The 72,089-nt window shown below is 40.2% G+C and overlaps 2 protein-coding genes across 5 annotated transcripts; both read right to left on the bottom strand.

Annotated features, from left to right (window-relative positions):
• Positions 1-31,560: 31,560 nt before the first annotated feature.
• On the bottom strand, positions 31,561-43,924 carry ctbp1 (C-terminal binding protein 1). 4 transcript variants are annotated; one of them, XM_048230968.1, is made up of 10 exons: positions 43,478-43,918; positions 41,943-41,989; positions 39,391-39,545; positions 37,907-38,051; positions 37,293-37,499; positions 36,645-36,859; positions 36,244-36,374; positions 35,890-36,017; positions 34,978-35,092; positions 31,561-33,031 (listed from the first exon to the last, which is right to left on the bottom strand). In XM_048230968.1, the coding sequence occupies exons 2-10, from the start codon at positions 41,950-41,952 to the stop codon at positions 32,812-32,814; spliced, it is 1,326 nt and encodes a 441-aa protein (XP_048086925.1). In that variant the 5' UTR covers positions 41,953-41,989; positions 43,478-43,918; the 3' UTR covers positions 31,561-32,811. The 4 variants fall into 4 exon arrangements, with proteins under 4 accessions (XP_048086925.1, XP_048086924.1, XP_048086926.1 ...); XM_048230967.1 differs by lacking the exon at positions 41,943-41,989 and having other exon boundaries at positions 35,890-36,011; positions 43,478-43,924; XM_048230969.1 differs by lacking the exon at positions 41,943-41,989 and having other exon boundaries at positions 31,561-32,998.
• A 3,065-nt stretch (positions 43,925-46,989) lies between these two features.
• brcc3 (BRCA1/BRCA2-containing complex, subunit 3) lies at positions 46,990-62,142 on the bottom strand. Its single transcript, XM_048230970.1, has 8 exons — positions 61,923-62,142; positions 58,506-58,625; positions 58,312-58,399; positions 58,122-58,210; positions 57,988-58,043; positions 53,938-54,069; positions 47,942-47,985; positions 46,990-47,580 (listed from the first exon to the last, which is right to left on the bottom strand). Exons 1-8 carry the CDS (start codon positions 62,025-62,027, stop codon positions 47,432-47,434), a joined length of 783 nt encoding a protein of 260 aa, XP_048086927.1. The 5' UTR covers positions 62,028-62,142; the 3' UTR covers positions 46,990-47,431.
• Positions 62,143-72,089: the final 9,947 nt, after the last annotated feature.

Raw genomic sequence — 72,089 nt, 5'->3', positions numbered from 1 at the left:
ATTTAAGTGCCCTGTTCTAGTCTAACTTGTCATATATACATTTTCCAGTTTATTTCCATTAATTCCCATTTATTCCCATTAATTCCTGTATATTCCTGTTAATTCCCATGGAAAGTTTCCAACTTCTAGCTCAGTTCTAAATTTTAGCAACCCTAAACGTGCGTACGTTCGTTTTCTCTAAATCACACATACGATCATTTCAGAAATTCTCTAAGATCAAACGAAGGATGGTTTCTACGCAACATTTTTATAAATGAGGCCCTAGGTGTTTGAGCAATTAATCTATTAATATTATTAGAGATGAGATTGAGACTACAGCTGAAGAAATGCAAATGGCTCCAATGGCAGTTATGATGGGGTGGTGGCAGATCCTGTAAAAGTGTCAGTGGTACAGTAGTGTGAAGTTTCTCACACCGTACGTCAAGTCAGATCCTTTCTCAGCTGTGTGGGGTATTATCAACATTTCATTGAAGGTTTCTCTAAACTGCCTTCCCCTTTGCATTTTATAGTTTCCATTTCCAGCAAAATGCCCCCATTAAGTGGACTAAAGAATGCAAACAGGCCTTCCAGCAACTAAGGCCTAGTCCACACATACCAAACTGATCTTTTTTTCCTCCGTCTTCCCTGGAACCGTATCAAGGATATTTGCGTCCAAACGGATCCATCTCAACACGACTCAACACGTTACTTCATGCCCCAGGCCTATAGGTGGCACTGTTTCTTTACAGAAATTGACCAAAACTTGCGCTTTCCAAACAGACAGAATAGGCTACGACGAAATGGCTAGTGCAAGGAAACCAGAATTGTTTGTGTGGACTGATGGTGAACTGTCAAGTCAACTGTAAAACTAATACAAGGATACAAGGAAGTTTATTGTCACATGCATATAGTTACTGGAAGTAAGAAACGCAGTGAAATTATGTCTGGTGTCAGCCTATTTGTGCATTTATGGGGGGGGGGGTAAAAAGTGCAGTAAAAGAGGGGTTTAGTAGATTAAGTGGCAAGGGCTGCATAAGAAAGGTGGGGGAGGATTTGGATTGGGGGGGCACCAACAAGGAGCACCCAAGAGCAACAGGGGCAAGGAAAAACTCCCTTACCAAGGAAGAAACCTTGGGCAGATCCACGGCTCAAGGGGCTAACCCAACTGGGGGGATGACAGGGGAGATGGGATAGTGTGCTGTGAATGTGGGGAGAGGGCAGTGTGCAATATGTGTGTTAGAGAAGCTTCCTGATGAAATAATGTGCTGTGTAGGGGGGGGGGCAGTGTACTGCAAGTATGGTGAAGGGACTTACTGTTGCAAGCAGAGTACTGTATGTATGATGTATGTGAGTGATGACAGTGAAGATGTGTGTGGGCGGGAGGGGAGTGGAGCAGTGACTGTGTGTGTGTGTGTGTGTAGTGTGTGTGTGGGTAGGTGGGGGCAGTGTGCTGTAAGTATGTAGAGGATGTGTGTTGGAGAAGATCCTGAAGACAATGTGCTGTGTATGTAGGGGGGGGGCAGTGTGCAGCAAGTATGTAGAGGAGGCTTACTGTAGCTAGCAGTGTGCTGTATGTATGTGAGGTGATGACAGTGATGATGTAAGTGTGTGTGTTGGGGATGGGGGTGGGGGGTGCAGAAAGGCTAGGCAATCAAGGACATGGGTAGATAGATGGAGGAGAAATCAAAAATAATAAATAAAAAGTTCTATGGAGATGTGCAAAAGTTGGAGAAAGTCAGATGTGTGTGTGTGTGTGTGTGTTTTGACGTGTGATGAAATAAGAAAATAAATAAAATGTCTTTAGCATATGGAGAGGGATGTAAAAGTGCTAAAAGTCATGTATGGTGTGTGTGCCTCTACATACTTACAGCACACTGCCCCCACCTACACACTACACACACACACACACAGTCACTGCTCCACTCCCCTCCCGCCCACACACACATCTTCACTGTCATCACTCACATACATCATACATACACACACACATCTTCACTGTCATCACTCACATACATCATACATACAGTACTCTGCTTGCAATAGTAAGTCCCTGCACCCCTACATACACAGCACATTATTTCATCAGGGAGCTTCTCCAACACACATCCCCAACATACTTACAGCACACTGCCCCCAATACACAGCACATTGTCTCATGAGGAAGCTTCCCCAACACACATATTGCACACTGCCCTCTCCCCACATACACAGCACACTATCCCATCTCCCCTGTCATCCCCCCAACACACACAGCAAGGCCCCTGGCAGTTGGGTTAGCCCCTTGAGCCGTGGATCTGCCCAAGGTTTCTTCCTTGGTAAGGGAGTTTTTCCTTGCCCCTGTTGCTCTTGGGTGCTCCTTGTTGGTGCCCCCCACCGAATCCCAATCCTCCCCCACCTTTTTTATGCAGCCCTTGCCAATGACAATAAACTTCCTTGTATCCTTGTATCCTTGTGTGGGTGTGGGGGGGTCATGAGTGCTGAGGAGTGAATGAGTGCAAAGTCAGTATAGTGTGAGTTCAGAGTTCGGATGGCCTGGGGATAAAAACTTCTCCTGAGTCTCTCAGTTCTGGCTTTGTGACTACATAGGCGTCTTCTTGATTTCAGCGGTAGGAATAATCCATTGTTGAGAAGAGTCCTTCAGAATCTTTTGGGCTCTTAGGAGTACTCTTCTGGAATAGATATCTTGTAGAGCAGGGAGTTGAGTTCTTATAGTACGTTCAGCTGAGCGCACTACTCTCTGCAGAGTACTACAATCTCTAGAGGAGTTCCCATACCAGGTGATGATGCTACCAGTTAGAACACTCAACCACTGAAGTGTAGAAGGCCTTCATGATGGATGTAGAAACTTTGAATTTCCTTAGCTGACGAAGGAAGTAGAGTCGTTGTCTGGACTTCTTCAGAACATATTGAGTGTTAACAGTCCATGTTAAGTCTTCAGTAATGTGGACACCAAGGTATTTAAAACTTGTGACTCTCTCTACAGGTTGCCCGCTGATCATTAGTGGGATGTAACTGTAGTTCTGTTGCTTTCTTCTGTAATCCACTACCATTTCCTTGGTTTTATTGATATTCAGTGTCAAGCTGTTAGATTGACACCACTGTGCCACCTCATCAACCTGATCCAAGTAGAGCTGTTCATTGTTGTTACTAATCAGGCCCAAGATCACTGTGTCATCTGCAAACTAATAAACTTTATTTTACGGTTTGTGAAGGGTGCAGTCCCGTCCTTTATTTGGCTAACGCAGGTAGGCCTACTAATCACCTTTACTTTCTTTGGTTGTAGGATAGTCCGTGATTCACACTAGTTTTGGCTATCACCGCTATTAGGCTACTAAACGCAAGGCTTACCCAAATTCTAGGCTACTCTGTCGCCACATTTATAATATTGCTATAAAACCTTCGTTAGTAACAGTCAATACTTTTGCCTGCATCAAATCGCGCATTTGCATTCAGTGTGCTACCATCGGCTTAACGTGAGTTCTAAGCGTCTTTGTATGCTTATATCTGATTTCACTCGACAGTGAATGCATGTATATATGTTGTAAGACATGTAAAATAAATGAATGGCACTGGCACTGTGCACAAATTAATGTAGCCTAAACTTACACCGCACTTTCCTAATAACTTAAGTTCTCTCGCGTCACTGACAGTAGCTAGAATGCATAAAAAAACACCGGGAAAAACAGTGTTCAGTCCACCAAGTCATAAGCTATCGGTATGAAAACTAGTATTGTTAGGCAATACTATAAGTGCAAGTCCAGGGCAGCTGAGGTGTGACGATGACATCATCGATACGCAAGCAGGATGTGCGGTTTTGCTGTCTAAACGAATTCAAACGGGCTACGGTTTCAGATTTTTCCACTCTGGGACCAGGTTTCAAAAAAGTGCGGTTTTGGGCAGTGCGTTTACAGGATTCGTTTGGCCCGGACGCTCGGCCAAGACGAAGCAAAACCTCTGCGTTTAACCTAAAAAGCGTCTCCGTGTGGACAGGCCCTAATGTGAGGTGAGTAGGCCCTGGTGAGTACCTCTGTATTTACCTTTGTTGTCTTTAATCTCTCTTTTTGTTTCTATACAGATAACAGCTTGGATAGATTGGGGGCGGTGCTGTCTCAAGTGCGATGAGGTCAGGAGAGGGTCATCGCCTATGCCAGTCATGAGAAGAGAAGAATCAAAATTATAGCTCATCCAAGCTGGAGCTGCTGGCAACTGGTTAACACAGAAAAAATAAAAGATTACCTCTGGGACATGGACATAGAGATGTACAGAGATAGCAATTCTTTGGTACACCTAGAAATGGTGAACAGTACTTAGTGGCTCAGCTATAGAATCAGGTGTCGGACAGGACCAGCCAATGCTAATGCAGATATACTCTCTTGATTGCCCAGGGAGCAGTAAGCAGCAGCCATCGTCCAAGCTGTGGCTGGAGAGTTGAGGGAAATGACAGAGGTGGGGACGGCAGTTGGCACGTAAAACAAAACAGAGACCCAGACATGGCTAGGACAAACTTTACATAAAACTGGAGTTCCAGGTGTGCATAGGCAATTGACACTGTCACATTCCAATCTTCTTTGTGTATCACAGTGTAGAATCAAAATGAGTTTGAAGCCGGTTATTTTAAAGTAAAAGAACTTCATGTATTACTTTAACAAGACTGGACCAGAGGTAAGCATGCCCTTGTACCCATCCACACCCAATTCCCTTTCTATTTTCTAGGTATTCTCAATTAACACATTTTGGTAATGATTAATCTCTTTTTTTTAGTACGTAATTGCAGTCCTCACCAAAGACAAGTTGGCGGCCACCATTACCAAGATGGTGTGGACACATCTCCTCCAGGTGTTTGGAGAGGCACTTAATCACTCTGCAACAATTTGCCACTTTTTGAGGTATGCTTTCATCAGGCAACTAGTTTTTGTTTTATCTTTAAATTCATTTTGATGATATTTGGTCATGTGCAGTACAGATAAGATAAACACACATGTCGTTCCCACCAGCCATCCAGGAGATGTGAGATGCAGTTGTGTGTTCCGGTTTGGAAATGGAATGGAAAAAATAGAAAGAATACCTTTCACAGCATGATATTCCTGACTATATCACCAAAGACACCAGTTAGCATGTTCCTTGCAAGATTTTGCATTCCTGTTAGATAAATAGTTTGCTAGTTTTAGACAAAAACTCAGTAGTGCTGCTTTGATTGAATAGACCTGAAGTCAACCAATCACAAAATGATAAAAAAAAAGATTCATGGATAATTTGGACAAATGTGAGTTAAACATCATCTGGTCAGCTTTAGCCACTATTAAACTGAGAAACGTTCAAAGAGAACCCTGTCTTCCATTTAATTTGTATGTACAACATATACCAAGCCTTTTGTGATTTGAGTGACAAAATGTGTTATTATCATATTATAAAGTATGAGTTAATAATATTAATAATAGCAAAATGTGTGTACATTATGTAAGAAATAACGGCCGCTGAGCTGTCCCAATATACGGAATTAATGGACTAGACAGAGGCGAAGAAGTTTCCTCCTCCGAATCCATTAATTCCGTAATAATTTCGTAATAATAAATAATTATCTTTTTGTTGCTGGCACAATCTAGCCTGACGAGCCAGACCCACATTAAAATGTAGGGTCTGGGCACTCACCGTTCGCAGTGCTCAGTCCGAGGGGCGGGATAATCGGTTGTCTTTCAAATTCCCTCTGCACACAATAGGACAGCGCTATGAGTCCCATGCGTTTCCCACCAGCGGAGCTAGTTGGCTAGTTCAAACTTTTGCCAACTTAATGAAAGCTTAACTCGTGTCACACTGTTCGCCAACAGCAACATTATCTTATTTGTTTTCAAGTAGCAGGGAATTCAAGCCAAACTGTTGCAACTCTGCCATCAATCATTATGTTAAGCCCGTCTAACGACTCTATACACGATTTGATTGGCCTTATAGAAGTTTAATTTTTCGAGCTCACAAGGCAACAGAGAGTTGCTAGACTAGCCCTGGCAGCAAATGTAATTTGCTAGGGTGCGTCTAGATTTCTAGGCTAGGCATAATCCACTAGATGTTTAAAACGCAAATCAGGAATTCTGGGTGAAATTAGCCCGAAATGCCACTGCGGCCCTTTGGCATAGTTCGAATTACAGGGGGTACTGGGGGGTCCCCCAAAGAGACAGAAATATTAGTTTTGGGGGGGTCAGATAATGTTTCTGATATTGTGAAAAAATATCATTACAGTTACAATACAAGTCAACTCCTATTTTCACTGTAGGAACATTTTAATGTAAAGCGATTTCAGACACCCCTATTGTGGACCGTACCATTTTTAACCACCGTGGCGCTGGAAGCAACTGAGATAGAGAACCACTTCAACTTTTCAAGCAAGTGTCAACATTGCTTGACAAAACGCTAGTTAAATTCCTCCAGTAGGCTAAATTCAGTTTGCTGCTGACGTGTATGGGTAAATGTAAGTTGCTAGCTTGTTGAAGATTTTACTACCTTCATTTATAACGTGTTTTGTTCTTTCATAGCTCATGTCACATCTTCATACATTGAATTACTGGCTACTTACCTGCTACTCAGCCTCCCACTGAGGCTAGTAAAGTGGACCTCGGTTAGTTACCAAGGTTATTTAGCAAGATAGGCTAATTCTCTATTTAAAGGTCCAGTATGTAGGAAATAATGGAAAATAAACTGTAACCATTCCAAAAATGATCACCATATGTTGTCAGAGAGTAAGGAAACACGATGAATTGAAGTAATGGCTTATTTGACAACATTACTCTAACCCGTAAAACCCATGAAAAAAAATGAGTTACGGGGCGGAATCTCTTGGAATTTTCGTTTATGTTTTGAACGATTAATTCTAGAATAGCGTATTAATAATGGGCTAGCGCGTCCTCCTAATTGCCAAATTAGCAAAGGCCTGGCCAACTGTCAACAGCTGTCAGTTGTAGCCTAGTCATGAACGCCTACGAGAGGCAGGCAAATTTACAAAATTAAAACGAGAAACAAATTAAGTGGACATCGGATGAGCTTCCTGAGACGGTGACGTCTTCGTCAAACGAAGAATATAAAGTCTGACGCAGAGCTGGCCATATTTCTCCACAACAGGTAGCCTAGGCTAAACTTCATCTGCATCGCTAACTTCAGCTAAATATGTACGTTGGTTAGAGAGGTATTTTTTGTTTTCACTGCTTCCGTAATGTGTAGCTGGGTCATGGTTGGAGAAACGTTAAAGCAGCTGCAGGTCAACTAACGTTAGCTAAGTCTTCATTACATCTGGCAACCCAGAAGAGGCTCGCGTCTGGTAGTCTTGAGAACGTTCACCAGTGTTTTGATTTTGGCCTGCAGAACGTTCGGTAACAATCCTACAAATCGCACCTTTAAATCAAGCTTTACATTGTGGTGAGGTGAAATCGATTGTCATTTCCAAGGAGATGAACTCCATAGCCTAGGTGTCCATTCTCATTTTATCTTGAATAAATTATTGTGCCTTTTTGAAATTACTTTGGCACAGATCCTGTGTTTTTATATTACCGGGCACAAGAGGGTCTGATGTAGCTAAGCCTACATATGTTATAACATCAGAGAAACCTGTGGAAACATAAAAGTAGCCTAGGCTAAATATTATGTGCTAGAATTCGAATTTGTTTTTAATTGGTTGGTATTTACATTCTATTATTTCATATTTTTAGTTTGATGAATGTAGTTTCATCTGAGAACCCTGATACTATCTTAATGAAACTAGGATTTTATTTTATTCAAAAAGACACTATGAGGAAAAGGAAAGGGCACACAGACATCAGGCAGTTTTTGGTGCTAAAAGAGTAAGCAGGAAATATTAACACTAAGATCTACAAACAATTACATTAAAAGTGTAGGTGCAGTTAGGTTTTATACACTGTTCGTATGTGTTAAGGAAAGGGGTGCTCAGCAGACAAGAGAGGCACAGGATATAACCGTGAACAGGCCGCAGGGAGACAACAGGATATATAAGAACAATGAGATATTCTGTAGCCTACTGATTATCAGTTTGTCGCATGTTTAGACCTTGTATGTGTTGCACAACACATGTTGCACTTGGTGATCACGGTGGGGATTGATATGGTAATGGACCATGATGGTCATAGAAGTGAAGGAGCAGTACCCCCCAATTATGGTGAGGTAATTCGCACTCTGCCCTTTGGCTACTGTATGCAAATCTATGAGTTCTGTTCGACCTTAATAACAGAAGCAGCAGAAATAATAGAGGGAATCTGCTTTTTTAAAAGGATTGTTTGGGTTTGTTTTACTGACATTTTCCTGTGACATTATTGTGTTGTAGATTTATTGACAACCTCTAGAGTGGTCCACTCAGAAATGTCTCAATAACAGGATGAGAAAACGTGAAAATGGCACAAAATCTGTTAAAGTTGCAGTGAGCCACATGATCCATTTCCTTTTGTCCTTCAGGTTTCATATTGAAATATCAGGGTTACATTTTATCAGTTACAGCCTCAGAGGATTTTCCCCAGAGGATTCTATTTGCTTTTGTAGCCTGATTTTGTTTGTTGCTTTGTGATCTTACTAATTTTGAATCTTAAGAACATTAGCAGAAATATGTTCATTGCCAGCGTCAGGAAATATTTCCTAGAAAGAAACAAACATAAGTATTATGGCTGTATAGCCCTTGCTCTATACTTGAGAACATGGAAGGCTGACAAGTAAGTGAGAGCCCTCTGGTAATTCAATTGCTCGCCCCTGCAGTCACAATGACTGCCCTTGGACCGGAGGTATAATGGACATGATTTATAGCTGCTCCCTGAGATTCATTTTCCAGCTTCAAAGTCTGTTTACAAGAGGGTTCTGATAAATTATAAAGTAAAAATCACCTTCATAGCTTTGTCACATATAATTACCAATGTAGCATGCATTATGAAATGTATACATATTTACATATTCTATAGGTTTACAACTATTTAAGCCACAATAGCAACATGTTTGAAAAAAGCTCAAGCTAAATTTATTGCTTGAAAAAAACTGAGATTATTTATAACAATACTTCAGTGGTGTTGCATAAGCTGGTAGACAAAATGTTACTCCATTTACTACAATCTACATATGTGCTAACAATGTAACCTTAGAACTGTGAAAGGAAGGCCTCATGCTATATTCATGTAAACATATTTGTATTAAGTAAGGGATAATGTATTGTCCGCCGGTAATTATCAGAAAATAAGTCCCGACAGGGAGAACAGAACCCCGACGTGCAGCAGAGGGGTTTTGCTTCGACCTGAAGGGACTTATTTTCTGATAATTACCGGCGGACAATACATTATCCCGCTTATTACACGGCTACTTGCCAAAACGAGAAAAGCAACTTAACACAATGGGTATATTAAAAATGATTTTGCTACCATCTCGTGGCTTCCGCTGACAAAATAAATAGTTAGAACACACAGATAGAACTTGACAGTTTCAGGTGTTGTGGCAACGTATTACTAGCCGACTTTCACTTTCAATAAAATTCCATTGCAATAAACGAACACATTTCTTGTGGAGTGATATGAAAGACCTTAATTAGAAGCACAAAACCTGTTGCCATTGGCAGTGGTGATTTTATACTTTGCTGGTGATTATATAGATTTAACAGACCACTGAATGTTGAGAAGGCCCATTCATGCAGCACTCTGAAGAGCCGTAACATACTTTATTACCATAGAAATATATGTATATTTCAGTACAGACCTAAGATTTGATGAGACCAGGTCATAAAGAGCAATATTAACCATGATATATAACGTCAACAAACTGACTTTTATTTCAGAAGAATGGCAACAATGATGCTTGCATTCTGTTTGAAGAAGTAGAGAGAGGTTGTGGGGTCTGATGGTGTGAGCACATGTGTTATAAGCATAAGCAGAAACACATGGATATGTAGTGATTGAGATATAAATATAAAGAGCACATAACTTATTGGTTGTGGTGTGTTGGTATAAGTAGGACTTATCATGATACATACACAGGTGTGATGTATTTACTCAGGAGTACTTTCACTTCCTTATGGCTTCTCTCTGTGCACTGACTGTTTTCCTTCTTCCTCTGTTTCAGCCCCAACAAATCTATGAGTGTTGTGCAATCAATTCACGTGTTGGGAATGACATCACGCATCTTAAAAACAAAGTGGGGGTTGTTTGGGTAGTGATCCGTATGAGGAATCTTGAAGTGGCCTGGTAGCGAGTGAGCTGTTCTATTTCTCTTCATGACTGGACTGTTTTCTGCGTCACTGGCTTTTAACACATTCTCGGCCAGCTCTACAGGCTCTGTTCGCCTGGGAAGTCTCTCCACCACGCATACACATTTCTGTACCTTCTTGTCTTTCTCAGCTCTGTGGCCTCCAGAGGTTGTGTACAGAATTCTGAATGCTTGCTGCAGAGAGAAGAGAGACTGTCTAGCCCTTTGCTCATCTTCTGCGGGAGCTTTTCCATTGCCTGAAGAAGGATGTTGAGAGCCTGGAAAAAGAGGATGGACTGGAAAGGCCTCCAGCTGTCAGGAAACACAATGGCGGAGGCTCATCGCTGTTAGTGAGAGCGATGAACTCCCCCTCCAGCTGAAACAGGATGTTAGGGATTTCACTGTTACATAAAAGAAGAAAAATGCACAGACCTACGTCAACCAGAACATGTGCAACTGTTATCTTACTTTTAACTATCTGTCAGTGTAGTCCTCACAGAGACTCCCCCAGTGTTCTGATCATGAAGGCAACTACAGGACAGTGTTTTCCACAGAATTGGATTCTATTTGTGGTGCTAGATGACTTGGGCAAGGGGGGCATTGTATGTGTGTAGGTTTAAGTTGAGTTACTGTCACTTTAAGATTGTCTTGTTAGTGTGTAGGTCTAATTAAGTGCCTGTCACTTTAAGACGTTTGTGAGGGAACCCTTGCATTTTAAACACAGTTAAAAGGCTGCTGATATGTGTGAATGCAATTCAGAATGTTTTCTACGTAGTTAGTTAAAATAAAGGTTCGTACTTCTCCTTGGAACAAGCACTTTTGAGTCTTGGAAAACACTTTTCCATTTTCATCGGGATTTTGCAAACATTCAGTGTCAGAGTCAATAAGTCAAGTCAAGTCACTTTTATTTTTATAGCGTATTTAACATGCACAGAGTGCAACACAAAGCACTCCACAAACAAGACACATAACAAAAAGACAAAAGATGCCGGACGGAGTGGCATAGTCACCAGCGTTCCCGCAACATCAAGACAAACAAACTAATTTACAAAATAACAATTGACACACAAGACAAAAGATGCCTGATAGAGTGGCATAATTGCCAGCGTAGGCTACCCGAGACACCTAACGGTAGACATACAAGACAGACAACAAACAAAAATGAACCAATAATAAAATAAATAAATAAGAAATTCAAATAAAGAAAAGTCCGTGTTACTTAGTCCAACTCAGTCCAATGGCAATGACAGGGCTCACAGCTGCGTCTTCAGACCAACCCGGAGGATCCAACGTTAACATAGGCTTTCTGTAAGTGATGTTAGTAGGCCTACTTGTAGACTACAGTCTAGAGATCACTGGAAGCATAGAAGCTAACCGTCTGAAGTCATGGGCGATCCCGCAGATCAGCAACTCAGAGAGACTGCAGAGTGAGAGCTCCCCAATGTCAACGGTAGTTTCGAACATTAGCGGCTAGAAGCTAGTCTGCTCAATCATCAATCCGGACACAGTTAACGTTAGTCTGCACAATCCAGACTCCAGGCAAGGCAGATGGCAGCTCGCAGGTCAGCAGCAGCTCGGCGGCCACGGCAGATCCCTCGCAGAGTAGGCCCAGGTCCAGCTGTCCTGATAGATCTCCTCGACCAGACAGTGAAGTGCAGCACCGCTCACGGAAGGATGTCAGTCCAGGGCAAAAGCTAGTTCTAGCCATAGCAAGCTCCCAATGGACCAACGCCAACGACATCAGCGGACTTGGAAGCAGTAAAAGGGACTAAGAATAACACCACAACTATCAAAAATAACATAAATGAAGAGAGAATACATTTAACTAGACAAATAAATACAAAAAATGAACATGACATTACATAAAGTTACAAACATTACATAAAAACAAACAAAAACATGATGCCAGACGGAGAGGAGTGTCTCGCCAGCGTCCTCGTAACCTAGCAACTGAATAAAATGAATAGATCCCTGCAAGGAACTGTAACTAAGCATGCTAACCTCGACATCCAAACAGTATTGTAACGTTAGCTTAGAGATACGGCTTGACTGCGTAACTTTTTAGTCTCCTCAATGTACTATGTTGTAATAAGACCTTAGCAGAGTTAACTTGAATGCAGCAGTTTTGAACAAATTTGCGCAGCATGGTCACGATGCTAAGCGGATTTAATAGCAATTTAGCCCGCCGTCTTCTATGCAATGCTTCTATGTGGCAACAACAATCCTTCAACAATGGTTAATGTTTTGTTAAATATACATGTAGAAGAGGGGCAGCGGGTTTGTTACGAGATAGAGCGAGGCGGGGCAAGGAAAGGCTGCATGCGTAAAAAGCACAGCTTAATGAAAGGATTTTAATCTCATTTAAATAGTACAACATAGAACATTATTGTGTGGCGGCCAGTTTTGATTTTGTGGTGGCCCGCCACAGATTATTCAACATATGGGAAACACTGCAGGACCTTAGGACAGAGGCCTTTCCACCCACCCTGGAGGTGCGGAGCGCCTCCCAATGTTTGCCTGCGACATGCAGGTTTCAGACTGCGTTGTGAAACTCCTAATAGGCCAAGGGGATCTACATGTTGCAATAGGCCACTGCCTTTCTGGCCACAGCCTGAGGTGTTGGAAGTAGATGGAACCACAGTTCCAATAGTGGCTGTCATTCAGCCAAATCCGCAGCCTGCAGTACACTCTTTTGGAAGGCCGTGTCTTCCTGCTGATTGTAGAAGCCTCTGTGACATTAGCTGGGAATCTCTATGGTGGACACTCCAGCAAGACCCAAGGTCAGTCTAGTGCCCACAAAGAGAAAAAACAGCCACAAAAAAAGGAATCTCTGTTCCACCCGGGCCGCTCCTGCTGTGGGATGGAGATTACAGCAGTGTCATATGCTAACATCACATCAAACTCAGCTACTCAGGTTAATAGTTTCTCATATTGGCATGAATATATCTGATTGGTGTGAGACAACATGCAGTTGGATTACCATACTCACCCACTTGTGATTTTACTGTTATGTTTTCATGGAAATAGTAGTAGTAGTAGTAGTAGTTTTGTGGAAATAGTAGTTCTATGGTTGTGTATCATACTTATATGATGTGCCGTAATACCTCTATAATAGCCCTCTATAGTGTTCCTATAGTCAGGGCTTTGAACCGATTTTTTTTTCCAATCGGTTCGTTCCGAACAGAAACGGAATTATAACATTTCCGGTTATGAGTTCCACCAATAAATTGACGTTCACGAACCGGTTAGAACAAAAAAATACTGTTCCCGGAACGGTTAATTTCATTCCTGTCAGCTGTTTAATGCTATAGAATTATGTCACATCTTTCTCATCCAGCTTAAACCAAATGTAATAATATTACAACCATTATTAAATAATAATAATTATATTATTATATAATTTACAACAAATTCCAACTGTCGGGGGGAAAGGCCATCCAGTAGGCCTACTCATACCGTAACAAGCCATCTGTGCATTAGGCATACAGAGGTGTTGGAAGCCATTTAGCCAAATGTTAAGCTAGTCCATCATTAACGTGGAGTCGACAAATATAGCTATTGTTATTGTGTTTGGAATGAGCGTTTTAATTAACGATGGATCGTAATTTACCCCTTATTTAAGATGTGGAGTGGAGACTTTGTAATCCACCGCTCTTTCTCCATACAGTCAGCGAATGTCTGATGTGATGTCACACAGGAAGTGAACCTCAGCCGTCATGGTAACGTGCGCAGGAAAATAATTACTTTTTTTTTAGGCAACGAAAGCTTTGAGGAACGAAATAAAACCGGTATTAACCGGTTACCATTATTTTTAAATAAGTGTTCCTGTTCCAGAACATAAAAAATAATAACGTTTCCGGTTTCGTTCCTGTTCCCTGTAAAATACAAAAAGTTCCCGGTTTTCGTTTTCGTTCCTTGAACCGGTTCAAAGCCCTGCCTATAGCACAGTTTTCTATAATATGTCCCAAAATACTTTAGTATTTGTCTTCTATAGTATGTCCCAAAAAAGTCACCACTTGTCACAGTGAATAAAGGCAATCAAACTTCGGATGGGACAACAAGGTCTAGCCTCAAATCCGGTGGAATTCAGTGTGGATGCTCATTTTATAGTTATTGTTCCTGGTGTGGACAGCCCTTAAATGAGGCTAGTATTAGAGACAATCGTGTTCTAGAGCATCTTTGCTAGGCCTACTACTGTAAGAGTCTTGTCTTAGTTCTGTTTCCATGGCTGCAGATCATTTGTCTTTTTGTCCATCCCCCCTTCCTTCCTTCCTTCTGTCCTAATCCCTCCTTCTAATTATTTTTGTGAAGTCAACGAGGAAGGAACGATAGGAGGATGGAGGAATGAAGGAGATACAGATATGAGAGATGAGATGTCCTGCTCACTCACACATTCCTTTTAAAGGGACACCAGGCAACGTTTTCATGTTAATTACTCATCTTCGTAAGTCGGTATATGGTTAAATGACTCGTTACAGGGCGAATGAAGACTCTCTCGCCCGCCCCTACTGCCTGTAGGAAGAATATCCCCCTTGCAAGTTCAGTGTATCCTACCCGCCGGCCGAAGCAGGCAGGCTAACGAAACGCTAGAGATTTTGCAAACGTGTGTATAATGGCAGAGCCGGCGAAGAAGCAGCGAAAACCCTTGACAGAAGACGCAAAGAAAAGGAAAAGAGCTTCAGACCGAGCGAGGGGACGTTTTATAGAGAAAAACCATCAGGCTTGCCTGGTGTCCCTTTAAGCGACGTCAATTACTGATGATGCAGCGCATCACCTTTTAGGCTAGAATAAACAGACACACAAATTGCAAAGAATATGAACTTATACCAAAGCCTACAAATATCATATGAACATGGCCTCTTCCCACTTACTGACCCTGATAATGAGGTATGTTTGATAGTTTTCAAGACATGAATGAATACTTATTATACAGTCCGTGAACAAAACAAGCATGAACTTTTTTTAAAAAGTTAGATCATAATAATTCCAGCATATAAAAATATTTTCTTGACCAGGTATACTCCAGTGCAGTACTGACCAAATTAGTGAATCAGATCAGAAAATACAAAACAATAATCCAATTAATGAACCCAAATTATCTTGTAAAAGCTTAACTTTGAGCTTGAGTTAAACCGGTCAGCAGCAGAAAAGGGCATTGTGAATGCTCTGTCACTGACTGTGGTAGTACTCTAAACTTTCTTCATCTGTATTAATCATGCCAGTCTACAGCTGACACAACATCAAACACAAAATTCACAAATAATTAGGTCTTCTCTCAAATAGGTCTTTCCATTTTGGATCACAACCCAGTAAAGAATACATGATAACACTATAACTAGGTGGAAGGGGGGAAAGAACAAGCTGTTAGTAGTTGCTGCCTGGACACCTCCAAGAATATGTATAATAATCAGTTAATTACAACAGAAAGTTTAGGAGTAATTCCTTGGATTGGGAGCGTAATTCTCTGGAGGTGGGTTAGACCAGTTAGCTCCCTTTTAGCTGTAGGCTAACTGGTCTATCCCACTTTCAATGAATTATGCTAAGGCATGTCGAGTCCACATTCGCTAATTAAATGGCGTGATTTTGTGATCAAACACTGGGCGCAAAAGAGTTCTGAAAAACAAAATGTTTCTTATTCAGTCATGGGTCTGTTTTTGGGCATAACATCCTTTAAACCAATGAGAATGACATCTGTCATTTCCTTTAAGAGCCAGCAGCGAAACATCAAACAGCCCGTTGGTAGTTTGACAGTTTGACAACGCATCTGAAGGAATCTGCTTGCACAATTCCACTGGTAGGCTACTTGCTTTACTAAAACCTGTGTGTGACTAGCAGAGTATAGCCTACATCAGTGTTTCTCAAACTTTTTCAGACCAAGGACCACTTAACCAATAACTAAAAAAATCACGGACAGTATTGACACGGATAAAACAGTAGACCTACTTCAAAAGTATATTACACAATAGGCCTACTCTCTGAACCACCTTGCTTATTGTCTTTGCACCTTGCTTATTGTGTCAGAGGATTGATTGAAACTAGCGTAGTGTTGCAGAACTGTTTGGATTTACATACAAGGTTCAATTTGCAAACAATTCATCTATATTATATTTTATCACGTCTGCTCGTGGACCATAGCTTGCGGACTACCAGTGGTCCCCGGACCACACTTTGAGAAACACTGGCCTACATGCTTTCTGCACTCGCCTATTATTAACTATAACTGACTGACAAGGGGTTACAATCGAAAATGTAGCCTGAAAAAAACAACAGTTACCCCAATAATGTTTGAATGACTTGAAATCCTAAGGATATTTATCATGCAGAGGAGATGTTTGGGACTGGTTGCTAAGGGCTGCTTACATCTCGTGACCGTGTGTCTTCAGCTGTGCTTTATATGCACCTTTCCCTATAGACCTGGGCCCAGTTTCCCGATAACGACGGAGACACGCTCTTACGAGGGTTTTCTACGATTCATCTTACGATCGTTCGTTTGGTTTTTCCGACTATTTCCCGAACATGCTCGTAGCGTGAACGCGCGTGCACTGCTCTTAAGACGCTCTTAAGGGGAGCTGTCCACGTTAATAGTTCTGAAATATCCTCTGATTTGATGGTGATGTCAGGTGACTGCACGTCACAGCTATAGGCCTACCGTTTACTGTAAGCTTCAGATCTACACATTAATTCACATCAATACGAAAATAGAAACACTTTGACATCTGCATGTAAGCATCCCAAGTAGGTTATATACCACACACAGACATAAATAATTGTAATTATTTAACATTTTAAATAAGACATTATTATGACCATTAAATGTAGGCTATGATGTTTTGCACGCTAAAATCTAATTCATCACAGGTAAACACAATAAAGAATGGGAACGTTGGATTATGTATTCTAAGTTGTAATTCCTCTGTATGTCCTGTTGGTGACCTCAGTGAGAAGTACTGTTAAGGCGGCTCTTAGCCGGGTAACGAGTACTCTGGAGCACTCGTGAGATCTAATGAGTGTTTTCCACGACGCTCTTAAGCTACGATGGTTTCAGGAAACAGTCGGCAAATCTTAAGACGTTCGTAAGAAGGACTTTACGACGCTCTTAGGCTTAAGATGGTTTCGGGGAACTGGGCCCAGGTTTTTCAGTGGCATAATGATTTTTAGTGGGTTTAACCTTATGTTGTTAATTGCCTCACCCCTGGGCGCAAGGTTTAATAAAAGTGGAGCGCATGCCAAAAATTCACTGACTGGGTGTATGATATGAATAAGACTTGTATCGCGCTTTGCGCCGGATGCACGATAGGGCTCTAAAAGTTCGGTGCATGGCCACTGTAATGGTCGCAACACAGAACACACTAAATACGTAGTAGTGAAGTCGGTAGCTCCTCCACCTTGCACTCTTTCTTATGTTGCTTTCTGATTTATAGTTATATGCTTATTTTTGTTACAAATGTCTATGTCTACATGTATGCATACTGTATATACATTCATACATTCTCCTTCTGCTTTGCGTCCGACTAATAGCGATTTTTATTTGGCCTATGGCCTGTCAAAATAATCTTAGCATTCACAGCGCAAATTAATTTAATCTTTTACGCAGTGGAGAAGTGACAGCGCATGGCAAGAAAGAAAGTTTGTCCAAATTCACCCATTTTTCTCAGATGAACTACTCCCGAAGTAGCCTAGACCAAGACATACAGTAGACCGCAACAGTCCCGCCCCCTGCTGATTCTGGAAGTAAGAATTCAATACAATTTCTCTATTGACAACTGGAGGATAAGCCATAAAATCATAACTGTCCATGGTAGACTTAAAGCCAGCTACATCATTGCCGCGCCTGTCGTCTCATTACTCACTGGAATCAAGATGGATACCGAGGCTGTCAGAACCGATGTGTGGCCGTCCAATAAAAACTGTTCTCATCTTGAAAGTTGAATTTACTCAATGGAAACAGTAGGAAGTTAGTCATCTTGTTGTGTGAGATTAGAATTGAAACATGTTAAATTATCATTAGGCTGCAAGGATGTTCGAAATGTGTAAGTTTGAAAAGGTTCATGGGATAGTAGTTCCTTCCGGAATTCCACTCGGAATTTAAAATATGTACACAGTCTAAGTACACCTTTGCCTATTTTTTGTATTTTGTTCGTTTTTTTACTCGAAATGATATGTTGTATGATTATGAGTTAGCCTAAGGTATGGTCTAAAACTCTTTATATACAGATGGAGAAATGAATGGGAAACTTACTTTCGGAAACGAAGCTCTCTCGGAGGAGGGGCGGGACTGTTGAGGTCTTTTTGTCAAAGTTCTTAAATATTTGTTCAGTCTTTCAACCCAGTCAATCAAGTCTGTGTCTTGGAGAATTAATAAACCCAATTGTAGTTTTTCTCATACCATAAAGCAACAAAAATAACAGTCTTTTATAGCCTATCCACGTGATAATTTATGTTATTTATAGAATTGGATACTATAGAATGGAAAATAAAATTTGAAAATAAACAAATGTTATGAACTGTATTGCATTGAATCGGATCGAATCATACCAAATCATTCTGTATTAAAACGTATAATTTCTGAATTGTATCGTAGGCCTACCCAGAGCGGTAGAAAAACAGAGTGGCGACACTCCCATAGACTTCCATAGGAAACAATGGGGGCACTTTTTCCAGGCTACTTCGGCGTTATGCAGAGCTCAAAAGTTCCTAACTTTGACATTCACGGCTTTAGCCCCATCCACTTCCATTGCTTTCTGCCTGATATTGTCAGTGGTAAGTAGACGAAGGTACAACGTTTTTTCAATTAACAAATGCATTTCCTATACCAACTGCACTAGTAGATACTGGTATTGTTCTTTGAGGTTTTTGTGCTGCTTGTTTAACTGATATTTATTGCTTAAATGTTGACCGAAATTTTAAAGCCAAAAGTTAGCCTGCAAACCTTGATGTGGAGAGAGGCTAGCTTAAAGATAATGTTCCTACGTCAATAATGAATATCAGACAAAACACATTTGGTTGGGTTACTTGTACATTGTAGTAGGGGAACTTTAGATGATAGGTTGGTTGTCAACAGGTTTTTATTATGTTTATAATGCTATATTTTTCAAACCTGATTGCGTTAGCTTACGTTAGCTAGTCAGCTCATTCACATACATAGTGTTAACGTTAGACATGCTATTGTAACCTGCATTGTGTTGAACCTGCGCGATTCAGCCCTGCACACGCCCGGACTCGAACCCGCGAAACAGCAGCACCTCGGATCGGGAGGCGAGCGCGCTAACAATTGAGCCAATAGCCCAGGCTACTGGCTCGCATGCCAGCAGCACTCTTGAGGCGTCAGGGAGTGAGGTTTACCAACGTTCCACAAGCACAGCTAAGCTAGCTGGCACCCGTTACACTATGAGGGGGAACACAAACTTTATCTTGATAAAATACATTTCATACAGCATGGTAACTCTATATTCAGATGTGCTGGTTATCAATGGGTTTGTGATTAATGCTCTTCAGGTGAAAAATCGAGGAAATTAATGTGATTATTGTCTTTAAACCTGATATAGATTAGCTTGCTAGATGGCGAGTTTTATGGCGTTATGAACTGAACCGTGGGCTGAACATGACATGAAGTAGGCTAGTGTCCACGACTTGTGAAAGAGGGGATTTCAGTTATGTATTTCAGGGGAAGCAGTAGGAGCAAAACCTAGACTATTGTAAGTTATTGTTGTTGTTACTGATGCGTGGCTCTTGTGTCCCTTGCCAGCCCAGTCCTGTGCCACTATCACTGTTCCAAACAGAACAGTGGCACAAGCAGTAGGCGAGTGTGGTACGAGCGTGGTCGTGGGACAGTAGCGTCTGCATAGTAGCCTACAGTAGGTGTTTTTGCTCCAACTGATGATCGGTTTCAGTTCATTTAGTTTTCTGTAATTTTACATTTCGTGTTGGTGTTCTTGGTGTAATAATTTTGATTGCTTTGTCTGCCAAGTAATTTGTCAAATACATAGCGAAGTTTGCATGGAAGAGACTGACGTGACAAGAGGGCATTGGCTTTCATTAGGTCAGTGATCTTTGTAAGTAGGACAAATGTCTTTTTTTGGATAACTGAAAAGTGTAGTCAGGTTAATAGGGCATAGATCACTCTGAAAGTAATCCCCAACAAAATTCTTCATGTTGTTATTGTTATAGTTTTTGTGTGGACTTGTGGCACCCCCAACCAGCCTTGCAAATGGTCGGCTGTGTATGGGTATGTAAAACTTGCTGGAGATGGCCTCTTGCTTAGGTTTCTGTGTTACGTGCTCTGTTCTCTCCCTCCATTCTCCACTGTGCCTGTTCTGCTTATCCAGGAACAAGGATGCAGAGGACAAGAAGGGTGTGCGATATATGACTGGAATGGTCAGATAAGATCATTTTTTATGTTTGAGGTCCACACGATGGGGCCCTTACATAAATGGAGTTGTGTTGATCCAGCATCTTCCACACCTTCCATAACACTCCCGACTCCAGCCAAATGTGTTGCATCCTCCTTACCATGTCCCTCTTATAGGTGTACAGAGTACACGGAGGGCTAGCCATCCCTTCCACATTGTGTCTTTTGTGTAGTTCACACACAATTGTTGTTCAAACTTTGGAAACTGAAATCTTTTTATTTTTTGGAAACCTAAATGAGTGTCAGACCTCCTTTTTATGTTGCAGTGTCACCATACCTTTCTCCCAGTCTTTTTTGCATTTGTTCCTGTTCTTGTTTTAAACACACATTAAAAACTTCTATTGAAAACCTAACATGTATCAGTCATCCTTTTCATGCTGTAGTCTCACCAGCCGGCTGAAATATAAGTTATAAGTATTTTATTGAAACAGTTGATTGCTTATTGAGTTACAAGTGTGTTATTGAAACAGTGGGTGTCTTGCAGTATTGATCAAACTTTCACATTTAAGTTGTTATTGATTCTTATTTAGCCTATGTGTTTTTGACATGTTTATGGCTAGTCTTAAAATGTTACTACCAGCCACCTTTATACTATTTTTCTAAAAGAGAACAGATTTAATGCATTGATCAAACTTTTAAAATTTAAGCTGTTAGGCTACTGAATGCTATTTATATATTTGATAGACATTTATTGTTAGTCTTATGCTACAATGATCAAAGCTGTGTGGTAGATTGGGGGCACCTTCATCTTCATCTCACCAAACGAACTGAAAAGGACACTGGATCTAATGTCCACACACAAAAAGGATACAAAATGCATAGCCTACGTTTTGACAATGTAAGTAAAGTATATGTAGCGTGATACAGGCAAATGTAGGAATCCAATAACATGTCCAGCAAGGAAACAAACGTTCAATGTTAGAACTACCAACATATTTTAGATCGATGTTGCAGACCAATTATACTCGCAATATGTAATTGACACTATAATGTAAGCGTACTAACACGTAATAACACTCGTTTTTGTTTTGTTGTAATGTTTCCCGTTCAATAACGCACTTGCTGCTGTCTATCCCATTGAAATAACACTACACGCGAAGAGCTGTTTGGAACTGTTGAAGCGTACGTGACCGCGTGGCGGCGACTTCAAAGAGTGTTGCAACTCTCTTTCTATGGCTCTGGGCCTAACTTATGCATCTAGATACTAGATGATACTCTATTAAATCGTCTTATAAGGGAGAGATGCACACCCCTAATCATTTTGTTTGTTCTCTTTACCCTTGTGTTTGTGGTGTTCCCACGGGGGTAGGAGAATGTTTGGAAAGACTATTGATAATAGATGATCACTTAGGGCCCTAATTTAACAATCTAAGTGCAAAGTCTGAAGTCCAATGTGTATGAATGTTTAGGGCGTGTCTGAAAAGACATATACTATCTTGACTTTGGTAAAAATGGTATATGCGCCAAGCGCATAGTTCAAAACTGATGTTCTTTTTTGTTTCTTAATTAGTCATGGGTGTGTTTTGGGCGTAACATCCATTAAACCAATGAGAGTGACATCTGCCATTCGCTTTAAGAGCAAGGAGCGCAAAATCAAACAGCATGTTGGTATTTTGACGACGCATGAGCACCTCTGGTATGCAAAAGCAGGATTCAACTTAAGGTTGTTTGTGTGTGACAAGCAGACTATAGCTTACACACATCTGCACTCGCCTAGTATTTGAACTTGTAGGCAACGACAAAACAAAGTTTTACACTTACAGTACTTACAGTCAATTATTTTCACTATTGACTGACAAGGGGTTCCAATCGAAAACATAGCCTGAACAAAAGCAACACTTACCCCCAAAATATTCAAATGACTGAGTAAATATCCTAAGGACATTCATCCAAGCACCCCAGCATTGAATTGTGTTGCCAGAGACTTACAGTACTGCTAAGGTTTCTTGTTGGAGCTGTGTGCGTCGCTGTCACAGCAATTTACGCTCATGGAATTGTTCATGTGGGTGCCAGATAAGCATGAGGGGGCGCTAGATATCTGCTAAAATGGGCCATTTTCTTTCCCAACCTAATTATAGGGTTGTAAATGGGCTTGTAAATAGCATCTGAGCATGTGTTTGACAGACCAACGTTGCAAACCTTCTATGTTAACATCCTTTTTGGATGTCTTTTATGCCCCAGTCAACTGTTGGATTAACTGTTGCCGCATTTTTTCCAGATTAGGTTTTCTTTTTATTGTTACACTCTTCTCTTAACATTCTGCAACATGTCCCTATAACTCCTCTAAGAAACATTGGAAGAGTTTGGTTCTAAAACGCTATAGTTCCGTTTTTAAAAACATTATAAAGTCAGGCTATTTAATTGTGTATTTCAGGTAATATCAGGTAATATCACAGGGTATAGTACAGCATCTCAGACTTAGCTTGAATTTGCTGGTACAGATGTTATTTATTGATCCCCTCATCAAGGGTTTGCGTTTTGTTTGGATATGTTGCTGATCGGATCATAATGGCCACAGCAATGAAGAGGATTGACTGAAGAATTAGTTGGTTTTGTTGGTAGAGAATTCATTATGAGTGTGGAGGGGGTTGGGCCTGGGACACCAGACACCACAGTAGTGCCTTCTGGAGGTGTTGTGGGCCTAATTCAACTAAACACAGATAAAGGAAGGTGCTTGCTTGATAACCCCAGTGAAATACTCTCAGGCTGCTTTGTCGATGATGTTTTTTAACCCACAAAAGTTGCTTTGTTGATGATTTTGTTTTTTGATGGTAAATAGGCTTGGTTGTTGATTGGCCACTGTGGAAATTCCCTTACCTATAACACAAAGAATTGAACACCTGGTGTTTAATACCTGTCCTGTGTATATCTGGAATAGAAATATTTGTGAAATTGGCCAGGGACATCGCCTCTGTATTCCTACACTAAATAAGTCAAGTCAAGTCAGTTTTATTTGTATAGCGCATTTAACGTGCACAGAGTGCAACCCAAAGCGCTCCACATATAGGCTAAGACATTGCCATTGACACATACAAAATCATAGACTAACAAAGACAATAGCGGACGGAGCGGCGTAGTCGCCAGCGTACCCGTGACACCAAGACATAGAACTACATTTAAGAAATAACAAACGCAAAAGATGCCGGACGGAGCGGCGTAGTCGCCAGCGTACCCGTGACACCAAGACATACAAGACAGACAACAAACAAATTAATAAATAAAATAAATTAAAATTAAAAATAAAATTAGTAAAAAAAAAACTGCGCACAGCTGTGTCTTCACAACCGATACATGCAACGGCAACAAAGTTCTTTACACTCACTGGCAGTCTGGAGATAACGTGAACGTTAGGCCTTGTTAAAGTGTAATATATAAATAGGATTAATGCATTATCATACCGGATATGTAACCATCCCACCTCTTGTAACACCTCAGGTAGCTTTAAACACCATGTTCTATTCTCTACATCTGACTAACTTAGGCATTTATCATGTATACAGACCTTACTGTTCTGTAACTGACCCTAGGCAGATGGGTCAGGCCCTAGAGTTGTGGACCTGCTTGAGGTTTCTTCCTATATTTATCTCCAATTCCAGAGAGTTTTTCCTCGCCCGTTACCCATGGGCCTTCTTTTCTTTTCTCTGATTGTCTAACACTCTGTAAAGTGCCATGAGACATGTGTAATGTTTTGGCGCTCTATAAGTAAAATTGAATTTAAATTGAATAGATATCGAAGTGTGACGTTCCGTTTCCATGACTGCAGTGTCACTGGATCTACACAAATGTATCTGATAGGTATTTAGGTCCTGCTCCATTTTCTGATTTATAAACAAGCAGGAGTGCTTTAAAGTCAATTCAGTGACTTACTGGAAGCCAGTGCAGGGACTTAAGAATTGGAGTAATGTGGCCAGTTCTTTTAGTTTCCGAGAGAACCCTAGCTACTGCATTTTGTTTCACCTGAAGCTGTTTGATAGTCTTTTTAGGAATGCCCGTGAAAAGCCCTTTGCAGTAATCAACCCTGCTGGAGATAAATGCATGAATGAGTTTTTTAAAATCATTTTTTGACATCAGCCCTCTATGTTTGGCAATGTTTTTAGGTGATAAAAAGTTGATTTAGTTATTGTTTTCATGTGGCTGTTGAAATTTAGATTATTGTCAATTAATACACCAAGATTTTTAACAGTATCCTTTGCTTTGAACCCTTTTGTGTCGAGGAGAGTGGCTACTACTAATACTAATACTAATAGGCTACGTATAGGCTATTGGAGAAAGGAACTATGGATAGTGCTAATGCAGTACAACAAGCCAGTCAACCACAAACCAGGCACTTTCAATAAATGTGTAAGGAACTAGATAAAAACAGCTTTGTGGGTGGATAGAAATTTCAAGCATCATGCAAGGACATGTATCTGGGTATCATAGCACTCCAATAGTTGCCTGTATAACTTTAAAAAAGGCCTAGCCTACAGACAATGCCAACCTAATAACACAGGTAATTAAATAATTGGAAAACCAGGCACTTTAAATAGGTTTGTAGAGAATGATTAAAGTTGACCTATAGGCTTACATATAGACAGTTCCAATGAACCCATTTATCAGCCTGAGCCCACTAATTAGTCATTAGGCTAGGTCTACAAATCAACATCAGACTAGCTTGTGCTAGTTTCCGCCTAGCAATAACGTCAATGCTTTAGCTCCGCTAACCTTTCTCTCTGCCTTCCATCCATGTGTAAAACAGCAAACAACCACGCAAATCCGTCGACTGTCAAAAATCCTGTAATTTTCCTCAAACTTGATCACTTGTAGGGTCATGCCATTAGACGAGGGGCCGCTCATTTATCCCCCTACATTTCTGTAAATAGACTTGACCTGCAATCGGTTCATTTGATAAACCAGAAACACATTCCCAAGAGGCTTTGCTCCATTCTAGCCTAGGCCTAGGCCTACGTTAACTTAGGAACAAACAAACAAATTAAATTGTCATTTTTTTTTATTTGTGACCATGAAAGTTCTGTAATGCCTGAATAAGACAAAAATTGGGCAGCTGTGGCCTACTGGTTAGCACTTCGCACCTGTAACCGAAGGGTTGCTGGTTCGAACCCCAACCAGTAGGCACGGCTGAAGTGCCCTTGAGCAAGGCACCTAACCCCTCACTGCTCCCCAAGCGCCGCTGTTGATGCAGGCAGCTCACTGCGCCGGGATTAGTGTGTGCTTCACCTCACTGTGTGTTAACTGTGTGCTGAGTGTGTTTCACTAATTCACGGATTGGGATAAATGCAGAGACCAATTTTCCCTCACGGGATCAAAAGAGTATGCTATACTATAAATTAATTAAGATAAAAAATTAAGGCTAGCCTACACAAAAATCAGCATGGGAGAGATGAGTGTGCAGGGTAACCATGAATGACATATAGACAGTGAGCGAGTGGTATATATATTGGTTGGACTTCTTTCATTCTTAAAGTGTAGATCTTAGAGATTTTCGCGGAAAGTTCTTCGTCGAGTACACCTCACAGCCGCGATAAAAGCTCTATGGGCCGGCCCGCACCGTGCACACTCCTCGGCCGGCCGACCGGGAAAACTCCTGATCGCCCCGATTGCCACTCCGCCTGTCTGCATAGCTATGGTATTAAATCAAATTATTTTTGATTTGTCGAAGTGGGAGGATAGGCGCTGAATAATAGTGGCCCCAAGATCGACCCCTGGGGAACACCACAGGTCAAGGACATTGGTGTTGAGGTACAGTTGCCGATGGCAACAAAGAAGTTCCTTTCTTGTAGATATGATTTGAGGCAGTTGATAAATACCTGTAAATCCAACCCAGTGTTCTAAACTGTGTAGTAATATGTTGTGATCAACAATGTCAAATGCTGCACTAAGGTCTAGTTGCACTAGGACTGATGTGTTCCCTGCATCTGTATTGAGGCTTATGTCATTTAAAACCTTAATAAGAGCTGTGTCAGTGGTGTGATTTGCCCAAAAATCAGACTGAGTAAGCAAATCAAGCAAATACATTTTTGATTTTCATTTTTGTGTTAATCTGGACATGTTTTGAATTATTGACTTGCTGGATGATCCAATCATGACCCACTTTTGAGTGTCTTGGAAGAGGCAGACGGTTTTTTTTATTTCATGACACCATGCAAAATAACAAGGTTCCCAGGCCCTTTGGAGGAAAAACAGCCCCACAACATCACAGACCCTCCACCTTCCTTAACAGTAAGCACGGGATTCTGGAGTGTTTGTTGCCAAAAAGCTCAACTTTCATTTCATCAGACCACAGAACAGAACTCCTGCCAAAGTCCTGGTAGCATCTGGCAAACTCCAGCCACTTACATTTGTAATTAAATGTCAGGAAAGGCTTTTTTCCCTTGGCATGCCTTCTAAATAATCTATTAGCATGGAGGTTGTGCCTGCTGTTTTTTTTTTTTTTGGAGACTGGTAAAAACACAGTTAGACAGTTTTGACTCTCAGCAGTTGCCAGTGGCAAACTAATAAAGGTAGTTCTATCAATCACTCTCAAGATGTTAAAATGTTGAAGGTTTATGTTGAAACCATTTCCGAGGTGGCGACTGACTTCTGGACTGGTGCCACCAGTTATAAAGTTGATGCGTAAACAGGTGACACTATTGGGTATTCATGAGGAAATAGCTACCTGATTGCCTGTTGAACTGTTTTCAGAAGCGTTCCAGAAGTGACATTTGTAAAAAATACACTGTGCATATTCGGAGCAAAGCAGAGCATAGAAACGTTTCTGATATCCTTCTGAAATGTGCCACTGCGTAGCAGGTGGAGCAGCAAGCACTGTTTAGAGTAGTGGCTATCGGAACCGTCAACACATCGCACAGATGGATGTTGTGGAAAACAGGACTTACTCTAGCATCTAAGATTGGAAGAGACATGAGCCACCATTTATAATGTGAAAAGTTCAAATAATCTTTAATTTAGTTGAGAATGTTTCTTGTTGTATAGATTATATACATTTTATAATTTGAGGCCTTTGGACTGAAAAACTGTTATTTAACTGTTATGTATACTGTTATACTTAAGCAGTTCTGAGTGCCACCTGATTTAGTCAGTGTATTGCATTGAAGCTGAAACTGAATGTGACATGGAACAATATAACAATGAAAGCTCATCTAAAGTAATTGCTATCCTGTTCTATTAAGGAAGTAAACTTAGTTAAGCTGTGGTATCCCCATGAACTCCTGAACTCATGTGATCGTTAGGCCAATACTTTCCTGATTTATTTCACTGTCATGCAGTTCAGCAAAAAATATTTATGGATACCGTAGCAATATTTCAAAGTTGACTTCTGATTTGAAAAAACTATTATTTTGCACAACTATTTTGTGCAATTAAGACTTATTTAACATAGCCTCTGATGCTGGTGCTAATAAAGATATAAACAAGTTGTTCCTTTCATTTTGTGTTTTGTTTTATTCATTTTCCCTCTCAACACCTAAATCATGTTACCATATTCTGTGGGTATAGTGAACACTGCCAGGCTTTTCCATTAATTCAGGAAAGGGATGTCTGGAAATTCTGGCCGTGGATAGAGACTGTGGTTGATAAATTCCATTGTGGGAGAGAGGCCGCTATTGTAGGCTGACTGCTTCCAAAGATCACACTAGCGAAGGAAATTCAAAGATGCTACAGAAAGTAATAGTAACTGATGCATAAACCATAATCTGGATATCAAAAATAACATCACATGCTTAATAAGAGGAAGTAAATAAATACATAAATAAATAAATAAAAGCAAATAAATAGCCTTTGTGTGCTCTTGTTCAAATGGGCCAAGGTACAGTAGTTCTCTGGCGTCCTCAGACAAACGGGCAAATAGCATTTGGATAGCTACACTGACTACAATGCAGGACCAACTTCTTTGTCATGTAAGAAATATAGACGAAGAATTTAAAAATCACACACCCATCCCTGTGCCAAAAGAGCCAATTATGGTACTTGCAAATGGTATAATATGCCACTAACATAGATAATGTGGACAAGTATTTTTAACTAATAAAGATCACTCAACAGCTTGTGGGATAACTCAGTCTCAGTCATCATAGTTTGGCACAAAAAAATGGATAGTTCACTAAACTGTTATATTTTATCAGACATCATGGTCATAAATCATTTTGTAATAAAAATCGAGTTGCCATCAATATACTAAAAAGCAGTCAAACCTGCAGAGGCTTTAATATGTGCTTTCACAATCAAATGGTCATGCTCTAATGGCATTTGGACAACATTAATATTTCCCATATGGTCTTCAATATCTTATCTCCCTTTCCTATAGTTATTTCAGTTCAGTCCACTGTGACTGACGGCAATGTGCTAACCTTGCAGTGTTAAAGACTGTTATGCCATCATGTGGTATCAGAGAGTATCACAGATACAGTGCATGTGCATTGGCATGCAAAAGTTTGGACATCCCCTGCTGTTGCATAGCTTATGAGTAAAAGATGACCTTATTTCCAAAAAAGAATACATTTGAATATAACACACAAAATTTCACATCAGGAGCCATATAAAATGAACAATAATAACATAACATGTAAATTGCTACGTCTGAGTCGTGCCATTTGATAAAATGCTGAACTTTATATATGATTCTATTACTTCCATCTAAAGAAGGGTTGGTTAAACTATACAAAAATATTGTTAAGTTCAGGATGTTAAGCTCTAATCTTTTTAACCAAATGATGTGACATAGGCCAAATGCTATACATTCTCACCTTCATTGATTAGACTAGATATTTGTTTTTCCACACAATGTTGATGGTAATCATTTGGTACAGTAAGAAGGTAGTTCAATTCCAGTGTGTGAAACAGAGAACAGGCAATGCGGGCGTTTTAGCCTCAACCCGCTAACACTCTCATTGGGTCTCTATGCTCTCCGTGGTTGTTAATCACCTACAAGTGCGCTGTTGCACCTTATTGACTATGCATCAATATATAAGGGCACAGCAGAGAGTGTGGGGGGATAATATCAGCGCTGCATGTGTGATTGACTTCACTCTGTGGTTGTTTGATAACTTAACAAATGCACTTACGCATTGTTAATATTATGTTGGTGAATTAACCTTTGGTTACAATGAGGGGATGGTATATGTGTTCCCACTGGTTAATGTTGAGTGAGTTTGACTGAAAGAGAACACAGGGTTAGTTACTGCAGGAGAATGCGTGCGAGACATTAACCCTTTCACCCTTATTTACTCCTGATTCTGGCTGTATTGGCTGCTTCAGAATGTTGAAGGAGGAAGATTATTTTGCAAACAATGCCTCACTCAGCATGCAAATATTCCCCCACAGGATGGGTGATTGGAGGTTTCTGGTCAGTGTCATCATCTAAAGTTGGATTCCCATTGGTTAACATCTTGTGTTCTTGGTTATATACATAGCCTTAGGTTTGCATAATCCTGTTGAATCCTAATGGTAAAAATGAAAATCCTGTCACATTTTTTGATCAGAGAATAGTAATACTCTATGGCAGCCTCTGGTGGTCAAAAATAGTCCAAACTGTGACAAGATGAGACATGAGACTTATTATTATTATTATTAGTAGTATTATTATTATTATTACAGTGCATGAACATTCAATTTCTGTTATCCGAACATTCAATTTCTGCTCTACTAGGCCCCCTCAAAGAGTCAATTAAACCAAAGTCCTTTTAGGCAAGTCCCTCCACTCAGCGGCCATATACCAACGTTTTATGGGCACTCATCGGGCACAGTCTTTGGGTCGAACTGCGCGTGTGCAAGGCTTCGCGACACCAATCTTGCTCCAGCGGCGAGATCACAACACGATTGGCACGATGTCTTCACAACACACTATATGATTGGCTCAATGTATTCACATCACACCACATGATTGGCTCAATGTATTCACATGTCGACGTTTTGCCGAGGAAGGGGTGGGATATGTGTAGAACGTGTAGTTTTTTGAGTGCTGTGTCTCCACATTAGAAAGTCTCTGATTAAACTGATTGCGCCTGTATCAACTGCTTTCTGCTCAACTAGGCCAACTCTCTCTGTCTCTCCATTCTACAAGGGTATAAGGCACATTCCATACACCTGTATCCATCCATCTTCTTCAAACCATTCACTCATCCACCCATTAAACCATCTATCAACATCTATTAAACTTTCTGTCTATCAACATCCATTACACTATCTACATTCAACTTTTAAACTATCTACATTGTCTGATCAACTGTGTCCTCTGCCCACAACTGTTTTTAAAATAAAAATCCTCACTACAATAATTCACTATTAAATAATTTAACCATTTAAACTACTCAACTATTTAACTGTTCAGCCATTCCAACTGTCAGTTATCATATGACTCCTATGACTCCCTAACTTGAAAGTAGCCTAGATACATTTTTGCATTATATTTATACTGTGTTATGTATACACCAGACTGTTCTATGTGGAAACATTCTTCTGTCTCCCATTTTGTTTTTTAATTGTTGAAAATGTGCTTGATATTTTAATTCTGGTGTCATGTTTACAGGCCACTTTCTGCCATATTGAATCACCTAAGGCCTTGAAACTATACAGATACCCACAAATGTTTGTTTTACAGCAGAGTATTATTTGTATATTTGTAATACTTTTTGGGGAGTGGATGGTCACAATATAACTGTCCTCATCAGCAAAATGATGGGTATACAAGTAGCTGTATAAGACCCCACACACTGTAAAAGTTGCTTTAACTTAATATTACTCCATGGGTCTAATACTTGGGATCTCCCCATCATGTTGGTCAATTTATCTTCCATGTAAATATGAAGTGTGGAAACTATAAGCTCAAATCTCTTGGGGATGTCCAAACGTTTGCATATGCTCCTTTCCCTTTTTTCACTAAAATTTTACAAAACAAAGATCAGAAATCAGTTAATGTTCTACTCACTAAATCAATTAATTTGAAAGTTCATAATTACACACAAAACATGTTTACTGATGTTTTATTTATTTTCTAAAATAATTCATACAAATGCATACGGTCACAAACACCTCTTTTTGGAGTTTGTTTAACAAAAAATAATATTTTATATTTGTATGTGTTTGTGTGTATCTGAATGTGTTTGTATGTCTGTATATGTATATACAGATAGATTGATAGATAGATAGACAGATAGATAGACATGTATTGCTAGCCTACCACGTTACCAGGAAGATATCAATGTAGGCAATATAGTCTGCTGCCACTATTCTTTGCAGCAAAATGCTATTTATTTAACATGTAACAATAAATTCACACATGGACAGGCAAGCATGAAGTTGGCTTTGCACAATACATTTTTTTATCAATGATGTAATCATTTCACACAGAAAAGAATACATGCTCCTTTAAGTGAATAAAGTCACATTATGAATATTTTTGAGTCAATACTAACAAATCACAACACTCTAAATGGCTTGGGGGCCAGGGAATTATTTTTTCCTGAGAATATGTGCAAAAACTGCCTCATTTGGGGCTTGCTGGGGAACGTTAAAACATACAGTATAAAGACCCATCCACACTGTCAATTACACCTATAATAAAAACGTAACATAACCTATGAATGTAAAAACAATAGTTTTAAATACAGTCAGTTCATAAAAATGTCAATGTTCACACCCCACACTACAACAAGAGCAACATGATGAATGATATTGTTGGGCATCACTCAGAGCAAGTGTCTTAATGACAGCTCATCAGAATACATCAAATTAATCATTGAATCATTAATCAAATTAATATGAAGTATATTTTTTAGGCTTTCTCCTTCATTGGACAATGTGGACGCTGATGTAGTTACAGTTGCAGTTACCATCATAGTTATCGTTGTCAGTGTGGCTGGGCCTTAAAAGATAGCATTTTTTTAACGTTACTAGAACTAATAGTTGGAATAATTTAAGAAATGTTTCAACTGTATGTAAACCAGGGTACATTCATGTTATGTAATTTTGATGAACAAGAATCCAAGCGACACAACAGATAAAAAATGCCCACTGTACTCAGACAAACTACAAAGTAGGGTTCTTTTACAGAGACTATTTTCTTTTCACTCTGAATCCGTACAATTCTTATTTTTAGGTGATGAAACAAAACAAGTCACAATTAGACCAAGGTAATTCCATGGTAAATGTTGCCAGTTGTTCAAGTTCATGACTTTGTCCTCTTCTTTAAGACAGTCAAACAAGCAGCTTTAGCAGAGAAGCTACAGCTGCTCATTGGGGTGCTGTTCTCTGTCAGGCTCAGATTTGCCTGTATTTCCGGGCGATGGGGCATGTGGTGGATGCGTCATTGTTGGCAAGCTGTGTGTGATGGGCACAGTGCTCGGAACAATTCCCTCAATGGGGGGAGGCAGCCCTCCAGAGGCAAGGCTTCCTACACCAGGCGGATACCTAAGATTGACAATATAGCTTTGAGGAGCAAAGCTTTCAGAGAAAAGGGTTACATGACGTCTGTATTTTAAGTGAATATACAATATGCCAACAGATCATGCATATCCTTTTTTTTTTACTAATTCTAATATTTGCATGATGATGCATGGAACTGAACACATATGTGACTAGTAAGACTTGTTTATTTCTCAAATGGTATCTATCCCAATTATTGATGACCTAACCTTTCTAAACTGACAATAAACCACATCAGCAATCAGGAAACGATGTATCTAGGCCTACCTTCACTACACATAAATCTACACATTCCACCAACTGCAGTTTTCATGTTTGCAGGCGTGGCTACTACTGTTTACCACAGCCACTTTTGATTTCCAAACTATAGCACCCCCTCTGGTCGCTGATTGGCCCGTCACCCTTTGTGCTCGGGGGAAAGGGTAGTGTCGTGTGGCTGACTAGTATCTCACTGAAAGAAGATTCTAGGTGGGAGTAGCCAGGCTACTAAATTAATGAAAAATGGGCTAAAATTATTCCCAACTATTATAAAGTTTATGCAACCTGGAAATATTTGATTGAAACTATTGTGTTTACCCAATACAAATTAAGCAGTTGGAGTCTCTGGATTAAAGCATCCGATAAATCCCAGTCACTTCATTAGAAGAGGTTCACATACTTTCAATTCTTGGTCCTCTGCTTTTCAATCTGTACATGCTCCCACTTGGGCCTATTATTCAGCAGTACAATATTTCTTATCATTCATATGCCAATGACACGCAATTATATATCTCTGTTTCTTCCAATAATCCTAGTCCAGTGAATGACCTCATCCAAAGCATTTCTGATATTAAAACTTGGATGGCCCAAAACATCTTAAAACTTAATGATAATAAAACAGAGATTCTTTTAGTAGGTCCTAAGGTCTTGAGACATCAGTTTCACTCATTGCTAACTCCCCTGTCTATAAAACCGTGTGAGAATGTCGGGTATGTAGGTGTGATCTTAGATGCTGATGAACTTTCAGAAGCACATGTATCTAATATTTCCAAGACTGTGTTTTATCATTTTAGAAATATATCTAAGGTTAGATGCTTTTTAACTCACAGTTAAAAACAGACTCTGAAAAGCTGGTTCATGCTTTTATATCTAGTCGATTAGACTATTGTAACACACTTTTTGCTAGACTGACAAAATAGAACCTAAACAAACTCCATCTTATCCAAAATGAGTACTAACCAGAACACAAATATCTCATCACATCACTCCAGTATTAAAAATCACTCCATTGACTCCGAGTACAGTGAATAATTGATTTTAAAATACGTGTAGCTCCCTCCTACATTTCTGGCATGCTTATTGATCCTCAGGTAAAGGGCTCCTTGCGATACCCAGAATTAACTAAAATTCAGCACATGGTGCCTTTAGTCACTATGCCCCCACTCTCTGGAATTCCCTGCCTCCTGAACTCAGGACTGCTCCGACAGTCTTTTGGAGATTTTAGGTTGTATTTATGCAGATTTTCAGGAATTTGGGCTAATAAGGGGTTCACAATTGTTTTTAACAAGACTATTAAAGGTGCTCTAAGTGATGTTACACGGTTTCTAAGCTAAACAAATTTTTGTCACATACTGCAAACATCACGTCACCATCCGCTAGCTGCCTGTACCCTGAATACACTGTAAAAAGAATGGCTTCTGTGAACAGCCCAGGCTCCAAAAACGGCAACAAAAACAACTTGGCCCAACCTGGACCATAAAAACATATCAAACTGTTCCAGCAAATCACCGACGAGATGCGCGTTTAGGAGAGTTTCCATCGCACGGGAGGGAGGGGGAGGGAGTAGCGAGCTAGCTCTCTGGTTTGTTTGAACGTCAACAGAAGTGACGTTACCCAACATCGCTTAGAGTGTCTTTAATGGACAAGATCTTACATATCTATAAGTGTAACAAACCAATATGCCTGTGGTTATTTGAGAGTATTACCTGTATGCTCCATTCAGTTCTGGATGAATTGTAGAAGGATCAATGCTTGCCCAATGTGTAGTTTGGTTTAGAAATTCTTTGTTAACACAGTTCTTCAGACTGTCTGGAATGCGACCTACAAGACAAAACATATGTGTTATTTTCCAGAAATGTTCTTTCATTAAAATTAAGGAACATGTTATTACCCCTTAAAGGAGAAATCCGGACGATTTTTACAAGGATCTTGATTGCTAGATGTTGCCGAGCACTATTGATAGGGGGCAACCAAAATCGGTGCTACCAAACTGGAGTAGCTGCAGCTAATGGCCAATGCTCCCATTGAGCTAGGCATCATCTAAACAATAGATGAAACAATATAGCCACAGTGTGATTGAACGTGTCACAAATTTTTTGGACTGATTTGTATTTATTTATTAATATATTAATCCAATAGAATGGATTCAGGAATTGCCAAAACCAGCTAGTTATAAAGTTGTCAATCAGCTAGTAAATATCTGTATTGAATTAATCTGTCATGAAACCCCTACTCTAGTCTTTGGTTGGTCAGTGTATCACTTTGTTTAAATATTGATCTATTTCAGGTAGGCTATAGTAGTAGGAGGGTTTGTCCATGTGAACCTCTGAGAATCAAAAATGGTTGAATGAATGAATGAATGAATGAGTATGTATCACCATCGCTATAAGTTGGAGGGTTTTGCACATGTGTATCACCACAACATAAGCTATTTTTCACTTTCTGTTTTAAACTGAAACTGAAGTCAACAGGTATGATAACAAGTATGACTGACTCAGTGGCTGGGGAAGGGAGAGGAAACGAAATGTCATCACACCCCAAAAACTGTCTGTACAGTGAGCAGAGATGGTTCCTCTGTTCTAAAGAATCTTTGTTTTGTTTTTTAAGGCGGTGGTTACCTGTAATGGCTCTGCGGATCTCCCTAGCTGCCTCTTCTCTCATCTCTATGGATGCCTGCTCGCTGTACCAGGCTGCATGTGGTGTGCAGATCAGATTTGGTGCATCCTTCAGTGGACCTTGACTGAAGCTGAGAAAGTGATGCTTACTGAATATAGTGGCTTACAAATACTTTTGGTCTAAGATGGGAAAAAATATAGTAAGTAATAATAAACCAAGCTGAAAAAAAAACTAATTCAATAATTACACAATACACATTGGGATACAAGAAAAAATGCCTTTACATTACAGTTTGAGATTCAAAAGCAATACAGTCATGTCATATACAGTACATATATATATGCATACACACTCACCTGAAGGGCTCCGTCTCATGGACATCTAGGGCTGCTCCACGTATCCTCCCCTCCTTTAGGGCTTGTGCCAAGGCCTTCTCATCCACTAATCCCCCCCTTGCCGTGTTCACCAGGAATGCACCCTGACGCATCTAAACCATGGATAACAGATGTGATTGTGCATGCAGATAAGTGAACAATGTTACATAAACTAGATAAGGCTGACTATTCACGCAGACGACAAATGTACAACTGTTGTAATAATAATAATAACAATTATTGTTGTTGTTGTTGTTATTGTATGACAAGGCATTAGCTGCAAAAAAAGCTCTGATGGGGCAGAGTTTTCATTGCATATCCTGAAGCTAGAGATAGATATGAAAGTAATTTGATATTCTTCAGTTTGACACCACTTTCAATACCTGCTTGATGGTGAAGTCATTGATGAGATGATGGTTGTGCTCATTCAGGCTGCAGTGGAGTGTGACACAGTCACTATGGAAAAGAAGATCTTGGAGGGTGTTTACTCTTTGTAAGCCCAAGGCTCTTTCTATCCCATCTAAAAGGTATGGGTCATAGAAAATCACATTGAATCCAAAGGCCTTGGCTCTCAGTGCAACTGCCTGACCAACGCGACCTGAAGAAAAGATTAATAGAATATCAGGAATTGAATTGAATAAGTGAAATCATGAATTTGGATTAGTATGTTACAAACAGCTTAACAGTGTTGATTATTTATGTTGCTTCCAATACATCCAACTACACAAGTTCCTCTTTTACAGAGCACAATAAGACTTGAGGCAAGGAGTGATTGTCACATATTAGGTTTCATCTCACACTGTAACACTGCACAGCCTCCTCACTAAAAGTATTTCAGTTTAGCTGCCTTCTTGCTACTAGATTCAGTGTCAGTTTGTGGGTTAAGTTGAAAAACATAATCATTAACAGAAATCACCATCAGACATTCTGTCTTATACATAAGTAATGTTAACATATGAAATTTGGGTCATTTTAAGGTCTCAAATCTCACTTGAATCTAAAATGACACTTTATCCTCTTTTTGTACTGACCAAGACCAATAATTCCTAGTGTCTCTCCTCGGATCCGCGCAGCTCCTGATGCCACTTCCCGGATTTGCTCTACGCTTTGGACCCGAGAGCCCTCCCGCAGAGTCTGATGCAACCATGTGGTTCGTCTGTATAGGTTCAGGATGTGACAGAGGGTGGAGTCAGCCGTCTCCTCGACAGATGCAGCTGGCATGTTACACACGGCAATACCTGTGTGAGAAAAAATATATATTGTTGACTGATGATTTCAGTTATGACTGACATTCAATTAATTACAAATCATCACATTAATACTGATGATATTCTACATTAAGAGTAAAAATAATACTGGATTCACCTGACCCTTATGAGAGAGGAAATTGCATTATAGGACATGTGGTACAATCTTGCAGTCATCTAATCCTGAATCAGCAACTGTCCATAGCAGAGATATGTAACTTGAGAAATATGAGTATGCATATCTACTGTGTCCAAAACTTAATTCAGAGTTTCTGAAGATTACAAGTGCAAGATCTCAAATACAAGTAATTAAAATATTCAGCATATTCACCATGGATAATCCTGAACCTTGTCCTATTGTAGTAATTAAAGAAATGTGTGTGACAAGGCTCATTTACCTAGGTCTCCTGCAGACTTGATATCAATGTTGTCAAAGCCACTTCCTATGCGGACAATAATTCGAAGTCCTTTGAATTTCTCAAGGTCCTCTCTCATGAGTGTGATGGTATGATACATTAAGGCACCCACAGCCTCATTGAGTACCTGAAAAAGAGGAAGACATACATAGGCATTTGCAGACATTATACATTACCTTTTTAATTGTATTTTTGGAATCCACAATTTAGGAGCATGGCTTTAATTAAGTATTAACAATCTCATAGGTTGGAGCTTGTTCTTTGATGTTAACATAGAAGGCATACAATTTTGGTGCGTCAAAAATAGGCTCCAGCTTTTACCTGAATATTCAACTCGAAAATGTAGGCCTACACATTGCCTGTTTACTGGAGGGACAGACCCATGGAGCCCTGATGACATTGAGCTGCATATGTTTGAGCCAGGAATTTGAGGTGGAATCAGATACTGAAGAAAAACCAGTCCCTCAGAGATTGGAATTAAATGTTTTTTCTATTCTGTCATAATCATTAGCATAACCATACCACTTTGGATGCTCAACCCTAACAGTATAACTCGAAAAATGAAAAACCCATATAATCTATAACAAATGTAAAATCCTTCCAACCTAGGCCACACATAAGTGAGGTTGTAATGAATTGGGTGCTGCCTCAAACTTCAGTATCAATATGTTCAGCACTGATGTATAAGCTATTTGATTAGGTCTATTTGATTAGGAATACGAATTATGAGTAGGCCTGTTAATGCTTACTAAGTCTACAGGTTGTCAATTAGCCATTATTATTTATCTAACCTAGCAAGTAGCAACAGTAACACTAACCTAGCAAGTAGCAACAGTAACAAGGCGGGACTTCCTGTAGCTGACCTGCGTGGGCTGGTGTTGTGAATTTTGGGGGCATACCAAAAGTGCGATCCCCATGTGTTACGTAACATTGGGCCTTTGTTCATTTCAAGTTGTGGGATTTGTATGTGAAAGAGGTGACAATGGGATTTGAGGTTTACTATGTCCTTTTAAAGATTTAAAATATTTAGAATCTTTCATTGCCTGTCTGACACAGCGATAGCCTATACTGCAGAGGCAAAACATGGCAAGAGGTCCTTCAGGGACAACCTGCCTTGTTATGGCTGAATTTTCCATTTTAATAAATGTCTAAAAGAGTTGACAAAATGTGGTGATGTAACTGAAACCATACATGTGTAGTTTGGAAAACAATCTTGCTCATACCATAGAAGATATTTCAAGATAAGTCGCATATCGGGTCCTAGGTCCCCCACACCCAAATCACAATTGTTCCTATGCCGATCTTATGGAGAAATCCCAAATATCAGGATCACATTACATCAGTTTGTCAGAGCACATTAATACTCAGATGTTACAACATTAAAAAATGTAACAAAAATATGACAAAGCTGTTGTAAAATGCTATACTCAAGATATTTAAAACAAATGATATAGTCTATATTTCACCTTTTCATGGATCTCCTGGGTAGACTGAGCATCACAAAAGGCCACTGTGGCTACATCCTTCAAGATGGGCATCTCAATGGTGCAGTCCCGCCCATCTAGCAGGGCCACTAGTGGCCGTGGGTGCATTGGTCCATTCATTATAGGGGGTCTAATACCTATACAGAGAGAGAAGGTATTGTGTTATTGACAGTCTACAATATATCTAGTCTACAATATATCTAGCATCTTTCCTTTTTCACTTAAGGTACTTAAATTAATATTCTCATTCAGGCGACACATAATTATTACTCCTTTTATGTACTAAAACATAGAAATAATGGGTGAGATACATACAGCCAATTGGGTTGTAGTTATTGTACAGCAACTTTAACTAGGCTACTGTATATTAAACATGAACTGTTACATGTCTTAAATGTATACTATGCAGGTTTAGCTATTTTTGGCGACTGTAGAGCCCCCAGAGTTGCAATATATATTTTACTCTGCTGTTGTAAATAGCAAACTTCTCGTGACTTATCCCCGCACAATGAAAACGTTTTTGTTGTGGAGGTGAAGGATTAACAACGGGCAAAATTATCTCCAAAGAGCTAGATCTACTGACAAGGTAATGTTTCACGAAGATTTGTCGGGCCACCGTTCTTGAAGTTGCATGGCTGGTTTTCTCGGTATATGCTAGGTGAACGATTTGCCTATTGCAAGTTCGTTTACCATCAAATTGGCTTCGTAAAGGTGAAAATCTAGCATAGTGTACTTTTAATAGCAGATTATCTCATCCCAAGGACTAAGCGTATCATCAGTGTATACACTGGGAAGGAGCTGTGTGTACCAGTAGTTTTTGTTTAGATTAACACTCAAAAATTACCTACAAGTAGAAACAGATTGTGGAGAAACAATGGTTATGACGCACTGCCTGTTCTCTGTGTTGCCCAGATATCCACTAAAGTTAAGATGCTAACCAGCTAGCACTGGGTCCGCTCTCTTGTAGTACCATGTTGTACCACATGTGGCACTGTTTTACATACAATGCAAGTAAATAGAGGAGTGTCAACAAGAGTATCATAGCGCACTCAAGACAACTCAAAACTAGCACCTTGCATTACTAGTTGGGCCTTAATGTCATTATCAAATGTCATTATAAAGTGTAGGGATATTAGAAAGCCATGTGAACATTACTTAATATTGTCAAAAAATATTAGATGTATTAAAAATATGGGTTACACTTTACTTGACAGTGTTGACATAAGAGTGACATGACACTGTCATGAACGTGTCATAAACATTTATGACACAACGCTTCTGTTATTAAGTGACATTCGGTTTTTGTCATAACAAGTTAGGGTTAGGATTAGGGTTAGAGGTTAGGATTAGGTTTCATGTGTCATGACAGTGTCATGTGTAGACCATGAATGAAGCTCAGCTGAGAGGGTATGGAGGCAGCACCTCTTATAGCACAGCACCTTATACAACATATATAAAGTTTTCTCCTAAGCCACATTATTATTTACTTTAATTATGGTTACTGTTACCTTTGTTCTCATAAATGTGACAAAACTGAAGTTGGGCTACAGCTGAAGAATCTGACAATTCAGATCAAAGTCTAAACCACAGTGGGATATTCATATAAACTTTACAGGCTGCATTTGAGTAATAGCATATTTGGTATTTGCAAAAAAAAGATGTGTGGCATCCCAGTATTTTAAAATGCCCTTACAATATTTTTATTAGCTTATTTATTCTCTCACATCAAAGCATTCAGTAGCCTACTGTATATGCCTTCTTTTACCAATAAGCAATCTTTCTCACAAACTACTGCAACTTGAAAAAGGACACTGTGCTTAAAGTTGCCAATAAGACCAAATCTGCTTCCTATTCTGAAAGGGTAATTCCTTTGGGCTTCTGCGGACATCTGGTGCGTCTATGGGAAGGGACAGTCTCGTATTAGTAGGGAGGATCGCCGGAGCAACACAGAGGTTTACTTATTTCTAAGTTTTAATGCATAGGTGATCACTTTTTAGTAGTCCCTTGCTGTGCATCTATGCATTAAAACTTAGAAATAAGTAAACATCTGTGTTGCTCCAGTGATCCTCCTCTATTGCTTCCTATTCTAATGGTGCTGTTTATTTTATCATATCTATCTATTATTCACAACCACATTTGTACATGAAACCAAATGAAACATTTAAAGCAAAGCCATTGTCAGTGTTGTATTCCATAATAGGCAATCCTTCATTCAACCATTGGGGTTTGATGATTTTGCCAAAACATTTTGCCAGATGGGTAGATGAGGGTATACATAACATCATAAAATTGATTATGGGAGGCTATTATTATTTATCAGGCTATTATTATTTATCATATTTATCATATTATTTGACAACCCTTTCAGATACATTAAAATTCGAGTTTACATGTGCCACAGGAAAAATTCGCCAAAACCAATAAAAATATTCACTGACTCAAACAGAATAATATCTCATCTGTACCCATTGTACAATCAATGCTCAATGGGAGCAATAAAACAAGTATAGAAGAAGAGCTACGTTTGAGTATACCTGATGACATCTGACAGGGAGGTTTGGAGTATCTGCTCTGTTAATGCCTGAAATGGTTGAATCCAATTTAAAGTACTGCACTGTAGCCTACTTGCAAAACCACAGTGTTGAGAGTTCTGAAATTGTAGGGAAGAACACAGACTCGGATACAATGATAACCCTTTTAGGGATACATGAAAGGGTCCAGAGGCCAACTAGACAAATGCCAACCTAAACACTCATGTTTTGTAAAAAAAAGGCACAATCATCTAAACAGTGGCCCACTAAGCTAGATAATATACATCACCTTGACAACAATCTTTTAAAGGCTAGGTTATTTTCCTTATTGGACAAATAGACCATTTACTTGCTCCATCACCAATATGGTTGACCTGCTCAGGGGTGTGGGTTGGAAAAGGAGACTTGGGATTTGCTCTGCCTGACTAATATTTTTTCCCCCCGTTTTTGTTTCATTGACTTACGTGAGGAAAAAAGCAAGCCTGGTCACCAGCATAAAACAAAGCAATAGCAGACTGCTAAGGTACACCTAGAATGCAGCCATATATTTTATAATTATATCCAAGTGCACAAATCTGGTGTGACCATCTTTCTCATGTTTCCCCAGGAGCACTCTCCCCAGGATTTTGACACACCCCTCCTCTTTTCACATTTTTTCATCTAAGCGCTTACAAATAATAATTTAAAAAAATCAAACACCAAATCTCAATGACATATAGGCTAGGTTTGTTGACACACAATACTGAATCACATAGTAATTGTGTCAGTGGAATTTTTGTGATATATTGGATTTCACTCTATTTATATTTGCATACCCTGAAGGTATGTTTGAATTAGCCTGCTTATATGAATATAATACAACATAGTCGATCTCACATGGTGCCCAAAGACCTCCGAAAACCTCAGTTAATCATTCAAACTGACACAGATGTTGCCCATGAACAACAAGAGCCCAATACAGCTGCTATAAAGGTAATAAAAGTGAGACACAAAAGCATACAAGCTGTAAAACACAAATCCTGGTTTCTCGGTGACTAGTATTTCTTTACTCATTTGTTCATTTCCTCAGAGAGAAGAAATTGGAGAGCAATGAAGGCTGAAACAGCAAACAATATTCCCAGAGCACAATGCACAAGAAATCCAGTTCTACTACCTGCTGAAACCTTTCTAGTCGTAACATTTTTTGAGAGATAATGTGCATTTCTGTCCTTCAGGTCATGCAGCTGAATCAAATCTGAACACTACACTGTTGCCGTACCTATTCTCCATGGTAATACACACAACACATGAATAAGAAATACTCAGAAAGCACAATTTTCTGAGTATTTTCTGTGGGCAAATGGTTAAGATGAAAGATAATGGAGAGAGACAGAAAAGATGGGGGAGGGGAGGAAGGAAAGGAAGAAGGGGGAGGGGTAGACAGAGTACTGTACAATACGCACCCCACACACATACACCACAGACACATATAGCAGAATGTAGATCTTAGATTAGTTGCATGCGTGGAAGTACTCGAAAAGGCAACGGTTAGTGTTTACCTAAAGGCAAGCCTTTGTTCAGCAAATGCGAGCTTCCCATCTTTTTTTCTACACCCAACAGGAAAAGAGTGTGTCACTTCAGCATTCAGAAAAATCCACAGCATATGGCGGCTACTTCAATTTTCTTATTCTTTCCCCCTGCCCTTGAGTAACAATCGTACACACATGCCCCCTCCCTCTCTCTTTTTCCTGTTGTCCACTCTCCCTCCCACTTACTCTCGTTCTCTCTCCCTCACGTTCTATTTCGACTCCTTCAGCCTGACAAACACGCATACACACACAGAATGCAAGTGTCACTGGGAGTGAGAGTGAGAAAGAGAGAGTGTGTGCGTGTGAGAGAGAAAGAAAGGGGGAGGGAGGGATGTAGATGGTTGCAAGGAAAAGAGAAGGGGAATGAGGTGGAGCTTATGCCACCCCACACAAAATTGATCTTTTGTTTCCTGGGGAATCATGGAAAGAGGGGAGGGAACAAAAGAAACAGAAATAATATCTGAAATGCTCCTTTTCACATAGTTTCTTCCATTTATATTACAAACAAATGTTCATCCTAATAGTTTAGATGTTACACCCAAAAACATGATAGACCATTTTAAAAATCTGTTTAAAATTAAAACGCACATATGTAGCACACAATTTTGTATCTCACATTTTTGGAATTATTTTGATAGGGCAAATCATTTGTTACACATTCACTGACCTGTCAAAATGGCCCAATCACAGTTGATAGTTTAATTCATACAGTAATGTGGCATTGGTGGAATTCCATGGCAGGCACACTAATTATATTTTTGCTCTTGACAAACCGCAAATTGATTTCATTGTCAAAGTCATTGCCAACACAGGTCTGGAATGCCTATATTGCATGTAACTTTGGTGGCCTGGGCAGGAAAAGTGACCCGTGTCACAGACCTGTGAGGCCTACAAATAAAACAAAATCAAATAAATAATAAATAAAAAAGCCTACATACAATTGTAAAGGGGGAAGGGGAAAATTCATAATAATAATAATAATAATAATAATAATAATAATAATAACCAGAATCAGAATCAGCTTTAGATAGATAGATAGATAGATAGATACTTTATTGATCCCCAGGGGAAATTCAAGTTTATTTATTGGCCAAGTTGTGTACAACAAGGAATTTGACTCCGGTTAACCTTTGCACTCAGTGTACATATAGTACATAAATAATTTAGGAATAAAAAAAATAAATAGACAAAAAGAGAATATACATTTTTTAAAATAAAAGGAATTAAACTTTTAAATATAAGGCAGGAATTTTAGTTCAAATAAGAAAATAAATAACAATAAATATGTAGTGGGTCTTGTTGAACAGTGGTTTTCTCCATGCTCTGTGATTGTTGGATGTTCATCAGAGCGACTGCCTGGGGAAAGAAACTGTCTCTGTGTCGGCTGGTTTTGGCAAACAGTGCCCTGTAGCGCCTACCAGAGGGAAAACAGTTTGAACTGTTTGTGTCCAGGATGTAAGGGGTCAGCAGAGATATGTGTTGGTCAGGTCGTGAATGGAGGGAAGGTCAGACTCAGCACCAATGACCCTCTCTGCAGCCCCGATTGTCCATTGCAGTCTAGTCTTGTCCCGTTTGGTGGCTGAAACAAACCAGGTGGTTGAAGTGCAGAGGACAGACTGATTGATGGCTGAGTAGAAAATGATTAGTAGCTCCTTTGGCATGTACATTTTCCTGAGCTGTCGCAGGAAGTATAACCTCTGCTGGGCCTTCTTCTGGACAGTGACCAGTCATCTTTAGGCCCTGAGAGATGGTGGATCCCAGGAACCTAAAGGAGTCCACAGACACGGTGTTGTTCCAGATGATGGGGGGACTTCTTCTGAAATCTACTGGCATCTCCACCGTCTTCTGTGGGTTTAGCTCCAAGTGGTTCTGACTGCACCATATGACCAGTTGTTCCACCTCCCATCTGTAAGCAGACCCGTCACTGAATTGCAGATACCTCACTTCCTGTTGGCTATGGCGAATGCAGTGGAGTGCGTTATAACATAAACTGTTCATGTTTTGATACAGTACAACCATGTCACTATCAAACAGAGGACACCAATAAAGTTATATTTAAATGTGATCGTGCACAGAGTTGGTGTTCGATTTGAGATGACAATGTTGCTATGTTCTGAACGTCTGTATTGTATAGATATTGCAACGTGACAGTTCATTTAAACTTCAAAACGAGTTTGGCAAATGAATATACAAGTGTGATACAGCTAAAAAACTGGAGCTACTTCATAGGTGTGAAAATAACCTACGGTTATTACATGGTCTGAAGAATGCATGACAATGGGCCATTCAACCAAGCAGTGGCATAACATTAGTTAAATTGTAACTAAACATACCATTCAAATCAGGTGGCATCGATTATCCAAACTGTGCTATTCATCAAATGTACCAAGGTTAAAGGTGCTCTAAGGATGTTAAATGGTTTCTAAATATTTAAGATAAAACATTTTTGTTTTGTTTGAACGTCAACAGTAGTGACCCTACCCAACATCTCTTAGAGCACCTTTAAGGTTGTGAGATGTGCATATCTACTCACAATGACATATATTAACATTATTATGACAGTTTTTATATTTTTACTTCACAATTAACCTGAGAGAGATCCATCCATTAATCAAACCAAAGCAGAGGCAACAACATTTGTACATAGTTCCCTTGTGTTTGTTCTGGATAGGAGTTCTACATTGAACTACACAAGTTTGTTGGTTAATGTAAGTTGCTATGGATCAAAGCATCTGTTAAGTAGGGGTAAATCTAACCCTTATATTTGACCATGAATGTGTATCCATTGCCTTGGAGTTTTATGTGTATCTAGATTCGTTCACTGAATGTTTTGCAATTAACATTAAAAAAAAATTCTTTTTCTGGTGACAATCAGCCTAGTGGGGCTGCAAGCACAAGTTTCATGTGTACAGATGCACTGGTGTCTTTAACCTATAATCTCTTACAGAAAAAAACCCTGTATTTTGCAAGTCAGCATAGGGGGAAGCACAGGCATAGTACTGCTACTTGGATGCAGAGATATCATGCAACACATCAGTACTTTCTCACTCGCCACAGCACGGACAATCTCTGCACCCAAGTAGCAGTGCTTTGCCTGTGCTTCGCCCCAATATAGTGCCAAGTCAATACCTGCCTAGGAGATCGCCCGTCTTAATCTGCACTGCCACATTTGTTTTGTTGGCTCACTTTTACTCACGGCATGCAATCCGCCAACAAAGGATTCCATTCACTACGCTAAGCTAACCTAGCGGGGGCGCTGCCGAACTATGACAATGCATGCATGGACACAAAAATGTTTTTGCTCACTTATCGAACCCTAGGGGAGACGGTGAATAACCCAATTTTATAAAACGGTGGCATGTTCCTTTAAAACACAAAATACCCAATAATACACAGCTACAAAGAACAATAGGACCACCTCTCTACCGATGTAGGGTTTTCAATAAATAAGCTTTTAGGTCACATATAATAAAGGAAGGAGATTACCACATTATTGGTATTTTATTAGCAATTCCCATTAATTCCCATAAATTTAAGTCTATTTAATTATAAGCACACATATTTAAGTATAAGCCTCTTGACATAAAATATTGGTCTATTGAGGCAGAGTGACCCAACAGTGGACTAGAGAGAGAAAGAGAAACAAGATTGTGGGAATATTGGCAGTGTGAGTAGAGCACAATATGGCTTCAAAACTTAAGTGGATACAATTAACTTTAAGAAATCACACACATAAAAAAATGTTAGCAAGTTTCCACAAAATTTCAATCACATTGTCAGAAGATCTGTGTGTTGTGATCATTTTAAATTAATTTATATACATCCTTAAAAGTCTGTAAGGATGTGTACAAGTGCTCTCTCATCAAATGATCAAATAAAAAATAACAGACACTTCACTCCATGCATTCCCATTCATGCATTTCGTTACAAGGAGGCAAGTTCCAGGGTGAGGCGCTCTTTCTCCTGTTGCAGCTCCAGAATGCTCTGCTTATTCTGTTCAAGACGGTCCTCCAGCCATTGCAGTAATGGGCCACTCACAGCAGACATCTGACTACACAGGTTCTTGGTAAACACTATATGAAAATATCATAACAGTTTGTTTATGTTTATGGGATCCAGCATATGTTTTTACAGAAAGTTCACAAAGTACAACATTAGGGGAAAAAGGATGCTAGGATGGAAAAGTGCTACTGTCAGACTCAGAGAACGGCTGGATGAACTGGGGAAAGGTAAAACTCAATTGTTTAACTCAAGGGGAGGTGGTAAATGAGTGTATTTCCCCAAAATGGTGGAGTATCACTTTAAGGAAGGGAATGAACCACTTAATTATGTAAATCCAAGGACAATGTTTTCTTGTAATCATTCCTCATCATAATTTGACTGGCAAGACTTACAATTTAGAGTACAAATCAGTTAACAAAACACATGCCATACCTGAGCCATTATGTATCTTTGTGATTGGGTCCAGGTGGGTTAAGCTGTAGAAGATTACAGATGTTTTGATTAGGTACTGAAATATTAGCATTGTTTCTCCTCCAGTTGTCATTATAATGCACTATTGACATTTTATTTGTCTGTTGTGGATTGACAATTGGTTCATTCCGTGTCAAATCAGACAAAATCTACACCATCTCAATTTGTTCACAGTTGGTCTAAGAGCTTGTGTTCAACTCCAATGTTTTCATGTCATCATTTTGTTTTTTAAACAATTAAAAATGCCTTATCTGGGAAGCCATGTTCTGGCATTAAAAGTTTGTACTGCATGCCCATTGATTTTATAAGGCCCTAGATTTGGAACAAATATTGATATATATATATATATATATATATATATATATATATATATATTATATATTATATATATATATATATATATATATATATATAAAAATATTGCTGGACAAAGAAAATTATAAGCAAATATATTTATATAAAAATTCTCTTTTTGATACAAAATGCTCTTCTTGATACAAAAGGCCATAAAACAAAGGATACTGTTAAAAATCTTGGTGTCTTTATTGACAGTGAACTAAATTTCAAAAGCCACATCAAAGTAATAACTAAATCAGCTTTTTTAGCACCTGAAAAAAAATGCTAAACTTAGAGGTCTGATGTCCAAACCTTAGGGGGGTGATGATACACTCAGCCCACGAGACGATACGTTACATAATATTGGGTTCACGTGGACGAGAGGATATTTTAACACTATTTTTAAGAAATCTTCAATAATGACATATATGACTGGAAAAAGTGCTTTGCTTGTGGATGAAATTGTTGGTCTACTTTCCTTGTCCAATGTAGATAGATAGATAGATGATTGTTGAACAATGCTGGCCAGATATGAATATAGGTGAAAGTTTCCTGTCTCGTTGCTACTCTGGCAGTCTCACCAAAAGATGCAGCAGCTGGCAGGACGTCATTGCGTTAACTGAGCTGTTAGATATATAGAACATCTACTTCCGTGTAGTAGGCTACAACATGGTCTGATTCTACATGGGCTAGTCATTACTTTTATAATGGCGAGGCAACGTAGCAATGCATTCTGAAGCCCTGTTTCGTTTATCCCACGCCATTGTGCACCGAGGGAGGGGTGCGCTTTTCTCCTCTCTTTCTCCTCTGATAATAAACTTGTACTCGTAACAAAGGGCAATTGAGAATGTAGCGGAGTAAAGAGTAGATTACTGGTTCAAAAATGTACTTTTTCGTATTTTTTTTTTAAAAAGGAACATGAAAAGTTGCCGCTCCTCGAAAAAAATACTTTTTTACTCATGTGTGTTACTTGTAACTCGTTACTACTCCCTTGTGAGGACGGGCAGGAAGTGAAATGCCCAGACGGCGGTGGAGCAGGCCGAGTCCCGGCTTTGGCACAGGATGCTGGTGGGGCAGGTGGCGTCAGTAAGGGCTGGTTTAGGCAGCAGCCCACCAATGTGCCCCAACCTGACCAGTAGCAGGGAGAGAGCCAGACACAGCTGGTCCAGCAGGAGGTGAGTGCTCTGAGTGCATCGCAAGATGTACTTTGGAGACTGGGCAGACGATATTCACAACTAGGGATGTAACGGTTACAGTGTAATGGTAAACCACAATAAAATTCTCGGCGATAATATTTACCATTTTGATTTTAATTAAATCAAGCTCGATCCAAACATTCTCATCCATGGCTAAATGATACCCTCCGATCACAGCGCACCAAACTCAGAGCCGCGGAGAGGAAATGGCACAAATCCAAACTAGCTGACGACCTCAAAACTACCAGACACTCCTGACCTCCTTCTCAGCCAGCATCACTGCTGCTAAGACTGCTTTTTCTACAATGACAAAATCAACAGCGCTACAGACTTTCGAAAACTTTTCTCAACCTTCAAATCGCTACTCAACCCTCAGCTGCCTCCTCCTCCATCCAGCCTTACTGCAGATACCCTCGCCTCATTTTTTACAAACAAAGTGGGGCAATCAGCAGTCAATTCTCTACATGCCCACTCAACGCATCTGACTCAGATACCGCGACTCCTACAACCTCTAGGGACTGCTGGAACATCTTTTTTCAGCATTCACGCCTCTCTCCGAGTGAAGTGTCCAGACTCCTGACATGCAGCCGTCCTACCACATGCTCGCTGGACCCTATACCCACGAGCCTACTTCAGTCCATCAGCCCGACCATCGGCTCCAGCTATCACACATGTGATCAATGCCTGCGTTAACCTCCGGCACATTTCCAACAGCGTTCAAAATGGCCCGGGTAACACCGGCATTTAAGAAAGCTTCTCTCAACCCTGCTCAAGTGGAGAACTACCGCCCTGTCTCACTATTGCCTTTCCTATCCAAAGGCATTGAGCGAGCAGTCTCCAAACAGGTCTCTGACTTCCTTTCACAGAACAACCTTCTGGATCCAAATCAGTCTGGGTTCAAAAGCGGCCACTCTACCTAAACGGCTCTGCTGTCTGTAACAGAAGCCTTAAAAGAAGCCAGGGCGACCGCTCGATCATCAATACTCATTCTGCTTGACTTATCGGTTGCCTTTGACACGGTTAATCACCGTATCCTTCTCTCTACTCGCTGACATGGGAATCTCCGGAGCTGCTCTCTCCTGGTTTGAATCCTACCTCACAGGACGCTCGTTTAACGTATCATGGCATGGTCAGCTATCTGCACCTCACCATCTCACCACAGGGGTCCCCCAGGGCTCAGTGCTGGGCCCCCTCCTCTTTGCTATCTACACCACCTCCTTGGGACAGATTATCCGTTCGCGACGGCTTCTCATACCACTGCTATGCAGGCGACACACAGCTCTATCTGTCCTTTCCACCTGGCGACCCCCTGGTTTCAGCACGGATCTCAGATTGCCTTTCAGACATAGCTACATGGATGAAGGCACACCACCTCCAGCTGAACCTCTCAAAGACTGAACTGCTGGTCATCCCAGCTAAACCTACCATACACCACGACATCAACATCAAATTTGACTCCCTGTCTGTTTCACCGACCAGGACTGCAAGAAATCTAGGAGTTGTTCTCGACAACCAACTAAACTTCTCAGATCATGTTGCCTCAGTCGCCCGGTCATGCCGTTTCGCGACTCTACAACATACGGAAAATCAGGACTTACTTGACTCAAGATGCTACCCAACTTCTGGTTCAGGCAATAGTCATCTCACGACTTCGACTACTGCAATGCCCTCCTGACAGGTCTCCCAGCCTGCGCGAGTGAAACCACTTCAGATGATCCATAACGTGGCGCCGCCTGGTCTACAACCAACCCAAAAGGGCACATGTTACCCCGCTGCTCATCCAGCTACACTGGCTACCTATGGCAGCCCCATCAAATTCAAGTCTCTAACGCTTGCCTACAAAGTAGTCTCGGTTCTGCTCCCACCTACTTGAATGCCCTCATACAGACTTACACTACCTCCAGACCGCTCGGCTCCTCTGACCGAGCGGCGTCTAGCTCTACCACCCGGGTGCGCTCAAGCCAATCCAAACTTTTTCTCATCTGTTGTTCCTCGTTGGTGGAACACACTGCCAGTTCCTACAAGGGCAGGGACATCCTTTTCCACTTTCAAAAACTCCTGAAGACCCAGCTCTTTAGAGAACATCTACTCTCATAGCAACACTTACAACAAGTCTTACTGATCCTAGCACTCACCAGCCGTTAAACTGACAAGTAACTGTTAAAATACAGCACTCACCGACGCACTTATTCTTACTGTACTCTAATGTGTTTTTTTTTAAACTGTCCTAAAATTGTGAGAATTGTTCTAAAACTTACTGTTTACCATGTTGTTAGTCGCTTTGGTTAAAAAAGCGTCAGCCAAATGTAATGTAATGTAATGTAATTACCACGGTGGATTAAGAAAAACGTATGTGGAATTCTTTCCAGCATCATCCGAGTCCCCCAAAGTAGGCGCACAGGCACAGCATGCAACGTGGAGTTGTTATGTTTTAAATCAGATGCCACTGCTATGCATGTTTTAGGATGACCGCAAACACTAATAAACCTAGCTAGATTTGTGGATCTGCAGTTCATTTTCGCAAGCCTACTCTCACAGGAATGGTTTTCAGTTGAATCTACCAAATCTAGGCTATAGGATAAGTGGCAAAAACACTTTTTTACTATTCGTCTGATGAATGCATACAGCTACCTACTGTATCTTGGAAGTTTGTTGTGATAAACATTCATGGCATCTACAAGGCTACAGTTAACGACCACTTGTGACGGCCCTTCATTCACAATATGTTGTAAAATATTGAAATTTTCTGAAGTTCACATAGAATAGTTTAAACTATATGTTTTTCTTGTCTCCCATGCCTGTTTCATTCATCCCGACCAGGAGGGAATGAAACATTACACACATTCGCTTTTGTTGACATGATTCCTGAACAATTTTGTTCAGAGCTGAAAATGCAACTGCATTCAATCCTCTGTCAAGGATAGATGAAGGATGCTAGTGACAAAATATTAGCTTCCAGTGTGGCATGATCTCTTTGTAAATTACATAATTTATATTTTTTGTACTTATTGTTTGTGTATGTGTGTGTTGTATTTTTTATTGTATTATTATTATTATTACTGTCTGTTTTTTGTACTGTCTAATGAATATGTATTGTGCTGAATTGTTCAATAAGGCAAAAAAAAAAAAAAAAAAAAAATCTCTTTGTAAATTAACTTTAATTAAAATTTGTTTAATTTGTCCCGGCTCTTCCTTATCATTGTTTCCCATACACTGACTAATCTGTGGCGGGCGGCCATAAAATCAACACTGGCCGCCACACAATAATGTTCTATGTTGTAGGCCTACTTTTTAAATGAGATAAAATCCTTTCATTGAGCTGCGCTCTTCACACACGCAGCCTTTCCTTGCCCCGCCCCGCTCTCTTTCGTAACAGACCCTCCGCCCCTCCTCTGCATGTACATCTAACAAAACATTAACAATTGTTGAAGGATTGTTGTTGACACATAGAAGCATTGCATAGAAGACGACTGGCTAAATTGCTATTTAATCCGATTAGCATAGAGACCATGCTGCACAAATTTGTTCAAATCTGCTGCATTCAAGTTAACTCTTAAGGTCTTATCACAACATAGTAAATTGGGGAGACCAAACTAATTTAAGTTATGTAATCAAGCCGTATATCTATGCTAACGTTACAATACTGTTTGGATGTCAAGCTTAGCATGCTTAGTTACAGCTCCTTGCAGGCATCTATTCATTTTATTGACTCTGACACAGAATTTTTGCAAAATCCCGTTGTAAATGGAAAAGTGTTTTCCAAGACTCAAAAGGGCTTGTAGAACTTATAGGGCTTATAGAACTAGATGCAAAAGGGTCAATATAAAATTAGTTTAGCAAACAGGAAAAACTGTTACTGACGTGATCAGTGGCAACCATTAGTTTAAAAAAAAAAAAAAAAAAAAAAACTCCCTTCTGTAATTGCCTCATATCATATAAACAATAGTGATTTACCCATCTGATCTTTGATTGGGTGGGGATCTTTTTGAATGGGAGAGGGGCCAAAATATGCCAGAACAAATAAAATTTGAGTCCTCAGATTTGCCTGGTTCCTAGACTATACAGAAGTCAGTTCAAAGACAACCATTTTTACATAGGGAGTGCAATTTTGCTCCAGCCATTTTAACACTGGATTAAAAAATACTAATCAAGATCAAATTAGAAAACATATCATGCCTTTGTCTGTTGAATGAATGTCCATATAACATAACCCATCATAATACATTTTTGTTAAGTATAGACGGACAAATACAGATGAATGAATCTGATTATAATGACAGGTTAACCACAGTAGTATTAGGAAATATTACATTTACCATCATTTGTTCAAATTGTACTTAATCATTCATTGGAGATAGGCATCCTGAGTGTTTTCCAATTGTGTTACTTCTTTTCAGCCTTCACAATTCCTTCTTAAAGACATACCTGTGGATCCTTCTGTATGTGTCCTGCTCCTCTTGGCAAAGGATCCTGGGGAGCTCTACAGCTGATTCCAGGCAGACTTTACCAATGGCCTCATGTGGTACCACATGAATTGGAATCTCTATTCTCTCATACCTAAAGGAATACCATCAAAAGCAGATTGGTTTATTTGAGGTCATCAATTATGCCATACAACATGTTAGTTTTATAACTTAAATAATAAAAAATGACTTATTTGACTGTGCAAAGTACAACAAATAACATGTGCAGCAAATTGCAGTGTGGCTGTGGGTCTGATTTGTCCGTTTTCGTTATGCATTTTTGCTACACAGCATGAGTGAGAGTGGGGTTGGTAAGGGATATACCCATAGCTGTGATGAAGCACGAGACCATCACGACTGCAGCTACATTGTTAGACTGTATGTAAGGTATACTTGGTCAAAACAGTTGAAGCTGCTATAACTGCAAAGAGTGGACCGACGTCATATTAAACCTTGGATTAAGAATGGGATGTCACTTAAGTTCATATGCGAGTCAAGGCAGGTGACCCAATACTTTTGGCAATATAGTGTATAACATCCACACCCAATTTCTGTCATAGCTCATATTTTTAAAAGAAATCAGTGAAACAAATCCTGACAAACAATAGGCAACATTTTAATGCCTCATCAAGTGATAGGCTAACGATCATTAACATCCAACTTCTGTCATGTTTCATATTTGTTACAAGGATACAAGGAAGTTTATTGTCACATGCATATAGTTACTGGATGTAAGAAATGCAGTGAAATTATGTCTGGTGTCAGCCTATTTGTGCATTTATATGGGGGTAGTTTACTTAGTAGTGGGGGTTTAGTAGATTAAGTGGCAAGGGTTGCATAAGAAAGGTGGGGGGAGGATTGGGATTGGGGGGGCACCAACAAGGAGCACCCAGGAGCAACAGGGGCAAGGAAAAACTCCCTTACTAAGGAAGAAACTTTGGGCAGATCCACGGCTCAAGGGGCTAACCCAACCGCCAGGGGTCTTGGTGTGTGTGTTGGGGGGATGACAAGGGAGATGGGATAGTGTGCTGTGTATGTGGGGGCAGTGTGCAATATGTCAAGTCAAGTCAAGTCAGTTTTATTTGTATAGCGCATTTAACGTGCACAGAGTGCAACCCAAAGCGCTCCACATATAGGCTAAGACATTGCCATTGACACATACAAAATCATAGACTAACAAAGACAATAGTGGACGGAGCGGCGTAGTCGTCAGCGTACCCGTGACACCAAGACATAGAACTACATTTAAGAAATAACAAACGCAAAAGATGCCGGACGGAGTGGTGTAGTCGCCAGCGTACCCGTGACACCAAGACATACAAGACAGACAACAAACAAATTAATAAATAAAAAATAAGAATAGAATTAGTCCAATTTCCAACCGGCTGAAAATGTCCAAGGGCAATGATGACTCGCGTTAAACTGCGCACAGCTGTGTCTCCACAACCGATGCAACGCCAACAAAGTTATTTACACTCACTGGCAGTCTGGAGATAACGTGAACGTTAGGCCTTGTTAGTCTGAAGATCACTGGAAGCATACCAATCCGAAAGTCGTGGGCGATCTTGTAGATCAGCAACTCGGTGGACTTATAACAGCGACAGTTTGTTGGTCCTTAATGCAGAGTTCTTCAACGTTAACGTTAGTCTGCTCAATCCAGCTCGGCGACCTCGGCAGATCTTTCGCAGAGCTGCTGTCCCGAGAAATCCCCTTGACCAGACAGCGAAGTGCAGCACTGGCTCACAGATGGATGGGAAGGATGTAAGAGGCCCAGGGCAAAAGCTAGCCAGCAAGCTCCCAATGGACAGACGACTTGAAAGCAGTAAAAAGGACTAAGAGAATAACACGAAAACTATCAAAAATAACGTAAATAAAGAGAGAAAACATTTAACTAGACAAATCAATACAAAAAATAAACATGACATTACATAAAACTACAAACATTACATAAAAACAAACAAAAACATGATGCCAGACGGAGCGGCGTGTCTCGCCAGCGTCCCCGTAACCTAGCATGTCATGAGACAATGTGCTGTGTATTGGGGATGTGTGTTAGAGAAGCTTCCTGATGAAATAATGTGCTGTGTATGTAGGGGAGAGGGGGTGGGGGGCAGTGTACTGCAAGTATGGTGAAGGGACTTACTATTGCAAGCAGAGTACTTTATGTATGAGAGTGATGACAGTGAAGATGTGTGTGTGGGCGGGAGGGGAGTGGAGCAGTGACTGTGTGTGTGTGTGTGTAGTGTGTGTGTGGGTAGGTGGGGGCAGTGTGCTGTAAGTATGTAGAGGATGTGTGTTGGAGAAGATCCTGAAGACAATGTGCTATGTATGTATAGGGGCAGTGTGCAGCTAGTATGTAGAGGAGGCTTACTGTAGCAAGCAGTGTGCTGTATGTATGTGAGGTGATGACAGTGATGATGTAAGTGTGTGTGTTTTTTGTGTGTGTGTTGGGGATAGGGGTGGGGGGTGCAGAAAGGCTAGGCAATCAAGGACATGGGTAGATAGATGGAGGAGAAATCAAAAATAATAAATAAAAAGTTCTATGGAAAAAGTTGGAGAAAGTCAGATATGTGTGTGTGTGTGTGTGTGTGTGTGTGTGTGTGTGTGTGTGTTTTGACGTGTGATGAAATAAGAAAATAAATAAAAGGTCTGTAGCATAGGGAGAGGGATGTAAAAGTGCTAAAAGTCATGTAGGTGTGTGTGTGTGGGGGGGGGGTCATGAGTGCTGAGGAGTGAATGAGTGCAAAGTCAATATAGTGTGAGTTCAGGGTTGGGAAATGTTTGAGAGTGCTGAGGAGTGAATGTGTGCAAAGTCAGTATAGTGTGAGTTCAGAGTTCGGATGGCCTGGGGATAAAAACTTCTCCTGAGTCTCTCAGTTCTGGCTTTGTGACTACATAGGAGTCTTCTTGATTTCAGCGGTAGAAATAATCCATTGTTAGGATGAGAAATAAACCACAGTGAAGCGTCACTTCTGCCGACGCGTAAATTCCTCTGTAGGTTATCCGACAGCCCAGTGTGAGAGCCGCAAGCCGCGCAACATTGTTTACTTTTGCAGCCAATCACTGCTGTCGTTGTATTTTATTGATTTTATCTTAGTCATGGAAGCTAGATTTGAAGGCAATTTGCAGGCAGGCCACTGGTAAAATCCAACGGGCCACATTCAGCCCGCGGGCCACTAGTTGAATAGCCCTCTCTTAGAGCTTTTGAAAGGCACTGTTAGAATCCTTGGAAGTTCGTCGGAAATGCATTCTCCGTAGTTGGTTATGGTCATGATTATGGTTGTGGGATTTTTTTCATTGTTTATAATCTCCTTTGAATCTGTGTCAGGGTCCATTACACCATTTATTGAACTTGACCTGTTTACCCTCTGTTACCTGTTGATTTAAATATTGGGCGAGTGCAGGCCACTTGTTAATGGACCCACGCACCACTGGCGGCTAGTTGTATTCAAGTATAATGTCCAAGGATTGTTCAATAGAAACTGTATGTATGGTTGATATTAAGTTTAGACATGATAAAATATGATTTAAACAGCCTAAGCAATCTAAAAGAAAACTGGATATGGATTTTTTTAGCTCTGGCATGGCATTTGGCATTTTTCAGCTATGGCATTTCTTTGAGAAACACAGTTAGTGGAAGGCCGTAAGATACTTAGCTATGATTTCATAAGTTTATGCGTGTTGGATATCAACTGAGGTGATTAAAGGCATGAAGGTGAGAACATAGTTTAATTGCTGCTTGATACCAGGTTAAAAGTTGGAACACCTTTGATATAAGCCTTTCTCTTTATGTCTTATCCTAGTGTGTTTTTTATGTTCATCAATGTTTGGCTAATACAGAATAACATACCTTGATCATATTTAATTTCCAGACAGAACTAGGGCTATACACTGTGTAAATAAAGGGAGGACCAAATACAACACTTATTGGAAAAGACAACAAGAAAGTTTCTCTTAATGGCAAAACATGCCAGTGCTTTCATGCAAAAGATTCTGAAAGCAATGCACTCACTCTGAGCCTTTCTGTGCCTGGACTGACTGGAAACAGGTGTAAAGCACTCTACCTGTCTGAAAAGTACAAATGGAATGATTATTGAATATTGAGTGATTATTTTAAATATATGGATGATTCATTTTATCACTCACTTTAGTGTTCTTGTCCTCAATGAAACAAGAAAAAATAAGTCCCACAAATCCTTGATCCATCATCTGATACATTGCTTGAGTTCTCACATCTAGAATTAAAATGAAATTATGTCATGACATTCCATGGATTGATCATAACATTATGCATATTGACAAAACGAGCAAAGCTTTACAATCATCCGTAGCCTACCGACGTGTGATGGCCAAACTGTGATATGTGGATGGGAGTGATACCATCCAACAACTCTCACTGGGCGCCCAGTCATCTCAGCTAATCTGTATGTTTTACTTAAGGACAAACTGCTACTTTTATCAGTGCCAAGGCCTACTGATAAAGCAAAAAACACAAAACCAAAGAACTTTGCTACAAGGGTAAAAGGATATTTCTGCCTCGGTTGAGGCAGCAGAGAGCTGTTCAGGTGATATTTCGACACGATCTTTCCTTTTGTCTGACCGCCGCAGGATGATCACAGAGTGAATGTGTACAATGCGATTTGTATCAACCTGACAAAAAGAGGCATACCATCATGTGAAAAGTATGACAAATGATTCATTTGTATAGAATAAACTAAATGGTTGGGTAATTAATGTTAGCTACTGGATTAATCCAGCTGCAGAAACAAAGACATGCTGAAGCTATACTAGCTATACTAATGCACAACCAACATATACGGCGTCATGCTATCCTTTATTTTTTTTCTATGATTTCTGCTAGTCTCAGATTTACGGTATAAATTCACTGTCTGAAAACTTCCAAATGTCTTGACACTCACACTGTTGGAATATTCTATCAACCATTTTAATATAATACACTAGGCCTACATTTTTTAAAGAACAAGCATAAAAGAAATCCACACAAACACTTTGCTGTCAGCCCCCAAGCCATGTCTACTACTGTGAGTTTTGCTTATCTAATCTCAAAATTAGATATACTATATAAAAAACACTTTAATTCATAAAGGAACAAAATTTAAGGAGAAAACCAAATTTATGGAATGAATTACGAGGAAAAAATTGTTACTGAATTACAAGCTTTCAGAGGGATCATCTAGCCTATGTAGACATTACATGTTTCATGTCTACAGGATAGGCCTAGTGCACATTGACTGCATTGCAGGGCAGAGCTGTAATTGGGAGAACTACCTGCAAGCTGCCATCATCAGGATGCTCGCGTTTCGTCTCTCCGGGCGTACAAATCAAAGTTCGCTGTCTTAACATAGATGAAGATCACAAAACCCACTTGAAAGCAGATGACAAGTGTAGGGCAAAATGTCGGCATTTCAGACTTCTTCGTCCCAGCGTAACAGTGCGGTTATTCAAAATCTCAATGTTATTTTCCCATAGGAAAAATAGCAAGATACTGGATGTCCTTATATAGGCAAAGACGACAGGTTTTTTGTAGGCAATCTTCAGAGGTCTATAGAGCTCAATAGTAACTGCCCACTCCGATTCTGGAAGTAAGAATCCAATTCATTTTCTCAAATTCATTCATTTTATAAAGCATAAAATCGTAACCATCCAAGGTAGACTTAAAACCAGCTAGGCCTATATGATGATTGTATGCTCATGTATAAGTATAAGTATATACTCTTTTAATCCCGTGAGGGAAATTTGGTCTCTGCATTTATCCCAATTCGTGAATTAGTGAAACACACTCAGCACACAGTGAACACGCAGTGAGGTGAAGCACACACTAATCCCGGATTCCCGGCGCAGTGAGCTGCCTGCAACAACAGCGGGGAGCAGTGAGGGTGCCTTGCTCAGTAGCTGTAAAAATCAAACTTCGATCAGGCCAATCACATTATGTATAGAAGATGGATGCTGCTGCTGGCAAAAAGCGCCACTCGAGTTAAGCTTTTTTTAAGTTGGCAAAAGTTTGATTAACTAACCAACTAGTTCCACTGGTGGGAAAACACGGGACTCGTACTATTGTGTGTTAAGGGAATTTGAAAGACAACTGTTTATCCCACCCCTCGGATTATGCACTGCCAATGGTGAGTTCCCAGACCCTACATCTTGATGTGGGTCTGGCTCATCAGATGGAAAAGCACTACACTACCCAAAATCCTAAAGTGTAAAGCAGAGCCTTTGATTGGTAGAGATTACCTTTGCCATGGAAATGCCTCAAACAACGTTGATTTGCTGCTCACTCTTGCAAGATGGCTAACGTTACCAAGGTAATGAGGAGCAATGCGTGGACATCTGATGAAAACTGTTTCTCACCTTGAAAGTTGAATGTGCTATGTAAACGGTATGAAGTTAGGCATCTTGTTGTCTTTCATTCAAAAGGAAGCGTGTTAAACTATCTTTAGGTCGGAAAACGTATCGCTAGTAGTAGTCGTCCCGTATTTGAAAGGAAAAAGATGTGTTCCGTGAACTGATGCAGAAAGCATTTTGTTCTGTATTATTGAGAATCAACTCAGTGCAAATCCGTGACAGATCAGTTTTATAAGTTAGACTATAAAAGCAAGAATGCACGATTTGTATGAGATAAATGGAAACCTTGCTGCTATTTATCCCTCGGTTTGTCTGTCATCACTCTCCCAACAGAGAATGCACTTTTCGTTTGAGCCACTGGGAGTCACATATATTAGGCTACGCTGATAGTAGCGTGAGATGACATGTCTGGCTCAGAGTTTTACAGTGCATCTCTGCTAGATAAACAACTAGGCTAGCATACTTGCTGCTGAGACAGAAAAAACCCAGAGATAATTAAGGCTTCACCAAATTCAGAGCTGTGCTTCTGGAGATGCTTAGATGTTCTATTATGTTAGATGTTAGATTTTTTCTGTGATATCTGCCAGTTCAGTTTTATACATTTCAGAGTTGTTTGGTTTGAGTAGAATACAGGCTACAAAAGAGTTGTCTTTATTGAGTGTTTTTGTATCGAAATTATTCTTGTTTTTCACCGGATAGAAAATTAGTAGGCTAGTACATTAATGCCATTTTGTTTTTGTATATCGTGAGAATGTGCGCTCATTTGACCAAATTGTGCACTCAATTATGCTCTCATTTTACTAGATTGCGCAGAATGTATATTATGCATTCATTTGAGTAAAAAGGCTATAGTGTGTTCATTTGACACCATTTAGTAAACAGGCACACAATTTTTTTCTGTTCGAAATGCAATGTTGTATGAGTTACTCCATAGCTGGTCAACCTTAGTTAGGCAAGGCCTAAACACATACAGATTTGTACAGACCTCAAATGGAGAAATTAATGAGAAACTTACTTCCGGAACCTGAGCCATCACGGAGGTGGGCGGTGACTGTTGAATTTTAAAGGGATGTACAGTAGGCTATAGAAGAACTACTATAAAGCTATCATAGCTTTATAATGCTCTGGGCATAACCAGAGACGTTTAACTAATGTTGGGACGGATGTAATCTAAGTTATGAATATTTGTCAACTTACAACTCAAACTTCCCTAAAACTCAGAGCAGGTCATGTCATGGCAACGTTAATTATGTGCACAAGGGGAAATCAGAGCCCTGTGAGGGAAATCATTTCTCAAAATCCATTCCATAGATTTAGTTTATTCTCGGTGCAGGCTATGTCTTTACATCTGGAGTCGTTTATTGTCAAATTGAAATTAAATGAGTGGTAGAATAGCCTAGGCGGTGTACAGGAGTGTACAAGAGTTTAGGTTTCCAGATCTGACTAAAGTCAACTAACACCATTTCAACGAAGACTAACCAGAGACATATTGTCGGATAGTAGGCTATGACGCCGGTACCAACATACGAACATTTGCAAGAAACCAACAAATACTAGTAGGGCCTACGATAAAGTTAACGTTACCTCTCCAATGCATAGTCCCATAACCTCTTCTTTCTCCGTACTTAAGGCATGGTTCATACAGACAAGAAAGGCGTCTGATCCGAGATAAACGGCGCTAACAGCCATGTTAAAAGAGAAGAGAGTAACAGACTAACTTGATTTTTATTCGTAATGCATATCAGGAATCATTTGATACCACAGGCTCGGTTGGCGTCGCACGCAAGTCTTCCGGTGAGTTTCCTCTTTCTTCTTCTGTTGTGTTTAATCGGCGGTTGGCAGATCTTATTTAGTCCATTACCGCCACCAACTGTTTGGGGGTCTAGTGTTACTGAGCACTCGAAGCAAGAGAGAGAGGTCCATCCTTTCATAATTTGTCCTTTCAATATCATGTCACATCATGAGTCTAAACGGACAGTGACTTTTTTTGACATGGCTGAATCTTTGCCATCTTTGCAACAATCAAGGAAAATAACATTAAAATCCATTCAAATGTATGTTGTTTTTTTCTCCTCCACATTGACTGACAATATCAACAAACAGGCTACATTATACAGGCTATCCCAGACATCCCAACACTAGGCAGACCCCCCCCCCAATTACTTTAGCCTACTTAGATACTGAAACACAGATGAATATATTTGTTCAATAATGTCCGTACACCAAATAAGGAAGGCAGATATAAATTGTGGTAATAAAATATGTAGATTTTGGTAGTTTGGTCTTTTAGCCTTGGCTATAACCATCTATGAGCCTGAATAATATGCACATAAAAGGGCACTTGTTAAACTCACCTCAACATGTCTTTTGCAATCATTTAACCCGCCATGGGCAATGCTAAAGTCACTGTTACAAACAATGCAGCGTGCAAGACATAGATTTTTACTCTTATGAGACAAGGGTACACTTTTGTGTAGTCCAATGTGAAATGGGTCTTAAATGTTCCTTTTTTGGGGGCACTGACTCTGCCATGACGCTCCTGTTAGATACACTGAACTGATGGGGCTTCCTGGGTGGTATACTGTCCAGTTGTTTCAGGCATAACATCAGGGTTCTAAATTAACGTTTTTGATCACCAGCCAATGTGGCTGGTAACTTTAGTTACCAGCCAATCAGAATTTCCACTACCCAATTTTTTTTCTTATTTTTCCGGTGAAAATAAGAGAAATTATGAGCGCCACTGAAAGCATATGCTTCATTTCAAGTTTGTGATCTATCTATCTATCTATCTATCTATCTATCTATCTATCTGTCTGTCGATATCCTCATCCACTGCCTCGTTCCTCTTCTCACCCCCAGAAGTCTGTTTCAACCACCGCCGCATTTAGTTTAATCTTAACTTTTTACTAAGGCTGTCAAACGATTAAAAACGATTACTAATCAATCTCATATTTTGAAATTCAAAAATTCAGGCTAATCTAGATTAATCACGATTAAAAAGTAAATTTTCTCCTTAAAGACTAAAGCTTCTTAAGTGGCATTTTAAATACAACATAAATCACAAAATGAATGAGTAACCAAAGGTAAAAGTTTAACACTTTCATATTATTTAAATGACAATAATGACACAGTCATTTTGTTTTAAAGTATGAATTTCTTAAGAAATATTACTCATTTGATGCTGTTTAACTCATTTGTTAATGGTGCACTGTCACTTTAAACCCATTGTGTCCACACATTCTCATAATGATCTTTTTTTACCAGCTCCATTCAAATATAGCCTACAGTATGGCTAGTCCACAAACTCTAACATTGTTTGTGCCACATGTATAGCACAATATTAACAATGATGTTAAGTTGGTATAAACAGCTTTCATTCCTTTGGAAATAGAAGCATGTAATTACATGATACTAGCTAAACATGTTCTGTTTGCAAAGTGAACTAGAAAATGTAATTCCAGGGAATTACCATTGCATGTAAATGCAAAAAGCTGCTGTTTATAACATTATATTACTAGCAGTATAATTATTCAGATTACATAGACTTACAGTATTCCTGAAAACCACTTACTTGGTTAGATGTTAGCTTAGAGTATATGACAGTCAGTAAAAATAAATTGTTAATTCAATATTGATCAACATTCTTTGTTTTAATACAGCAGAATGATACTCAGAATACACTAATGAACACTTAAAAACCAAAGTAAGCTTGAAGTAAAAAAATCACAGTTGTTGAAACCAATTTTAAAGTTACCCAATAATGATTAGGGAGAAACCAGATGTCTACTGAATTTGCATTCTTACAGAACTTGATAATGCCAATCATATTATCCGGTTAAGACAGATCTATTTATCAGTGGTAATTCTGAACTGGCAGCAAGAGCTAGAGGTCTCAGTTAATTGTAATACTGTAGGTCACATTTGATGGTGATATAGACTGAAGAATAAGATTCAGCCCATCAGATGATCAGTTTTAGACAGAACTTAGGTTAGAATCTTAATTTTCACACAGCACAGCTCAGGTCTAAAAACAGAGGTCTAACAGCACAGCTAAGTTTCACAGATGTCACAGCACAGGTATGATTCAAATGTATGCATGCTTCGTATAGTTGTCGGCATAGTCCTCCTGTAACAATATAATACTCAGAATGTCTCAGTGTAGATATCAGATCTACGTCTCAGTATAGTTCAAAGGTATGAGCAGATATGTTGAGATATGGTCACATGTTTTTGGGAATGAATGTAAGTGTTAATGTCAGCGACGTATGGTTGGCAGGATGCGCACAGACAGGCACACACATAATGTAATACACGGTCATCACCACACTGGTCTGGTCTGGAACCTAAAAGACAAAAGCAAACAAGTTAGAGTTATACCAAAAACAAGGAATGTGTACAATTGTTCAATACAACTTAGATATTTAAGTGAGGTTGTTGCACCATAAATCTGTAATGGTAGTTAAATATACTAGCCTATAATATTTCATTGCAAACAATGCAACATTTTGTGTTTCATTCATTTCAGTTTAAGGATAGTTGATAGCCAAACAGTTTAAAGTAAACAGCTTAGAACACTTTGTAGGATAAGGGTGTGTTGTCGCTGTTGATAATCATAAACTGAGTCTTAAGGATGGACTATTCTGATATTAAGTATCTTAATAACCAACTACACCCTTGCAAGGTCTGTCATCCACATGTTTCTACAGGGACGATGTAGGCATGGGCGGACTGGCCATCTGGCATACCGGGCATTTTCCCGGTGGGCCGACGCACCTTTTGGGCCAATAGAACAGGCTATATATATAATTTAATTATTTTGGCCAACGATCGGCCCAAAGGAAGGACAATCAGTGGCCCATTGGTTACATTTCAATATTGACACTGGACTGATCCAATAACAGCTCACGTCAGACCCCACCCCTCCCATTTTGGCTCAGAGCCAGGATTCTGTGAGCGCATCAAAAGTTAATAGAAGTTGCCTACACAAGGAAGTGACAATTGTGCAAAATGAACACCAATGTAGAAGCTTCAAAAATACAATATTGCAAGTAGGCTAGCATATGTCAGCAACATGTTGAAGTTTGTTGAGTTTGAACGAGGATGTAAGCAAGCATACAGAGCAAGGGACAGTGAGCAGGTGGAGAGTGCGAGCCTAGTTGAGGCTACATGATAAGAACTCAATGGTGGAGCAGGTAGGCTGTGACATGCCATGCTGACTATGATGATTATGATGACTTAATTCATAATGACTTGATTAATTGCGATAATTTAATGATATGGTAGCCTAATAATAACATAGTAAGGCCATGCTGTGATTATAATAACAAATAGCGCAACTTAAATTTTCTAGGCCTAAATTAATGATTTGCAAACCTGGACAGCAAAATAGTGTCAAATCGACGTTAATTGTTGGTCAGATTGATCAGTTTCCGTCAGACGCCCAAAATTCAACATCGATGGCATGAGTGGTGGTTGGTCTCTCAAAGTAGAGAAGGGTTCTATCTTGGAAGGGTTATCTGTAGAGTGTAGTTATCTGTAGAGTGGTGGTTGGTCTCTCAAAGTAGAGAAAGGTTCTATCTTGGAAGGGTTAACTGTAGAGTGTAGACGACGGAAATGTAGGTTACAAAACGTCATGTCATGCACAAGCCAACTAAGCTACAGTATATATATAACCTTTACGATAGGCTACTGGAAGACACTAAAGATAATTAGTTCATGTACTGTAGCTGTTAGATTGGGTTGGGACTGGAACCCTGGCTACTGGTCTAATCCAGTGAACACCCACTAGGCAAAACAGAGAAATGACTCAAGTGCAGAGGGCCGACAACAAGGATCAAGTTCAATAAAGTTTAATTGACCAGGAAGTCCAGGAAAATCCACAGCTTGCAATGAAGATACGTCCAGTCAAGGCAATCAAGTGTCCAAAAAGAGAAAGTAAAATCCAAACGCTCAGAAGATACAAAAGTTCCAAACAAACATCTTCCTGCGGCAAGTTCCAGGATAAAGTTTCACAAAAGTTTTACAAACGCAAAGTTCCAAGCAAACAAAAGATAATTCCAAAGTTTTTTCCCAATAGGTACACGAGTGACTCACCCTCAAACAGCACAAAGACTCAGTGACAAGAACCAAACACAGGGTAGAATAAATACCCAAGGTAATTGATCACATGACCACCACAGAATTGGAAATTAAGAATTGGAGTGAAAGTTAACCAAAAACAGGTGGGGCACAAATCACATGACCATCAAAACAAAGAATCACATGACCATCAAAACAAAGAAGCACATGGCTGTCAAAACAAACACAAACAATCTAGCTGTCAAAACAAACATGGCAAGGATGCAAGAGTGACCCCCTAGTGGCCAAGATAGGTTTTGGGACTAACAGGACCCCCCCCTCAAGGAGCGTCTCCTGACGCTCCCAGGACGATCAGGATGGGCCAGATGGAAGTCCCGACAAAGCCCCTTGTCAAAAACGTCCCGTGCAAGGACCCAACAGCGCTCCTCAGGCCCATAGCCCTCCCAGTCAACCAGGTACTGGAGATGGCCACGGAGAAGGCGGGAGTCCAGGAAGCAGCGCACAGTGAACACAGTCTGTCCGCGGAGGGTGCGGGGAGGTGGGGGACCCTTGGGGGCGGGGGCATAAGGGGACGACAGTAAGGGCCGCAACAGGGACACGTGGAACGTGGGGTTGATTCTCAGAGTTCGGGGCAACTGAAGCCAGTAGGCAACAGGGTTCACCCTGCGCACTACCTTGAAGGGGCCAACATAACAAGGGGCAAGTTTGCGGTTCTCCACCCGCAGAGGAAGGTCCTTGGCGGACAACCAAACCCGCTGCCCAGGACGATAACTGTGGGCAGGCTGCCTGCGGCAGTTGGCCTGAGTCTGGTTGGCCCTGGACGTATGGAGGAGAGTCCTCCGGACCCTGTGCCAAGTCTTACGACACCGTCTCAGGAAGTGATCGACCGAGGGCACCCCGGCGTCCTCCTCCTGTTCAGGAAACAAGGGCGGCTGGAACCCGAACTGGCATTGGAATGGAGACAACCTGGTAGCAGACGACTGGAGGGTATTATGGGCGTACTCGGCCCAAGGCAGCCAGGTGCTCCACGATGTTGGGTTGTCCATCGCCAGACCCCGCAGCATTGTTTCCAGGTCCTGGTTGAGCCTCTCAGTCTGGCCATTAGACTGGGGATGGAACCCGGAGGAGAGGCTGGCCGTGGCGCCGATCAGCTTGCAGAACGCCCGCCACACTCGGGAGGAGAACTGGGGCCCTCGGTCGGAGACGATGTCCTGTGGGAGTCCGAAGACTCGAAAAACATGGGTGAACATGAGTTTGGCAGTCTCAAGGGCAGAAGGGAGTTTACATAAAGGTATGAAACGACAGGCTTTTGAGAACCTGTCAACTACAACTAGAATGACAGCATTACCTTGAGAATCTGGAAGGCCCGTAACGAAGTCGACAGCCACATGAGACCAGGGACGCCGAGGAATGGGTAGAGGATGCAGGAGTCCCTGGGGATGCTGTCGTGGATTCTTGCTTCTGGTGCACACCTCACAAGACAGGACGTACAACCTCACTTCTTTCTCCATACCCGGCCACCAGAAGCATCTCTTCAGGAAGTCAAGGGTCCTCCGAGCTCCTGGTTGAGCAGTGAGAGGGGACGAATGACCCCACTGGAGAACCTTGGCCCGAGCTGAACGCGGAACGTACAAGAGACCCGGTGGTCCTGTCCCAGGACCGGGGTCCTGGCGCTGAGCTCGTCGAACCGCCTCCTCCACACCCCAGCGGACAGGGGCCACAATCCGGGACACAGGAATAACAGGGCCAACTTCACTCTCCCTGTCAATGGAAGAGAACTGTCTGGAGAGAGCGTCGGGTTTGGTGTTCTTCGAGCCAGGGCGGTACGACAGGGTGAAATCGAACTGACTGAAGAACAAGGCCCACCTTGCCTGTCGTGGATTAAGTCTCTTAGCTTGCTGGAGGTACTCTAGGTTTTTGTGGTCTGTCCAAACCAGGAATGGATGGCGAGCTCCCTCCAGCCCGTGCCTCCACTCCTCAAGAGCCAGTTTCACAGCAAGCAATTCTCAGTCTCCCACATCATAACGGGACTCTGCAGGACTCAGACGGTGGGAAAAGTACGCACAGGGGTGCAGCTTTCCCTCCGAGCGCTGAGAGAGGACAGCGCCGACGCCACTGTCTGAAGCATCTACCTCGACAATGAAGGGTTGTGATGGGTCAGGGAGGACTAGAATGGGTGCAGTACAGAAGCGGTGCTTGAGGTCTTTGAAAGCCTTCTCTGCCTGAGGAGACCAGGCAAAAGACCTAGCTGTCCTTCTGGTGAGATCAGAGATGGGCGTTGCCAAGGAACTGAAGTTTCTGATGAACTTGCGGTAGAAGTTCGCAAAGCCCAAAAAACGCTGAACCTCCTTCACTGATTCAGGAGTGGGCCAGTCCTGGACGGCCAGGGTCTTGGCTGGATCCATCTGAAGTTGTCCTGTCCGTACAGTAAAGCCCAGAAAGGAGACCTCTGGGACATGGAATTCACATTTCTGGGCTTTAACCCTTACAAGCCCGACCGTTCTAATTTCGTTAAAATTTTAACGATGACCAATCATCTAATATCTCAGCTGTCCAATGACTGATTTTATTTCTGAAATCTTCCCCGTAATGCTGACAACATAAGCTTCAATTTGATATGATTGGTTAAGGGGTTTATGGCGCGAAATGTTTTGGATACTTGAAGATGAGTCGTGAAAAAAACTTTTCACTTCAGTCGTACATTTTAACATGGACCGCCAGATGCCACCTGCACTTCGTTGGAGTTTAACCTCGACTGGAAACCACACAGCTGGATAAACTGAGGTAATATATATTTTACATCGTTTCTAGTTATGGTTAATCTTAATTTGTAGTCATAAAATCATGTTATTTGACAGTAATATGCTTTCTCATCAGCGTCAACATTATGGCATAGCGGGGGCTAAGTGCATCGTCATGTAACTTTAGCTAGCTGCATTACTCTGAACTGCTTGCAGTATTCTCGTTTGCTTTTGATATCAGTTATTTTCATTTGACAATTTAATTTAAAAACCTGTTAGTATATAACCTGTAAGTAAGTTTGTTTTCTAGTACCAATTTGCTTGTTAGGTAAGCATTATATTGGCAAGTCAGTATAGCATACCAAAGCTGAATAAATCAATGGGCCAAGCGTTTCTAAGTTATGTTCTCTTACATGAAATAAGTTGAGCGATATTTTTACTCCTCTCAATATGTAGTTGTAGAAAACAAGATGTGAAATCACGGATTCTGTCAGAAATGTAGTGCTAATTAACTTATTCCCTCTCCTCGGGTTGTTACCTCGCTAGGCAGTTTGTAGTGAACTGTTTTAGCTTGGTAACTTCTAAATGACAAACATCAGACGTGCTTGTCTCAACATTTTCTAAGATGGCATGACTTGATATTCTACTCTTCTCAATATGTAGTTTTATAGAAAACATGATGTGAAATCACATATTATGTCAGAAATGTCATTATTGCATTTAAGCAGTTAGTTACTAAGTGAAATGTAATCTGTCTTTATCTTAATGCCAACCAGGCAATCAGATTTAGGGTAGCTAAACCCATGTGTAATAAAATGACTTCATACTTCTAAATATTTTTGAGTTACTCAAAATGCTTCAATAGTTTAGGCTACCTCTTCTTGTGTATGTATGTGCACACATGCACACATCTGTAGTTTTGTGATTTTATTTTTTAAATTAATAAATGTATTACATTTGTATGATTTTACTGTTGTTTCAGATGGAGGATGACAAGACCTACACAGACCTCCTTGCAGGCCTGAAGAGGTAGCTGACTGCTGATGAGCTTGCGCTCACAATGTTGAAGACCATGTGAGGATGGAGGAAGAAGGTATAGATTTAGGTGGCGTGCATAGGGTGGTGTAGACTGCCACTAAAACACTGTGAAATAGACTTGTTATGTTGATTTTTATGTTGTTGTCCCAGGCATATGTGGTTTTACCAACCGGAACGGGTGGAAGGTTGTGCTTAGTAGGCCGTCGTATGCAAACACACAGTGCAGGGGCATGGGACGAAGAGACCCCAGAACAGTTTCACAGTTTTCTGGGATTGATCATTGACATGGGACTTCACTTCCCTCCCTAATATCCATTGCTACTGGGTCTCTGAAGGGATCAGGGAGCGTTGACCAAATGAGAAATACATATTGTGTACACTTTTTCTCCATTGACATTGCTGTTTCAGTAGTTTCTTATTATTTCAAGTTTGGCAATGCAGAATCTGGTGTTGAACCTAGGTTTGGTAGCTACAGCCAGAAAGACTTTGGCGAAAATCTATCACAACAGCTGGCAGGCATTTCCGTCAAAATTTCAGCCTCGCCTTCAGCTGCTCCAACTACTACTCTGTCGTCTTTTCATCAAGTACATATTCCTGTACAGCAGGAGCCAAAGAAAAATGGTTGGCTTTGTTATAAAAACAATACATAATAACACTAAAGTAGCTTGTATGGCCTGGAGTTTAGCAGTAGGTGACTGCTTTTTTGGTAAACAAAATTGCTGTCAGATTTGGCATTCTACAGAAGGGGATGCGTTTTAGTTATGAGTCATAGGTCTTCTGTGTTTAGCCTTCAGGTTCCCCACCCCACCTTTCCCTATCCTCCTCTGTGTGTGTGTGTGTGTGTGTGTTTGTGTGTATATGTGTGCATGTGTTTATTCTCAACAGGCTTGTTCTATGTAATCCACTTTCAAATGTTTAGACACATTGATTTTTGAGTGATGTTGAAGTTGATTGTATTCCTAGCTTTTCATAAATAATACATTTTATAGATGTATATCATTTTCATATTACACTAATTTATATAAGGAAGTTGTATCTGTTGAATCAAATGTATTCTATGTCTCTATTCAGAATTGATCTTCAATAAATATACAGTATACTTCCTGTATTACTGGTAAGGTACATGTTTTTCTTTTATATATCATTATTGTTGACTGTAGCATTTGCTTATATACAAATAAATGGTTTATTCTTATGGACCAAATAAATCTAAACCATTGTGTCTGACTTCATTATTAGTTTTTATGCATACTTTTATGTTTTTGGTGAGAAAGAGAATGTGAATTCTGTCAACATTCTAAATCCCGTTTCCTGCATTTTTTTACACTTATCACTTAATTTATCATAACTTTTGAAAGGTTAATGATATTTCAATTCAGTCTTTTTTGTTAAATAGCCCACAACTTGCTGAACATGTCATACACTCTATATTTTTCTCTATCCCGTATAGAAATATGATGAAAATTCATTTTTATGCAAATGAAATTCAATTTTAACGAATTTCGGTATACATTTGGAGAGGATTTTCAAAGACTGTTCATTACTATATCAACATTACCATATGTATTTTATATCATTTGATAGAACTGACCCTTCTGATTACAATGGTATGTATATCCCATTGATGGTATGTATTATACTCAAGAAATAAGGTTTTTTGTGTAAGGAGGTCATCCAGCACCAAAAATGGAATGTTCGGCACGGGCACGAAAGGGTTAACAAACAGACTGTTCTTCAGTAGCCTCTGAAGGACTTGGCGGACATGGTGGCGGTGTTCTTTCAAGGTCTTGGAGAATATCAAGATGTCGTCAAGGTAAACAAAAGCATATTTGTTGATCATCTCCCTCAGGACATCATTGATAAGGGCCATGAAGACTGCTGGTGCATTTGTAAG

This window comes from Alosa alosa, chromosome 21, assembly GCF_017589495.1.
Source record: "Alosa alosa isolate M-15738 ecotype Scorff River chromosome 21, AALO_Geno_1.1, whole genome shotgun sequence".
Taxonomy (NCBI): Eukaryota; Metazoa; Chordata; class Actinopteri; order Clupeiformes; family Clupeidae; genus Alosa; species Alosa alosa.
The sequence above is the reverse complement of the archived record's forward strand: the minus strand, read 5'-3'. Positions and strand labels throughout refer to the sequence as shown.

What these genes read in the sequence shown, in the direction of transcription:
- ctbp1 (XM_048230966.1), bottom strand. Translation starts at nt 43,517, where the DNA reads ATGGGAAGCTCGCATTTGCTGAACAAAGGCTTGCCTTTAG. An exon ending in ACTAGGAATTATTGGTCTTG is followed by an intron (nt 36,860 to 37,292) that starts GTCAGTACAAAA and finishes TCTTTTCTTCAG; the next exon opens with GTCGCGTTGGTCAGGCAGTT. An exon ending in GAACTGAATGGAGCATACAG is followed by an intron (nt 33,032 to 34,977) that starts GTAATACTCTCA and finishes TTTCTCTGAAAG; the next exon opens with CTTTGCTCCTCAAAGCTATA.
- brcc3 (XM_048230970.1), bottom strand. Translation starts at nt 62,027, where the DNA reads ATGGCTGTTAGCGCCGTTTATCTCGGATCAGACGCCTTTCTTGTCTGT. An exon ending in TGGGACTATGCATTGGAGAG is followed by an intron (nt 58,626 to 61,922) that starts GTAACGTTAACT and finishes TCTTTTTGTCAG; the next exon opens with GTTGATACAAATCGCATTGT. An exon ending in CTGCCTCAACCGAGGCAGAA is followed by an intron (nt 58,400 to 58,505) that starts ATATCCTTTTAC and finishes AGTAAAACATAC; the next exon opens with AGATTAGCTGAGATGACTGG.